The sequence below is a fragment of the Camellia sinensis genome, chromosome 1, assembly GCF_055761805.1.
Source record: "Camellia sinensis isolate YWXY chromosome 1, ASM5576180v1, whole genome shotgun sequence".
In the NCBI taxonomy this organism is placed as follows: domain Eukaryota; kingdom Viridiplantae; phylum Streptophyta; class Magnoliopsida; order Ericales; family Theaceae; genus Camellia; species Camellia sinensis.
Genome location: NC_138961.1, coordinates 249582287 through 249654375, shown reverse-complemented (window position 1 = coordinate 249654375; position 72089 = coordinate 249582287). Strand labels below are relative to the sequence as shown.

Below are 72089 nucleotides of genomic sequence, written 5' to 3'. Positions count from 1 at the left end.
TTGAAGCGGTTGATCGTACATTAAGGGATATTTGTGATAATGAAAAGCTATTTGGGGGTATTACTGTTGTTCTTGGTGGAGACTTTCACCAAATCTTACCAGTTATACCCAAAGGAGTTCGTGAGCAAATTGTGAATGCATCATTAAGACACTATGTTCTATGGAAGCATATACATATCTTAACTTTAGATTTGAATAAGCGTTTGAATCACAAAGGCCATGAAAATGTTAATTTTGCAAATTTCTTGATGGAGGTAACACTACTTTAACATTTTTCCTTATTATATAAATTATTTTAAATTAATAAATTGCGTTTACACTCATACCTTTTTATTGATTTCACTTTTTTTAGATTGGGATCAATCCTCAAGAAGTCGTTAACCTTCCATCAACAATACACAAATGTCAAGATTTGAATGAATTACTCTCTACAATTTACCCGCAGTTGAATATGATAGAGACGTCAACCCCAACATTTTTAACTGAACACACAATTCTGTCTGTGCATAATGATGATGTCAGTGACATTAATACTACTGCATTGAATATCTTTCCAAGAAGATTATATACTTATCTTGCAGCAGATAAAATGTCTGAAGATAATGAAATTGATCCTACCATTACAAATAGATATCCTAATGAATATTTAAATTTATTGGATCCTCCTGGGCTGCCAACTTTTAAGTTAGAGTTGAAAGTGGATTGTCCTATAATATTGTTAAGAAACATTGCAACGAAAGATGGATTATGTAATGGTACAAGATTGATGGTTACTAGGTGCGACACTCGCATAATTGAAGCTCAAATTTTAACTGGAGAAAAGTTTGGCAATTTGGCATTCATACCAAAGATATCTTTGACACCATCTTCTTCAGAAATGCCGTTCCAAATGACAAGACGTCAATTTTCAATCCGATTGGCATACGCCTTGACCATTAATAAATCTCAAAGACAATTTGTGAAATTTGTTGGGGTTGATTTGCGCATACCAGTGTTTAGCCATGGGCAATTATATGTGGCATTGTCCAGATGTACATCCTTTGATCGTATAAGTATTCTCCTCCCTAAAGATAGTTTGGATTCTACTACAAATATTGTTTATCCTGAAATGTTGTTGTAGTGTTCTGTGTAAATTACATCACGTTTTATCAGAAGGTAACTGTGACACCCTAATTGTTTAATTGATAAAAATAAATAAATAAGTAAAATGAAATAATAATAATAAAAATAAAAATAAATAAAACTACTAGGAAAACATTTAAATGACATGTGCTCAAATGTAATCTAATGATTTAATTATGTTAGAATTTGGGCCAAAGATAAATAAATAAAAAGTAAATAAAAAACTATTCAAACTTATCCCAAATGGATACATTCATATCCTCTAGAGCATTAATTACCTAGCTTAGGCAACGTGTCCCCTATGAACTTGCTAGGCAAGCTTAATGCTTAGTATAAATAGGAGGATTGCTGTGAAGAAGAGATCAAGAAAAAAAAAAAAAAAACAACCAACAAACGTGATCGGGTGAGAGAGTCAGCTCACGGAAGAGGGAAGCCCAATTAGGAATTACTAATTAGGTGAGTGATATTATTGTGACAACCCTCACCTCTGATTACTGCTAAACTGTGACTGAGCATGATAAGTAATTGATCAGACTAAAATTCTGAATTTATTGCATAAGCGTGTTATCTTAATTGCATTCTATCTGTTTGTCATAGATTGATCTATTCGTGTTTTTAATTTCGAATTACGAATTGAAGGCCTTATTGGCAGTCAAATCTGAAAATGATTGGTATTTTGTGTTCATTAGAATTTATATGATTTTATGGTAGATTTAATTGAAATGTGATTTGGAATGATTAAATTAGATTAAATAAGCTAAGTTACAATAGTTTGGATTTATTACAAGATTGCCACTTAGTGGACCACTTTAGAAGCATTGTAGGAGTGTAATTCATACCAATTGATGCATCTTTACTTCAGCCACCTCCTAGACCAAAAACGTGAGAGAGAGCTAAAGAGTTGGAAGAAAAGTTGAGTTCATCTAGAATTGGCTTGGAAAATTAGAAGACATGAAGAGAGATTGTATTTTTGAGCCTCCATACTTGAAATTCAAGACCTAGGTAAGGATTTCATCCTATCAATTGTGAGTTTTAGTTGTATCTTGCATGATTCATGGTAAATTGGTGATCTAAGTCAAGAATTAAAGTAAAGTGTTGGATTGAGGCTTAATCCATGCATGCATGTACATATTCTTGCAATTTGAGGTTGTTCTTCATGAATTTCCACATGCATGTTCATATTTTGCATGTAGTCCATGAATTCACCATGTTCTTGAGCTAAAACTTGCATTTCGTCATGTTTTAAAACATTAGAGTTCTTGGGAACTTATGCATGTATGATTTTTTGCATTGTTCTTCATGTTCTTGAATTTTGAGTTGAAATTGTATTCAATTGACTCACCTTTGGGCTTTGATTGTACAAATTTATTTATAAAACATGTTGTATTGTTGGTTTTCAAGTGTTTTCCAGAAAATGGGCCCAAGAGGTTGAGTTTTGAGGTGTTGAATTCTTGGTTTGAGCTTTGGAGGCAAATTTGGAAAACTCAAATTTTGCCTTCCACGCTCGAGCGAAGGATTCCACGCTTGAGTAACCATCCCTTGTTCAGAGCTCTGCTCAAGCGACGGAATGTTGGCTCGAGCGTAAATTGCAAGCTCTCAGGTTTTTGGTGCACACAGACGCACGCTCGAGCGAGAGAACCTACGCTCGAGGGAGGAATGTGTCTCACGCTTGAGAGCGTATCGAGCGAGCGTCGAGTGGAGATTTTCAACATCCAACACTTTTTGCATTTTTACAGACCGCTCGAGCAAGGAAGTCCACGCTCGAGCGACCCCACTGTTTTGGCATGCTCGCTCGAATGTAGAAAACCACGCTCGATTGAGACCCCTGTTTTCTGAAAATTTTGAAAAGTGTTTTAAAGTACATCTTTGCATCCTCATTTCATCCTAAGCATTCCTAGGCCTAGTTTAAGGTATCTTAATGAGGTTATTAATGTAGAACCACACTGAGTCAAGATAGGGACTAAGTTGTTGATTCCCAAGTGTCTAACTTAGTGTGTGTTCGTTCTGTAACTGTGTAGGGTTAGCATCCGAGGACGCTCATTAGCTGCCTATAGCCCAGTGCTCTGTGAGTAACAATGTTGTAAAGATATGTTCAATCATGAATATTTTCTGAGTGATCTACTGTACTGCTTTCTAAAATGATATTTCTTACTGAATGAATGTTTGTCCTATTTGTGCACTGAATTCGTGGCATGCATAGCAATCTACTGTTACTGTACTGTTACTGCTACTGTTATAGAGATCTCTGTCGGTTCCCATGTTTGGAACCATTACTATTTACTGTTATGATGGCCATCAACTAACTATTCGGTCTGTTAAGACCTACTGTACTGTTTTGCTATAGAATGTACCACATATGACCATTCTGGTTTCTAAATGACTATTTTAAATACTAAAAGGACATTCATTCTTAACCCCTTTACGCATATGTTATTCACTGGGTTTTAGCTCACTGTTTATATTTATATGTAGGTGTCTAGGCACCGGACCGGAGCTAGGAGCGTCGGGTTAACTCCCTTTTTGTTAAGCTAACCATTGTGCCTCACCTCGAGGTTCCAAGTCTGACCGAGCTAAGGCTGTTTTAGGGTGTCTCAGTTTCACCCTTCCGTCTCTGTTTGTAATACTGTTTAAGACTTGTATTGTACTGTGCTAATTAGGGATTTGGTCCCTAACTTGAATGTTTGTACATATGGTGTATATATGTTTTGCTTATGAATGTGAATATGTTCGGAAAAGTCTTTTTGCATACAGAATGTCACAGCTCATTGGACATCTTTTATTACTGTTTTGGCTTCCGCTAGCCCCTGTACTCTGCATTACTGTCTTTACTGTTAAGCAGGCCTTCGGTAATCACGGATTACTGGCCGGTTACGGTACTAAACCCATAGGGGCGGGTTGGGTTGTGACAATTATACCTTGAGCTACCATAATATGTTTTATATATGTCTTGAGTTACCATAATATATTTTACGAATGTTTTGAGTTATCACAATTTCTTTTTATAAAAATTATGTTTTATAGTTATGCTAATATTTTAATTACGTGGATTATTTTTCTGAACTCCATTCAATTAAATTGAAACCCATGGATATGTTTGTTTAAATTTTAAAAAATATTTGACAATGATTTTATAAACATTTGTTTTGAATAAGTACCACCATGGAGGTCCCATGCCTTGGGGGACTTAAATAATTACTGGCCCTCTGAATTGTCACTTTAGTGACCCTCTGACAGTCCCATGTCTTGGGGGACTTAAATAACCTTTAGCCCTCTGATTAGTCACTTCGTGACCCTCTACTTGTCATAGATCCATTGACCCTCTGTTCTGCTCTGTACCGTGGTTATGATTATTATGTTATATGTCTATTATTAAGAATAATTTCTTTGATTCAAACTATTCATCTTTAGCCTAAATAATTATCCATGGTGATTTTATACCCTCATGCTCTCAGTATAATATTTGTCACTCTGCCATGTGCTTATAGCTGTTAAAACCCCCTTCAGGTGAAGAAATTTAAGGAATGATGGTTTTACCCTGTGGATCAGAACCTCAAATTTGATATGAATATCATGTCTTTTTTCTTGTAATCAATATCCGACTAATGTTATATCATAAATGATAATTTCCATGTATACTTTGGATATTAATCTACTTCTTTTATTTTATTTCGCTGCGTTATTTAAATTAATTACTTGTAATTACTCTATGAGATTTTAGGATTAGTTAGTCGCAATCCAGCCTTGGCCATCAGGATGGGTCATGACAAAAGTGATATCAGAGTAAAGGTTAAAAAAAAAAAAACTACCCTAGTCCTTATGGTCTTACCTTAGTCCTTATAGTGATAAGTCTTTTCTTAGTTTTATAGCTAAGTTGGGCATCCTGTGGTGCAGGCAATGTCAGAACTTAACTTTGGCGACTCTTTTTGGTATGGACCTGATCCCCCGGACATTGAAGAAATTTTTGAAAATAACAATTGTGTCCCAACCTTACCAAAGGAAGTAAAAGACTCGGAAGCAATAATTAGGCAGGTAGACCCGATCCTTAACTAACTTATGGGCCGACCAGTATACTTAAGGGCTGTCTCCACAGTAGTAGAGACACAGTGGTGGAGGGTTAACGCTAGGAGTACCTTAGACAGGTTTTTGGGACCTACACGGGTAGTAGGCATGGCTATAGCAATCCCAGGTTTTCCCCTTTATGTACAGTATTCCGGACTTAGGTTCCGTGGTGTTGGTTGTTATTTATATCTTGTTTCCGTCCTTTAATTCCTTGTATTCGAATTTTGGGATGTATTGGGCAGGTTTGTTGCAGGTTGGTAGTGAGTTTAAACCAATAGTTGCTACCTAGATTTTGGTGTCTTCGCTCGAGCGAGCTCTATGTTTTAGTTCTTTCTCTTGAGCTAGGGTTCCTTCACTCGAGCGAGAGTTGAGTGGTGTGTCTGGTGGCTCGAGCGCGAAGTCTTGCGCTCGAGCTTGCGTCTGCATCTGGTTCTGGACCTGAAGGTTGCATTTCTTAGCTCGAGCGAGCTTTCCTTTGCTCGAGTGAGGGAGGGCTATGTTTTGAGTTTCTTCGCTCGAGCGAGCTTTTCTTCGCTCGAGCGAGCTTTTCTTCGCTCGAGCGTGCTTTTGGGTTGCAGACCTGAAGCTTCGAATTGTTGGCTCGAACGAGGCTTTCTGCGCTCGAGCGAGGTTCTTCTGTGTCTGGTCGCTCGAGCGACCAATCCTTCGCTCGACCAAGCCTCGAATACATCAGTCGCAGCAGATTGTTTCTTCTTCATTCTTTCATCTCCTTTTGTCTCTAAAACCCTAGAATGGCTGCCTCTCTCTCTAAACCACCACTTCCCTTTACAAGAACTCTTGATCTAGGGTTCTCCTACACTATTTCCTTTGTATAAAAGTTAGAGCTCGGTGTGGGCTTCGCTTTGATCCGAAAATCTTTGGATTTGGAGCATCTCGAGTTTTCATCATCTTCTCCATTTAGTCTTTTCATTTGAGGTAGGGATATCATACTCCATCTTATGAGTTTTGACCTAAACTTTAGTCATTTTGATTAGATGGTGTTGTTTGGTAATTTTGAGAAAGTTAGGGTTTGATTTGTAATTTATGAAAAGGGAAATTTCAAATATTAAAACCCCACATGTATGTAAGACTTGGAAAATAGAACTATTGTTGTTAAATTGATGAAATTGAACCTTAGGGTTGATATTTGAAAAAGGAGGAAAATGCCCTAATTATGTTGAATAATTAATTTGAATAATTAATTTAGGGAAATATGAAATTGAGTTGGAAATCATGGAATTGGAAAATTATGGAATTAAATGGTGTAGTTGGATTAATTTATCCCTCACCTATGTAAATGTTGATATTTTATCTGTTTGATAAATTTATTATCTGTTTAAAAATAACTGCTTTGGGCAATCGGTGGAGGATAATCTTGATTGTTGTAGACACTGTATGCTGATTAGGGAAAACTGAAACTAATCATGTGGAATATCCTCGCTATTTAGTATAAAGCATCTTTCTATATATGGGTTATTTTGAGGGCGTTACAATGGCCTCGAGTCAGGAATATCCTCGCTATTTAGGAGCACCTTTACCTCCAGAGTTTATGGCTCGACGAGGACATGCTTTCTTAAGTGTTCATATCATAGCAAGAGTCCCTCTCCCTCAGAACCTAATTGACACTTAGACGATTAACTTTGGTGACATTACAACGTATGTGGAGGTACCTGTGCGTATCATAGGACGACAACTGTGGGGTTACAAGGCAGGCATCCCCATATACCAAGTGGAAATGGCATGGCGATGTTTTGGCATAGAGCAAAACAGATGGGAGTTTGAGCATCACATGCAGCTGTAGTACCCATGGTTGTTTTCAACCTAAGATCCTTATAACAAAATCCTTTCTTTTGTTGTTTTATGTTTTTTCTTTTGTTTGGTATCTAAGCAAGCTGACCATGACCTAGTTCTAATCCGTTTTGTCATAAAGGGTTAGGCACTAAAATTGACATAACTACAAATAATGTATCAACACCATTATATATAAATAAAACCGGTTTTTTGTGAATAATGTTTACATTATCTATGTTTTGCAGATTATGTGAATATATTTTAATTTAGGTGATTGATAGAAGTCATGCACCACATTTATTAAAATTGTTTTATAGCTATGGCTAACGATGGAAATGGTACCGGATCATCATCCAATGGAGCCGATCCAATGGAAAGGATTGTGGAAAGAGCTATTACCAGTTTCTTGCAAGCCTTGCAGAGCAATGGGTCACCAGAATATCGAGAAGGGACAACTACGATTAAACAATTCCAAGACCTGAATCCTTCCATGTTCACAGGAGGTTCAAACCCGTTGATAACTGAAACTTGGGTTAAAGAAATGGAGAAGATTTTTTGTGCCCTACCCTACACAGAAGAACAGAAAGTATCCTTCGCCATTTTCACCTTCAAGGAAGATGCGCAGGAATGATGGCTTCTCACCTTAGAAAAAGAAGAGGTCGTGACTTGGGCGAGATTCCTAGAGGTGTTCTATGAAAAGTATTTTCCAGAATCACTACGGGAGCAGAAAGCATCTGAGTTCTTACATTTGAGGCAAGGAACAATGTCGGTAGTGGAGTACAAAAGTAAGTTCACACGACTAGCACGATTTGCACCGTATGTTATTCCGACAGAAGCGCGAAAAGCAAGAAAATTCGAAGCAGGATTAGATACAGAAATCAAAGATAGGCTCGAGGTTCTAAAACTACCAACCTATGCAGAGGTGTGGATCGAGCATATATCGCCAAAAAAGGAATTAAAACTGCACGTTCTAATGGAATGGGTCAAAGAGGCGGTTTTGGGAACCAGTAGAAGGATCAAGAGCAGCCCCACCAAAGAAAGTAAATCCTGGATCTACTAGCTCAACTGGATTAGCCAACCAAGGTTTTACTATTCCCAAGGGTAACACCACTCCGAATTGTCCGAGTTGCGGAAAAGCTCATAGGGGACATTGCTATCAGGCAATAGGAGCATGTTATAGATGTGGCCAAGTTGGCCATGTGATGAAAAACTACCCGAAATTCACCAACTCTGTGATAAGTACCTCTGAACTAGCTCAGAAACCAAAAACCGCCACAGGAGGGAAGAAGGAACAAAGACGCCAAGAAAGAGCTTTTGCATTAGTACCCAGAAACTCCAATGCTACGAAGAACGTTGTGACAGGTACACTTTCTATCTATGGTCACTTAGCTCGTGTTCTCTTTGACTTTGGTTCCACTCATTCGTTTGTGGCACTACACTTTGTTTCCAAGTTAACATCAACACCTGAACCATTGGGATATGCATTATCTGTGGCTTTTCCATCTTGTGTCACCGCACTTAGTACAAACGTATACAAGTCCTATGTTATATCCTTAAAGGATAAAACCTTGTATGCGGATCTAATTCCACTCTGCATTGGTAACTTCGACATAATCTTAGGGATGGATTGGCTTGCTAGCAACCATGCCTCTGTCGACTATACGACCAAAAAGATCTTTCTTCGGTTACCCGATCAACGTGAGCTGGTTTTCGAAGGAACTGGAGTTTCTACCCCTCCGTATTTGATATCCTATGTTATAGCCTAACGGCTTTTGAGAAAAGGTTGTGGTGGTTGTATTTGTTATGTGGTCGACACTCAACAAATAGACGCAACACTCGATTCAATACCGGTCGTTTGAGAATTTCCTGATGTTTTTCCCAAAGACTTACCTGGCTCCTTAGTTGATCGAGAAATCGAGTTCAACATCAACACTCAACCCAATGCACAACCAGTCTCCAAACTCCTTACCGCATGTCATTGGTAGAATTGAAGGAACTAAAAAAACCCAACTCCAGGAACTCCTGGACAAAGGCTTCATTCAACCAAGTACCTCACCATGGGGAGCTCCAGTACTGTTCTTAAAGAAAAAAGATGGCACGATGAGGTTATGCATTGATTGCCGGGAGCTGAACAAAGTCACTATCAAGAATCGATACCCCTTGCCAAGAATTGATGACTTGTTTGACCAACTTCAAGGTGCCCAAGTATTCTCCAAAATCGACTTGCGTTCCTCCGGCTATCATCAACTAAAAGTCAAAACGGAAAGCATTGAGAAGACGACCTTCAAAACACGTTACGAGCACTATGAGTTTCTTGTCATGCCATTTGGCATCACGAATGCTCCAGCAGCCGTTATGGACCTCATGAACCGAGTGTTCAAGCCATATCTTGATGAGTTCATCATCGTCTTCATTGATGACATTCTCGTATACTCCAAATCATCAGAGGATCATGAGCGACACTTCCGAACCGTGCTGCAAACATTACGTGATCACAAACTTTATGCCAAGTTGAAAAAATGCGAATTTTGGATTACTAGTGTACACTTCCTCGACCACCTCATCAATAAAGATCGCATCTCGGTTGATCCCCAAAAAGTTGCAGCAATCGTGGATTGGTCACGACCTACTAACGTGTCTGAAATTCGAAGCTTCTTGGGTCTAGCCGGCTATTACCGACGCTTCGTTCAAGATTTCTCGAAGATAGCATCACCCTTGACCCAGCTAACTCAAAAGAACACACCCTTTGAATGGACTGATAAGTAGGAACGTTGCTTCCAGGAGTTAAAAAATAGGCTTGTGACAGCCCCTATACAAGCACTTCCCACAGGAACTGATGGGTTTGTAATTTATAGCGATGCCTCATACAATGATTTGGGTTGCGTTCTTATACAGAATGGGAAAGTCATTGCATATGCCTCGCAACAATTAAAGACTCATGAGAAGAACTACCCAACTCACAATCTAGAATTGGCTGCAGTAATCTTCGCCCTCAAAATCTGGCGTCATTATCTTTACGGTGCAACCTGTGAGATTTACACCGATCACAAGAGTCTTAAATATCTGTTTATGCAGAAGGAACTGAATATGCAGCAACGTCGATGGTTAGAATTTATGAAGGACTACGATGTAGAGATCCATCACCATCCGGGCAAAGCTAACGTAGTAGCAGACACATTAAGTCGAAAGACTACCAGAAGTTTGGCATGTATCTTCGTCCCCTGCAAGATCAATGGACTGCTCGCCAACGTAATTGTGGAACCCACATTGATTGAAGAAATTAAAGCATGCCAGTGTGAAGATAAACTTTTGAAGAAAAAGTACAAAGAGCAGAAAACTACTCCTGATCTTGACTTCACTATAAGCAATGGGATACTAAGATTTCGCAATCGAATTTGCGTACCCGATGTACCAGAGCTCAAGAAGAAGATATTGGTGGAAGCTTATAGCTCGAGGGTTGCAGTTCACCCTGGCAACACCAAGATGTATCATGATCTGAGAGAACACTACTGGTGGACAGGTATGAAAAAAGACATAGCAGACCATATCTCTAAATGCTTACAATGTTAACATGTTAAAGTGGAACATTAGAAACCTGTAGGGTTACTACAACCACTCCCTATTCCTGAATAGAAATGGGAGCACATTACTATGGATTTCGTGGTTGGGCTACCACAGTCAGTTTCAAAGAATGATGCGATATAGGTTATAATAGACCGATTAACGAAGTCAGCGCATTTCCTACCAATCAAAATCACGTACTCCCTTACTAAGTTCGCCACTCTATACATCAAAGAAATCATTCGATTCCATGGTACCCCAGTGTCAATCGTGTCTGACCGAGACCCCCACTTTGTATCTCACTTCTGGAACAGATTGCAAGAAGCTTTAGGAACAACACTGAAGTTTAGCACTGCTTATCACCTGCAAACTGATGGACAATCCGAAAGAATAATCCAGACTTTGGAGGACATGCTACGGATGTGCGTATTGGACCTCAAGGGTAATTGGGATAAGCACCTACCTCTAGTGGAATTCGCCTATAACAACGGCTACCACGCAAGCATCGGTATGGCACCATATAAAGCATTGTATGGAAGGAGATGTCGGTCACCCCTATGTTGGGAAGAAGACGGAGATAGGAAACTATTAGGTCTCGAAATCGTGCAAATAACGAGTGATAAGATTCAACTCATCCAACAGCGAATTCGCACAGCTCAAAGTCGCCAGAAAAGCTATGCGGAAACACAGAGACGAGATTTGAAATTTCAGGTAGGAGGGCACGTTTTCTTAAAGGTCTCACCAACAAGAGGAGTCATCCAGTTTGGAAAATGAGGAAAGTTGAATCCGCGTTACGTCGGACCATTTGAAATACTAGAGAGAATCGGCCTTGTAGCATACCGTCTTGCTCTTCCACCAGAATTGTCCAATGTTCACAATGTGTTCATGTTTCGATGCTTCGAGGATATTTTCGGGATCCAGAACATGTTGTCAATTATGAGAGCCTCGAAGTTCAAGAAAATATCTCTTATGAAGAACAACCCATGCAGATCCTCGATCATCGGGACCAAATTCTCCGAAACAAAACTATACCTCTTGTCAAAGTTTTATGGCGAAACCATCGTGTCGAAGAAATTACGTGGGAAACTGAAAACCAAATGCAAGCCAAATACCCACACCTTTTTGAAAACCAAGGTACGTCAAGTTTGAGGACAAACTTCCATTTAAGAGGGGAGAAATGTGACACTTTAATTGTTTAATTAATAAAAATAAATAAATAAATAAGTAAAATGAAATAATAATAATAAAAATAAAAATGAATAAAACTACTAGGAAAACATTTAAATGACATGTGCTCAAATGTAATCTAATGATTAATTATGTTAGAATTTGGGCCAAAGATAAATAAATAAAAAGTAAATAAAAAACTATTCAAACTTATCCCAAATGGATACGTTCATATCCTCTAGAGCATCAATTACCTAGCTTAGGCAACGTGTCCCCTATGAACTTGCTGGGCAAGTTTAATGCTTAGTATAAATAAGAGGATTGATGTGAAGAGATCAAGAAAACAAAAAACACAAAACAACCAACAAACGTGATCGGGTGAGAGAGTCAGCTCGCGGAAGAGGGGAGCCCAATTAGGAATTACTAATTAGGTGAGTGATGTTATACCTTGAGCTATGTTTTATATATGTCTTGAATTACCATAATATATTTTACGAATGTTTTGAGTTATCACAATTTCTCTTTATATAAATTATGTTTTATAGTTATGCTAATGTTTTAATTACGTGGATTATTTTTCTGAACTCCATTCGTTTAAATTGAAACCCATGGATATATTTGTTTAAATTTTAGAAAATATTTGACAATGATTTTATAAACATTTGTTTTGAATAAGTACCACCACAGAGGTCTCATGCCTTGGGGGACTTAAATAATTACTGGCCCTCTGAATTGTCACTTTAGTGACCCTCTGATAGTCTCATGTCTTGGGAGACTTAAATAACCTTTGGCCCTCTGATTAGTCACTTCGTGACCCTCTGTTTGTCATGGATCCATTGACCCTCTGTTCTGCTCTGTACCATAGTTATGATTATTATGTTATATGTCTGTTATTAAGAATAATTTCTTTGATTCAAACTATTCATCTTTAGCCTAAATAATTATCCATGGTGATTTTATACCATCATGCTCTCAGTATAATATTCTCACTCTGCCATGTGCTTATAGCTGTTAAAACCCCTTTCAGATGATGAAATTTAAGGAATGATGGTTTTACCCTGTGGATCAGAACCTCAAATTTGATATGAATATCATGTTTTTTTTCTTGTAATCAATATCCGACTAATGTTATATCATAAATGATAATTTCCATGTATGCTTTGGATATTAATCTACTTCCTTTATTTTATTTCGCTGCGTTATTTAAATTAATTACTTGTAATTACTCGATGGGATTTTAGGATTAGTTAGTCGCTATCCAGCCTTGGACATCGGGATGGGTCATGACAGTAACCATGTAGATTTATTTCTATTGATTATATAACTTTTTATAGAATTTCAATTTAATAATAATTTGAAATATGGACTTTTGTAGGATTGGATCAAAAATCTATGAAGCTTAAAAGGAGAAATACGACTAGCTCGCTTCGATGGTAATATTATAAGGTAATTTCAATCTCAAAGTATTTTAATATGTATATTTCCAACAAATGTACTAATCTATATTTTTTTTGTTTCCACAAATTACCAGATTGTTGTGCATGTTCCTCATTGAGGATACATACAAGTTGATACAAAGACTTTTTGAAAAGTAATGAGGAGGAAGTTTGAGCAAACATATGTTTGAAGACATGTTATTGATACATATTTCGGAAAGCTTTGACCCACTTTTTGTAAAATTTTAACCGACTCTTTTGGTGTATGACAATATAATGTTTGTTTTTCTTATGTAGTTATAATTAGATTGACAGCAGTATCACTAACTGGTGTGTATTTTAATTTTAATTTCTTTTAGATTGCAGAGCACTGGTTGGCATACATTATTTGATATTTAATTTTTTTTTAATATTTGATTTTTTTGGAATTGTAGAGTACAGGCTGTTATTTATTGTTTGATATTTAATTTTCGATTCAATTTGTTGATGTGCTTTATTATATAGATTTAGTAATTTTTTTTATTATTATAAAACGTTAACAGGTATACAATAACTTTAATTTATGTTTTTGCTCAGTGTTTACAATTTTTTGTTTCTTAATTTGCATTAAGATTAGGGAGAGTTATTATTTTATTTGTGTTTTGTAGAGCATGTAATATAAGCAAAATTGTTCCAAGTTCTTCAGGAAGAAAAATATTTCAATATATTTTTTCAATATCTTTATTAAAAAATGACACAAATTTCGTAAATTTCAACATAATACGTGTAAATTATAACTGTATTTTAATCTTAATATTATTTGTACCGTGCTCCACTAGTAATAAAATATGGTGCAAGTTCATTATGGATATAATTCACACCATATTAGACCTGAATTTAGATCATATATTTCATTATTTATGCACTTTCTCTATGTTAGTAACTTTTCCCGTATTAATTTCATGATTAAACAAGTCTCTTTTGCTTTGCAAACGTCATACATATATGCAAGATCAGCTGGAAAAAGTAGAAAAAATTATTGGTTGATTTTAGAGTATCCCGTGATGTAACGTGGTGATATTTTTCACCAATTATAATTCATCATGCCTCCTTATATTACTATATTCACTCAATACAAATTCATGATCACATCGTTTCACAAATCACAATACAAGCCCACCAACCAATAACTTGTCAAAAAGTAGAGCTGATTTGTTGGCTTCTTTCTAATAATTCAAATTAACAAATCAAACAGAATCTGGATATCATAAAGCCGTTGAGAATTCAAAAAATTAAAACGTTGGAGAGAGTGACAAGACCAAGCTGAAAAAGACTGAAGCTCCTTCCAACCAACGTGGTTTTAAGTTGAGTGAGAGACCCCACCGCCTACAAATAAAAAATTACACCACTCAATTCTTTTTCTCTTCCATGTCTGACCCACCTTTTTGCACAACAACACACACAAAACTCTAAAGCTTCTCAATTTGAATTTCAAATTTAAAGTGGAGAGAGAGAGAGAGAGAGAGAGAGAGACCATAAACCAAAATCATTGACAAGCTAAGCAACAGATCAAAGTTGGGTTTTTTGAGCTTCTCTTACTGCGAAAGCATGGGTGAATCAGCTTGTCTCATGAATTCATTCTCTTATGCCTCTGGCATTTCCAACGAAGCCAAACAGGTCAGTTTCGAACAATCAATACCGATCTCTCTCTCTCTTTCCAAGTACTAATAGTTGGGTTCTGTTAATTCAGTTAAACAGGTAATGGGTTTTTTTTTGTAAATTTCACCCAGTTCAACTGTCATTTTTCTTATCAGAAAGTTTTTAGTTTTTGTTTCTACAAGATTTAAAAGGTGAATTCAATTGAATCAGAACTGGGTTTGGACTTAATTTCTAAGATTACAAACCCATATTACAGGAAAGTGTTTTTACAAATGGGAAAATAGTGTCTTGCAGGGAAACCCCATGCATGCTCTTGGAGAGTCGATCTCTTTTGGGAGGTTCATGACAGAGTCTTTATCTTGGGAAAAATGGTCGTCTTTTTCGCACAACCGCTACGTTGAAGAGGCTTCGAGGTATGCTCAGCCAGGATCAGTAGCTCAGAAGAAAGCTTTCTTTGAAGCTCATTACAAGAGAATTGCCGCTGCCAAGAAGGCAGCAGCTTTGCTTGAGCAAGCAAATGCAGCTAATAATGCCGATTCTGAGCCAGAATTTCAAGACCAGGCTTGCAATAGTACAACCCATGATTCACAATGTACAATGACCAATTCCCAATTTGATGAACAGCTTGAGGTGAAGAACACAGGTGCAGAAGTTGATTCCATTGTCGATGATAATGGCTGCAATTCTTTGGTTGAAATGGAGATTGGTATGGTGGAAGCAGCCGACTCTGTAGCAGAAAATGAGGCATTAGTGGAGAATTCTACGAAGAACAGATCATTAAACCATATTGAGAATGTTGTGAACCAGACTACTATGGTTTCTGAAGTGGGGTTTGGTGAATCCCCTTTAATGGAGAAAAAACCTTTGTTGGAGGTGATGCATTAATAACACATAATGAATAAGTCTAACAATGCAAAAACCGAACACAGAATGTATATGTAAAGACAAGATTTTTCAAAAATAAGTCCCACTTTTAAATTTTGTAAAATCCTGTCAATTCATGTAAATTATGTGTTTATTTCTGTATTTAGTTTCAACTAATTGTTTTTTGTTGATAACACAGCAGGGTTTCAAGTCTGGTCAGGTGGCTCCGTCGCCTGTGAGCAAGAAGAAGCCACCATTTTCATCTTCAAAGTCATCAGTTCACCGAAGAGCACCGAAACTTTCAGCTACACCTGCCAAACCCACAGCTTATATTCATCCCATAAAGGAAAACGATGTCACTCCAATTACCAGGAAGTCCCCAATTGACTCCGTGAATAAAAAGAGACCAACTTCAAAGTGTCCGCATACACTAATTTATTCTACTCCAGCCAAAGAACCAGACAAATTAACGATCTTAGCCCCTCGAAAAACCGAAAGTTCAAGAGTTGCTCATAGCTCTTACAAGCCATCTAAAGATTTCAAAACTCCTCTTAGAACTCCAACCATGGTGCTTACTGTTTCTTATACTTTGAGCTTCTACATCTTTCTTATAAACCATTTTCTGAATTCTCTGTTTTGAATTATCTGCAGGCTTATTTGAATGGGGTATTAAAGAATCCTTCAGCAACCCCTTGTTCAGAAAATATAAGGTACACGACCTTCTCTTTTTCTTTTTCTTTTTATAGTGAAAAAAACAAATGAGAGAAACAATGTGAGTTTTCAGATGTACAAGTATAACCAATAATGAATGTCATTGAATATTTGAGCTTTGTTAATGTTTAATTTTGTGTTATCTGCAACTTATAGGCCTAGAACACCAAAGGGTCCCTCAGCTTCTGGAAGCAAAACAACTGGCCCAAAATGGCAAATCCTATCTACAGTGTAAGTAGTTTCCAATCTGATTGGTACCAGACCTACTAGATTTACCAGTAGTTTTCAGTGCTATGGTCTGGGTGAAAAAGGGGTCCTTGTTGGGCAGTAGGATGTGGCACCTCAGAACGGCACAGTTTTAAAGCTTAAAAAGCCCAAAATTGTGTCATTTTGAGACGCAGCATCTCCACTGCCCCCTGTTCCGGTGAAAAGTCACCTCATCCTTTCTCTAATTGTCCTGAAAAATAAGCAATTAAACTGAAATTTCCATGTGATGTTCAAAATTGAAGATCCCATAAGACCTAGCTGTATCTGTGCCATTCAACAATGATAAATTTCTCTAATAGTCTGTTGTATATGTATGCCAGTTGTACCAGGTCGTTGAGTGCCTGCAGAAACAAATTACAGTCACCGACTACATCTGCTCCTTTTAGCTTGAGGACAGAGGAAAGAGCTGCAAGAAGAACGCAGGCAAGCCTTGGCTCAGTTGTTTTTCCTCTTTCTTTCACTCAAATCTGTTTCTTGTGCTATAGTTATGCCTCATTAAAGATGTCCTCGATCTTACTTGGTCCTTTTTTCTGTTAATTGTTTCAGAAGCTTGAAGAAAAATTCAATGCCAAGGAGGCAGAGAAAGTGCAGCTGCAGACTAGATTAAAGGTCAGAATTTCATTTCAAAGCTTTATTTTGATGGTTAATAATCTAGTAATAAAATTCAATTCGATTCTATCAACTAGGCACAATCTATAACAAATAACATCAAGATTTTCTTTATCCATGCAGGATAAAGCAGAAACAGAAACGAGAAAATTGCGTCAAAACCTCTGCTTTAAAGCCCGGCCACTACCAGAGTTTTACAAGGAAAGGGAAACGCCAATAAAGAAAAGGGTACCTCTTTCATGCATCAATTATAGTGTCTTCAACATTGGCAGAGATCAATATATTATAAATATTATTGCAATACTATCTTAAACATGTTCACTTTTTCCATTTAGATACATATAAATTTCCACACCAAGCCCTTTAATTTTCTTCCAATATTCACTCAGCCGAGAGCTTATAATTGCGTACTTTTTCCTATCTTATAGGTTGGCATGACTTTTTTCTCATTTATCTTGCAGACTCCATTGACCCGTCCTCAGTCACCCAAGCTGGGAAGAAAGTGTACTTCCAGCACACTTCAAGGTCTTACGTCTCAACCTCCAGTGACACACTCCACCAAGAACAGTGGCCCCAAGAATGTCCTAAAACAGAGAAGTCATATTCCAAATCGTCTCACTTCACTACCTGAAATGATGATTACCCATGAGAATACATCTCCAAATATTCAGCATTAGTCGGAAAAAGCAGGAGTGTGCTTGAGTTGATTGGGAGCAGAATGATTTTGTAAATTGTTTCTATGTAGAAAAACTAAAAAAAACATGACATGGAGGCTGAACTCCAAATTGAGATTGCCAGAGATAATTTCCCTCAATAGCAGTATTATGTAGGCGAAGAAACATTGTAAAATTTCATTTATCTGTATTATGCAAGTGGATATACACAGAAGTTATAAGCTGCTGATGTGAGTCATGATCGATAAAGCATCATACTCCTATTTTTCTTATAGAATCTGAACAGTGTTGTGGGAATTAAAAGGTCTGCCAAGAGTTTGAAAAAATAAATAATATAAAATCAACAAGACACTAATCGATCCTCAGGGAAGACTAAAGTTTTTGCTAATTTAAGGGTGGAGCAAGATCGTTTCTTGTGCAAAGTTCAATTGAAAAACACATTCCATGTTTGGCAGAGGCAACACACTCAAATAGCTTAGATAACTCCGAAAAAGCAGAACAAATAAAACACACTCGGAATGCTCTTCTGTGGATCAAGAACAGCCCACCTACAAAATGGGTCGGGTCATCTTCAAGATTGTTACATAAGCATACCTTTAATATTGTATCGGAACTTGGAATTTGCAACATACAAGTCCACCTACAAAATGGGGTCGGGTCATCTTCAAGATTGTTACATAAGCATACCTTTAATATTGTATCGGGACTTGGAATTTGCAACATACAAGTTGTTTCTTGAGTAAGTGCTGGTAGCTTTCTTGTTGATCTGCACTGACCAGGCTTTTAAGGGTAACACTACAAACGAAGAAAAAAGCACCTTTACATATCAACATAAGCCATCTGTGTTTGATTCTGCAACTAACTGAAAGTAATGCTTAAAACAAGGAAAACATTTAAGAAGATATTTCCCTTGATATACAAGCTGTAAAATGTCAGTAACTATTCAAGGTTTACTTTTGTGTGTGCATGTACTGTTTCTAGGGTGGAAATGTGATTTAAAAGAAGGAAATACTTGTCTACATTCCATCACAAATTCACAATGCATATAAAGCTGAACTGTCAGGGGAATTCAGAGGGAAATAAAAGTAACAAACAAATAATTAAGGTAAATGATCGGAGTAAGAAATTCTGATTTCAGTCATCTTCTATTTGCTGTTTGGATAGAAAAAGTTAATGCATGAAGGCACACACTTTATAAAGCTATGTTTCGTACCTCCAGTCACTAAATGAAATGTCTTTATACAGGATTCTGGCAGATGCCTCAATTTAAAAGGCAGCAATTTTGTAGTGCTAAAGTCAGCCATATCAGGGTTCACAAACAGCATACAAAGAACAAAAGAAGTCGGAAAATATGAACAGTAACACATTTTTGCGCTCCATAAACTTTTTCTCAACAAATTTACCATCATACAGTGATTTGCTACATCAATTGAACAGCCATATTGTATTATGCCACCACATTTTGTTTAAGATCTATCACCTAACCCCAGAGAACCTAAAGTCTTCTTGTAAACTGCAACCAAGATTGTCATAAATCAATTCATACCCTTGCATCTTTTGTCCACCTCTTCAAGATGTATCGAGCTGGAACCACTTTTATGTTCCTGTAATCAAGCACTTTTAATGCATGGCCACACAACACCCCGTCAGCCTGAAACTTCATACAGCTGCAGACAACTGAATCTTCGGATGAGTTAAATATAACTGTGTACTCTCGCACCTGCCGATAGATGCTGACTTTGTACTCAAACAAAGGCACATTCTCTGTACATTGGTTAACAACAACATTGAGACAATTTTCATATTCTTGCTGAAACAATTCAAAAATCTTAGGGGTGTAAACATCCCTTACACGCTTCAATAGAATCACATCCCCCATAAGTCTTGGCATGCGCTGGCTCATATCATAGTTAGCTTCTAATTCTTTGTAGCGCCAATCATTCACCAACCTTCCAAAGTGCTTGAAAAACTGAAGAACATCTAAGTCAGATTTTAGATACTTCCTAAAGTTAGTAGTATTGAAACTCTCAGACAGTTGTGCACTTTTTATGTCAGCACAAAAAATATGTCTGCCATATGGTATAGCCCATTTCTCTCTTTCTCTGAATATGTCATCCAACCATTTATCTTCCCAAAGACCATACATGTCCAGCATAGTTTTCCATGCATCAACAAAATCTTGTTCCTCGTCATGATTAAAAATGCAACTGCTTAAATCATTGGAAAAAGAATCCAAGCCCACAATTACTTGGCTAAGGTGTTTGAGTGCATTTTGGTACACATGCCATGCACATAATCGATGGTGTGCTTCTGGTAATACTGAATTGATTGCTTCAGCCATTACAGCATCTCGGTCAGTGAGGATTGTCTTTGGCTTCTTTTTAGACATCTCAAGAAATGTTCGAAATAGCCACCGAAAAGATTCAACAGTATCATCATATAAAAGTGCTGCACCAAAGATCACCATCTGCTTATGATGATTCACTCCAATGAATGGTGCAAAAGGTCGGCAATCTTTGTTTAGTTTGTAAGTCATATCAAAGCAAACCACATCACCAAAATCACCGTAGTCCACTAGCATCTTTGCATCAGACCAAAAGACATTGGTCATTTTACCTTCAGCATCAAGTTGTACAGCATAAAAGAAAGAAGGGTTTTTTAATTGCTTGTTTTGAAAGTACTGAAGAATACTTTCTGATTCTCCCTGTTTCATATCTCGCATGCGCCTTGCTGGTAGATTACTTTCATAATCTATGGGACGATAACCCACACTCTCCCCATCTCCAACTGGCTTACTTATTAAATCAGAGTCTGATTTTGGCTGCATCCCAGAATCATCTGTTGCAGTGGCTTCTGAAGCTGACCTCTTTTGCGATCGTAACATGCGAATTCGACAAGGGGGTTCAAGCTCATGATTGTGTTTTTGTTCAAAATGAGTGACACGATATCTACCACCAGGTTGGCGCGCAATGACCAATTGTGCCAAACAACCAATTCTTGTTTCCTTTCGAGGTCTCTTCACATTTAAATCCCTTTTATGTTTTTGCCGGAAGCCTTCTCTAAAACAAGTGAACCTTCTAGATGCCACAGCACCATCAACCTTACTCCTATTAACATAATCCTTGCGAACACTAAAACCTACTCGTCCAGCATATGCATTGTAGAACTCATAAGCATGATCTTCTGAGTCAAACCCCATTCCAAGTTTTGGTACCCCTTCTATCACACAGTTATTATCTAGTTCAGCTTCAACAGCTTGAGCAAAAGTTATTCTCCTCTGCGATGGTAGCATATTGGCTGTAAATGGCTTTGCAAACTCATGATTGTGTTCTGTTTCGAAATGGGTGACACGATACTTACCATTAGGCTGACGTGCAATAGTCATATGTGCCAAGCAACCTGTTCGTGTATCCTTTCGAGGCTTCTTCACATGCGAGTCATGCTTGGTAGACCGATAACCTTGCTTATAACAAGTGTACCTTCTTGATACCACAAAACCATTTACCCTACTTTTATTTACAAAATCTTTCCTAATGCTGAAACCTTCCAAAGCAGCATATCTGTTATAGCACTCATATGCATGGTCTTCTGATTCAAACACCATGCCAAGTTCTGGTACAACATATCTGTCAGCTTCATCTTTTCCAGAAAAATGACCAGAACCTGGTGTGCCTACCAATGTATCGTCCAGGCTTTGACACTCCTGCTTACTATCTACATCTATTCTCGGGTTGTCCATAGAGGAGACTTTTAGATTGTAGCCCTTGTGCTTATCATCAGCGCCAATCACATATTTGTCAACAGACGAAAAATCTGGGCTCTGCCACTGTTGTTCTCCATCCATGTTCATCCCATTTTTATCAACAGAAGAACCTTTTGAGCTCTGACACACTTGCTCACCATCAATGTCAATGGCATTCAAGTCAGCAGCTGAAACTTTTACACTTTGGCACTCCAGCTCCACATCAATGCCCAGACCAGATGACAACAGTGATATGTGCACCATTTCCTCTTCATTCGGGTGGCTTGTTATATCAGCCTCACAACCATCCATGGACCTTCATTGCGAGGAAGAAAATAGGTAAAAAACAACAAAAACAGAATTCAAAGAAGATTAAGAAAAAAAAAAAACATAGTTATTGTGTCTTTGCATGACAAGATTACACAACACATACGAACATAATATTCCATATAGAATGCATAACATTAACATCAATCCTAAGAGGGCTCACTACATTCAGCATGACAGAGCATACAAATCAGCAATTTGTAGGAGACAAAGCATATAACATACAAAATGGCTTAATTCTCAAGCTGTTAATATACAAGCATTAGACTGCCAAATCATCAAGCTAAGCAAATATAACTGTATAAGCAAGACAACAACCATCCATTCCACCCATCTCCCATAGTTTCTCCCATTGAAGATACAAAAGAAAGAAAAAAGTTGTACAACATACTCTATTTGATTGCTGATAAGAACTACAATTGACAGCAGGAGACGTATGTCGCACCAAATTTCAGAAATTATTATGGGTCTGCACCTTCGTTAGAAACCCAATCCAATCCTTCATCAAATAAATTTGATGAAAATTTTGGTGAAAACGAGGTCCAATCCTTTCATCAAACTTGTATCAAATCAATGGAGAAGCAAATTTTTTATCAAATCAAGGATGAAACAAAATCTTTCACCAGATTTCCAACAAGCCTTTTTCCACTTAAGTTTGATGAAATTGTTAAAAGATGAAGGATTGGAGTTGGAAATTTTTCACCCAAATTGATGAAAAGTGAAATTTGGGATGAGAAAGTAATTTCTTTAAAAGATTTTGATGAAAATTTGACGAAAGGATCGGAGGGGTTCATATCAAATCAAGCTTTTTACTCAAATTTGGAATCAAATTAGATGAAAATTTTGATGAATGATTGGAAATAGTGTGTGCTTGTGTGCCTTTCATGTGTGTATATCGCATCAAATGAACCGAAAGACGCTAAAAAGATTACTGCATAATATATAGAGATGAAGAACAAACCCAAAAGCAGTATTGAATGAACCACCTCAAAAGATCCTAATTTCGGTCAGGCCCCAAAGTTAAAAGACACCATTTTCCTGAATTTTCTTGGGTTTTCGATTCTCATTCGTGTTTATAGATAATTTTATATACATACACACATCACATATACATATGAAGATAGATGAATACCTGACAGATGAAAGTGAATAGATGCTGGGGGACTCGAGCAGTGACGAGTGTTTCAAAATCAAAGGCATATAAATATATAAGCATGCATACAGAGTGTATACGTCGGATCTGTAACTGAGAAATCGGATTTCTAGGCCTTCTTCAAGCTATTCGGTGTGATATGCTCGAGAGAGGAGGAAAAGAGAATACAGATTGAACTCGACAGACTTCTTCTGCATCTCTCTCTTGCTGATGCGAAGTTAGAGGTGGAATTTCAGATAAATGAAAAATGAAAGAAATTAGTAATTGAAAATAAATACCATAATAATAAAAATAAAATTAGGATTAAATTTATTTCAAATTTTAAATTTAAAGTTGAAAGAATGGTTTTGTTTTAACAATTTAAATGGTTTATTTTGTATATTTATAAAAAAAATAAAATAAAATGGTATATAAGTGATTGTCAATAAGATTTTAAAAAATGATTCTAACTTTTAGATTTAAATAACAATACTCAAAAGTAAAATAATTGAATCAATCTGGTAATTATAATTTTTTTATTTTTGTAAGTTTATTTATTTTTAAAAATATAAATTGTTTTAATGGTTTTACTTTAGGTAAATTACAAATATATTCCTGAGGTTTGTTTAAAATACAGATTGTCCTAAATGGTTTGAAAAATTATAAATACTTCCTTATTAGAATTTTTTATTTAACAGAATTAATTAAAAAAATGAAATTCATAATTGTTCTCTTATACAATAATAAAATTACTTAAATTATTAATTGAAACATTATTAAAAATTGTTAATTGACTTGATGATTTATTAATAAAATTGGCGATTTATTACAAAATTAAGCGTACGTTTGGTTTGACTTTATAAAGTGATTTTGAAAAAAAAAATTCTAAAAAACTTGTTTGGTTTGTAATTTTTCCAAAACAATTCTTTTCTTCTCAATTACTTTTTTTCTCACACATATCTATTTAATTATAACAAAATATCAAATCATTCCAAACTCTCAAACTCCAAAACTACTTTCAAAATACACAATCAAACAAACTAAAAAAATTTCTAAATTCTCTACCCAAAATAATTTTTAAAAACTACTCTCTCAAAACCAAACCAAACCAAACATACCCTAGACATCTTAAAGGATATAATGTAATTTCTAAAATCACAGGAACGATTCGTATTTTAATGAAATTTTAAGAGTGTATTTGAAATTTACCTTTTTACTTTTAGAGTGATTTAAGTTAGAATTTTTTTTTAGTAGTTTGGAAGTTTTATTATGGTATGTATAGGTGATATTTGCAATCAGCGCAAAAGAAATTGATTAGGTTACTTTTGTTATCAATTGACCAAAATAAATTAGATGATCACAAAGCCAAATTATACGATAATTCCATCCACTGCAGGGAAAAAAATAGTAAAATAAGGATTTTTATATTATTCTTCAAAGGGCAAAGTGTGGATGTCACAATCGTCATCCAGAATCATTCCATTTTATCCATACAAACGTAATTACAATTTAAGAAGAAGGAGGAATCATTGACAATGGATACGCTTAATCAAGTTTTGATTATGAAAAGTGCTAACCAATGAAAGAACTACATTTCACCAACAACCAAACACCAACCTTCATCTTCATCAGCCCGATCCCACACAAGTCCCACATCACAAAAGCTCGTAGTATCCCCACTTTCCTCATCACCCTCATTTTCACCGTCCTGATCATCATCATCATCCTCATCCTCAATTTCAACGGCTCCTGAAGAGATTTTGATTTCAAATTCCGCCACAAAATCACGATGAGCCAACTCACATGACTCCTCATAGACCTCATCCTCACAATCATCATCCTCATTCCAATAATCATCATTATCCAAATGATCCAAGACCCGACTAGCCGAAAACCCGGGAAAATTCAAACCGGGCTTAGCATCGACTACCCGCCAACTAACCAACCGATGATTGGAGACCACATCGCCGGATCGGAGCTTGTGGGTGCCCTTGGCCTTGTCCTTGGACTTGGAACCCGGGTGTAGATGGCACTCAATGCACCTGGGTCTGGTACACTTGCCCGTGAACTTGGAGTGGTTCGTGGGTTTGGTTGAAACCTTGGTGAACAACCCGGCTGTTGGGGGCGAGTCAAACTGGTTGATTAATCTGGAATCGGGTCTGGGGTTAAATGGTGATGGCATGACTCGGTAGCTCCGAACCATACCGTGTTGCCGACCCTCTCTCTTCATGTTTTCTCTTTCTTTTGTAGGCTGAAAATGAAAATGAAAATGAAAATGAAAGTGAGAGTTTGGGCGTCTCCGTTATATAGAAAGAGAGTTGGGTAATGTTGAAGATGATTTGGAAAACTTGGGAAGCAAGAATGTGTTTTATTGGTTCAGTTTTAATTAGTATCATTATTATTTTAAATGACTGTTTTCTTGGTCAAATGCTACGTGGTAACCAAGCCTAGTACCTTATGTGACAGCCCATCTATCTAATCCCATTATAATGCCAAGAAAAACAAACCCACCCACTCTGATTGGTTATCATTTTTTAAAAATATTTTTTAAAAAATTTTATTTTTTTATTTTTCATATTTTTTGTATTTATTGAATTTTTTTAATATTTTGAGTAATTTTTTTAATTTTTAGACATACCTAACATAAATATGTCTAAAAAGTAAAAAAAAAATTTGAAAAAAACCTTTTAAAAATTCACTAAATACCAAAAATACAGAAAAAAATACAAAACTTCAGTACATTTTTTATATTTTTATGTATTTATTAATTTTTTAAAATATTTTTTCACAAATTTTTTACTTTTTAAATACATCTAAGTAAGATGCATCTAAAAAAGTAAAAAAAAATGTTTAAAATTTTAAAAATATTCACTAAAAACAAAAATAAATACGAATATCAAAAAATTCAATTTCCAAAAAACTTAATTCAAAAACTCAAACCAAACACACTGAACAATTTTTTGCATCTCAGGTCACTGTAATGTAAGTGGTGTTTTGTGAGATGGTAAAAAATTAGTTTTTTGATTTTTTTTTTTAACTTTTTATGTAAAAAAATAAAAATAAAAAAGTGATGTGATGTGATGTGATATGATCTAAAAAAATCAAAAAATTAAAAAATTAATCTTTCCAAATTTCCCTTAAGGTTAATAGCGAGTGGAGTCGAATCGAGTTGAGTAAGTTCAATTTATAAGTGTAATAAGTTTTAAAATATATTTAAATTTAACTTATTTATATATTGAGGTCTCGTTTGGGAACTCTCTTTTTTAGCTAAAAAGTCAAAAAGTTACTAAGACCTCGTTTGAGAACAGGCTAATTTAGTAACTTTTTGGTTATTTGGCTAAAAAAGTAGGTAAAAAAAATTTATATGTTTAGGATGACTTTTTGGCTAATTACGAAAAAATGTGCAAAAAGTAGAGAGAAAAGAGAATTTTTGATTTTTTGGTATGGGTTGTTGACTTTTTGGCTAAAAAGGTAAGTCCCCAAACGGAATTAGCCAAAAAGCCAATAATTTATACCAAAAAGTCAAATATTCTCTTTTCTCTCTACTTTTTGCATATCTTTTCGTAAAAAGTCAAAAAGTCATCCCAAACATACCAATTTTTTTTAGCTCATATTTTAGTCAAATAGCGAAAAAATTACTAAATTAGTCTGTTCCCAAACGAGACCTGAATCAATCTCCGACAATCTTTTAACAAGTTAAACATGAGTTAATCTATAGTAGCTTGATTTTTTTAGCCTCCGTTTGGGAAGTCGGTTGGCTTTTTGATTTTTTTGGCTATTTTAGCTTGGGCTAAAAAGCTTAGTTTGGGAATGACTTTTTTGACTTTTTTTTGTGAGAAAAGAGTGTAATGATTATGGGTTGGATGTGATGTTTTGTTTGTTGTGGCTAAAATAGCCTATTTTGTCTTTTGTAACTATTTTAGCCACAAACCAACTTGCCAAACAACACCTAAGTATATTTTATTGAACTAAGATTGTTTAAGTTTAGTTAAAAACTCAACGAGTTTAAATTTAGTTTATTTACATAACAAGTTAATCTCAAACAAACTTTTAACGGATAGAACATGAGTCAAATTCGAGTAATTTAGCACTTTTTTTTATCTTTAGTCCCACAACAACAACAACAACAACAACAAAAAAAAAAAAAAAAAAAAAAAAAAAAGCAGATTTAAACAATGCATAGTGGTTCAGAATTTTAAGAATTTCAAAATGAAAGATAAAAATAAAGATATAGATCATATTTTATTTTTATTTATTTAGATATAATAAAATCAAATTGAGAAACAGTGATAAACATACCAATCAACCGTTCTTTCTTCTCTTATTCACCCAACCAATTTATTATTCTACCCTTAAATTTTATAATTATAGTAATTTGGAGAAAAATGAATGTCAGTAGGAAGAATAGAAAAGGTGCGTAGAAATAGTATGAAGAATGAGACTTTTTTTGTGTGGAAATAATGAAGGGCAAAGAAAACAAGTGGACAGAGTTAAAGTATGATACAAAATAGTAGGGGAATTTCATTTCAATGCAACTTTAAAGAAATAGTTACATATTAATGGTAAATTTTATAACAATAAAAAATAATTTTATAAAACTTTTTCATGTTTGCGAAATTATTTTTTAAACTTTTCACTGAACTATTATTTCCTTTTTAAAATCTTAAGATTTCTTAAGACTACGTTTGATTAGAGGATTTGGAAAGAGATTTGAAAGAGGAAAGGAAAAAGATAGGTGAAATGTGAATAAAATGTACATATATTTCATCTAATTTCACACACATTTTTTCTTTTTCTTTTCCTTTTCCTTTTCCTTTTCCTTTTCCTTTTTTGGCAACATTACTTTTTCGTCTAAAAGTTAAAAAGTCATTAAAAAAATCAAAAAGCTAACAACATATACCAAAAAGTCAAAGATTTCTTTTTCTCTCTACTTTTTACACATATTTTCATAAAAAATCAAAAGTCATCCCAAACATACTATATTTTTTTTTACATCATATTTTAACCAAAAAATTAAAAAATTACTAAAAAAACATATTTTCAAACGAGGCCTAAGAGTTAGACATGGAGATTTAACCTACATCCCTTGCTTTAGGTGTCGTTTGGGAAGGAGAAGCTGGGCTATTTTAGCCACGTCCGACAAATTAGGGTATTTCAGCCACGTCGCGACAAAATTCCATTCACGGGTCCGTTGAAACACAAGCAATATGTGAGTTTACCAAAATGCCCCGAGAAGCCTCTTCAATCTGAAGTTGTTCGACCTCCTCCAAAACACAAAAGCCCTTTTCAAAGCTGAAGAGAAGAAGAAGCCACACCAGGGGACGATCTGAAGAAGAGAATAACGGCGGCAGCAGCGAAGAAGAAGCTACCCTCTCAAACACAAACAGATCTGTAGGTAATGCCTTATGGCCTATGTGATTTCTATTTTTCTTCTTCCGATCTGCATAGTATGGGTTCATAACGAACACGATCCATGACTGATCTGTTGCTTTACGGTCGTGATTTGGTTGATTACGCTTACGTTACACACATTTGGGGCACCGATCTGTCTCTGTGATTTTTCTAGGTTTGCGATCTGTTGTTATGTTAAAAATTTGTTCGGTGATCATGGATTCTGTTCGGTTATCATGGAATCTGTTCTTATGTTTGGTTTTCTGCTCAATATGTATATATTTCATATATATATATATATACAAAATAGATCTGTTCTTATGAAAAAATCTATTCAACATGTATATATACATATATATATATATATATAATATGTCTGTTCTTATGATAAAATATGTTCTTATTTATGAAAATCAGATATGTTGATGATAAATAGAAGGCACCGTTGTTCCAAATGAAGGAATCTGTTCTTATTTACAAATTAGAAAATATATACAAATTATATTACAAATATATTACAAAATTGGCTGTATTAACAAATGTATTACAAATATATTACAAAGATATTAATAATAACTTAAAATATATACTACAAATTTAGATTAAAGGGTGTCAAAATTTTATTAAAGATATATGACAAAATATAAGTATTAAAAAATATAGTAAAAATATATGCAAAAATATTTTCAAAATATCATATAAAATATATTCAAATTATATTACAAAATAGATTTATTAGTTTGAATATATTTTTTACTCATACCAATTGCTCAATTCCCATTTCTTAACAATATATTAATTACATAAAAAATATATTGCAAACTTCATTTGGGAAGGAAGGTAGATATATTATCTATATATATTAACATTAAATCTTTTCGAAAATATATAAAAATTTTATTACAAATATATTAGAAAATATGGTTCACAAAATTATATTTTAAAAATATATTACAACGATATTAAAAATTGGATTAAAATATATATTACAAATTTTGATTTAAAAAGTCAGGACTGAAAAAAATTTGTTAAACCTACATGACAAAATTGCATTAATACAAAACAGTTCAAAAATATATTAAACAAATATTTTAAATTTATCAGAAAATTTCCTCAAACATATTTTCAAAAATATAAAAAAGAATTAGTTTTCAAATACTTATTCCAGTAAAAAAATATATTCAAAATATATTACAAAATACATTTACTAATTTTAATATATTAATGAAAAATACTCAATGCTCAATTCTCATTTGTGAATACCATATTTCAGTTAAAAATATATTGCAAACTTTTGAATGGGAAGGAAGGTAGATATATTATCTATATATATTAACAACAATTTTTTTGGAAAATATATAAAATTATATTACAAATATATTACAAAATATGGTTTACATAATTATATTTTAAAAATATATTACAAAGATATCAAAAATGGAATTAAAATGTATATTACAAATTTTGATTTAAAAAGCAAGGACTGTAAAAATTTTGTTAAACCTATATGACAAAATTTAATTAATACAAAATATATTAAAAATATATTAAACAAATAGTTTAAAATGTTGTTAAAGAAAATTTCCTCAAAAATATTTTCAAAAATATTAAAAAAATTAAGTTTTCAAATACTTATTCCAGTAAAAAAATATATTCAAAATATATTACAAAATACATTTATTAATTTTAATATATTAATGAAAAATACTCAAAATTAATATATTAATGAAAAATACTCAATGCTCAATTCTCATTTATGAATACCATATTTCACTTAATTTATTGCAAACTTTTGAATGGGAAGGAAGGTAGATATATTATCTATATATATTAACAACAAATTTTTTAGAAAATTTTAAAAAATTATTTTACAAATATGTTACAAAATATGGTTTACATAATTATATTTTATAAATATATTACAAAGATATAAAAAATGTAGTTAAAATATATATTACAAATTTTGATTTAAGAAGGCAGGACTATCATAATATATTCAAAATGTATTCAAAATACATTTACTAATTTTAATATATTAATGAAAAATACTCAATGCTCAATTCTCATTTGTGAATACCATATGGTATGTGTTCACGTTTATTCATGTAATTTAATTGAAATTTAAAGCGTAGCATGGCGTCGTTCACCTCTATTGCAACTTCCAGTACATGGCCACGACGAATGTGTGCTTGTGGACATGGCCGCTGTATTGTCAAGATTTCCAGGCCCACCAAAAATCCAGGCGTCCCTACTTTGTCTGTCCCCGCCCTGTGGTGAGTAACCCATTCTGTACCGGTCATGGCTGTATGAATATTAACAACCCATGAAACTAATAGTTCCATAATTTTCACTCATCAGCCCTGTGTCAGTTGGATTGGTTGGTGTGAAGAACGAAGGCAAGAGAACCAAGGCTATGCGTCACCCGGAGATGAAATTGCCATGCAATTGCGGGCTGATGTCATAGACATTCAACAATCCTTGCGTGTCCTTAAGACCATTATGTATGTGCTCTGCATTGTGGTTGTCATTTTGTTATGCCGTATGTAAGCACCGTTACCATGTTCTTACTATGTACAAAGACGTTAATATGTTGTCAGTATGTTGTTAGTATGTAGTTAGTATGTTCGTAGTATGTTGTCGCATATGGGAGCCGTAATACTAACTATCATATTTTTGTCCACTACTAACTTCCATGGAACCTGTTTACGTACGTTAGTAATTTTCAATGGGTATATGCAAATTTAACTTTAGCATCATATATCTCTGTTTGTTGTTATTAATGTGTCACGGCTTATGCGTGTGTATATAACAACCAAATTTGTGATGGTAATCTTTTGTAACCGTACATTAGTAATGGCTTACACAGAAGCAGCTCCAGTGTACTGCGTCGGCGCCTTTTGCAAACCTGTTTGGGGGTCGCCGGATGTGCCGTAGCGGTGTTACAAGTGTTTAAGATGCATGTACTTGTCTTCCTTTTTAAAACTTTCACTTATGGTATTGTTGGCAATGTACTAAAACAGGATGGTGCTATGTGAATGTTTTCATTCTGTCGTTTTTGTTTTTTTCTTGCTAGCTACGGGCAGCAACAAGTTTTAGGTAAGTGCATGGGTTGACGGACCGGAAACATGGTTGTGCTTCGTTTTTGGGAAATGAATGGGATGTTTATGTTTTAATATTTTGTGTGGCTACGTTTAAGACAGGGAATTACGTTTACTTGCACGCTTTTGAATGCCTATATGTCGCAAGTTCATTTGTTAGTTTAGTTTGCTGGCTAGTTTTGTGGTTGTTACCACCATGGCCCCCCTGTAAAGCATAAGTTGAACATCTTAAGTTTTTGTGCAATTCATATGAGCATGCGTTCCAAATGACATTGGTGATGGCATTGCTTTGATTAAAAACAATGTCGGCATTTTTTAATTGCAAACTTCAATATAATTTAAGTCAATGAATCACGTGCCAACTGATTGAAAGGCTGCCACTTTTGTAGGTTTCGCATGAACGAAGACGCGATGAATCCCTGGGATGGAAGCAGCCATGATGAAATAACGGAAATCCTTAATCAAATGGCGGTCCAGGTGCAACAAGAACAGAATTGCACATTTCTACAAGCATGCCAGTGGGCGACAGAATGGTACGAGAAACACATGAATAAAACGCCGTGTTGCACTTCTATACTAACCGGGAATGCATGGATATGCGAACTATATGCGGGGCATATGGGTCGATTTGAGGAAAATGTTTGCATGCCGAAGGAAATTTTTGCCGCATTGTGTGAGACATTAGTAAATGATTTTGGGTTACAAGTCCCGCAACGTCCACATGGCTTAGCTGTTGAAGAAAGCGTTGCGATGTTTATGCATGTGTTGAAAGGGAAGCAAAATCAGGAAATCCAAGAACGGTTCCAACATTCCGGGGAGACTGTGTCGAGGCACGTGTATAACGTATTAACTTCCATGAAAGAGTTCACTGTTGTTCATTGCCGGCCCACATACAGTCAGCATCGTATACATCCATACGTGCGGTTTAGACGGAAATACCTACCATTCAAGGTACTTTTGAAAAACATGATTGACATATAAATCAAGATAATATATTTTGTTTTTGTTATTAACTGCATGTGACGCTTGGCAAAAACGAAACACTTGTTACCAATTTACGCAACAAAACAATTTATCCATGTTTGCAGGACTGCATTCGCGCAATAGACGGAACACATGTCAGTGCATGGGTTACGGGGCCAGATGCGGCAACATATTTCGATAGGAAATACTGTCACACGCAAAATATAATGGCCGCTGTCGATTTTGACATGTGTTTCATATTCATTTCTTGCGGATGGGAAGGAAGTATGCATAATAGTCGCATATTCAACGAGATACTAACAAATGATAATGTCCCATTCCCACATCCTGACGAAGGTAACACATGATCATGTTATTAGATTTATTAACAAATACTTTTTTCCTAAGAAAGTGTTATATGAAAATGACGCAGAATGTTCGTTTTGGTGTCATACATTGTTGTCATGTCTGCAAGCAAATATTATCTTGTCGATTCTGGCTATGCAAACCGGATTAGTTACTTAGCACCATTCAAAGGCCACCGTTACCACCAACAAGAATTCCGACGTATTGCACGGAATGCGATGGCAAACACGCCAAGGGAATTATTTAACAAAGTGCACTCGTCCTTACGCAGTGTGGTGGAACGCACTTTCGGTGCCTGGAAAAATCGATGGGGGTTTATTCGAGACATGCCTCGGTATGACTTTGCAAATGTGCAAGTTCAGTTAGTAGGTGCGTCAATGGCATTACATAATTATATACGACGAAACACCAGTAACCCAACAACTGTTCAGCCAATCTGTGACGAGGAAGAGGCTATGACAATAGTAAATGTCATACCAGAAGTTGAACATGACGAGGATGGTTTAATGGTTGGAGATGAGGACCCCCATATGGCATTGGTCCGCCTTCACATACGCGACAAATTATGTTACATGCATAATAACGGAATGTTAGGAAATATATAGTAGTCGAAATAATTTTCGTATGGTTGCTACATAATGACACATGTAGAGCAGACTGTATTCAAATATATTATCATGCACAATATGTATGAGTTTTCACGAGAATGTAACCCCTTCCAGTTGCTGACGTGCCTAACTTTAAAAAACAACAATCCATACGAATTTTGCTTTTGGAAAAACAAAAAAAGGTGAAACAAATAAAAACAAATGAAAAAGAAAACTAATACACAAATTGTCATGTGCGACGTAAATTACAAATAAATGAAACACATAAATATATTAAAAAAAAAGTTATTGTATACCAATTAAAAAAAACAAGACATAGTTAAAAATAAAAATCCAAGACAAAAAAAAACATAGTTATAGTACAAAAAAAAAAAAATTAAAAAGACAAAAACATAAATTCCCAAATAAAAATCAAAAAATTTAAGCACAATACCCCAAATCCAAACCCAAAATTAAAAAAAGTAACAGGAAAAAAATTAAGCAAAATACGAAAAATCCAAGCGCAAAATAAAAAAAATTCAAACAAAAAAAAATAACGCAAAATCCGCCAAACTCAAAAAAAAAATAAACAAATAAAAAATAAAAAATTTGGATTTGCAAAATTCGGGAGATCGAAACCCAACATACAAAAATTGTCAACAAAAAGCAAAAAATGCCAAAGCGAAACCTCAAAAAAAAAAAAAACAAAAAAAAGGCAAAATCAAAACCCCAACATAAAAAAATAAAAATAAAAAAGAAGAACCAAAATATGGCAAATTCAAACCCAAAATAAAAAAAAATAAAAAATAAAAAACTTAAGCAAAAGTCGGCAGATAGACACCCAATATAATAAAATAAAAAAAAAACACAAAAAAACAAAAAAAGCCAAATCCAAACCCCAAAAAAAAAATTTTTTAGCAAAATACGTGAAATCGAAAGATAACATAAAAAAATTAAAATAAAAAAATAACCAAAATATGCCAAATCCAAAAAAAAAATAAAATAAAATTTAAACAAAAAGCCAAAATTGGAAAAAAAAATACCAAAAAAAAAACCAAATTTTTTTTTTTCCAGCAAAAAGCCAAAATTGTTAAAAAAAAAAAAACGAAAATATGCCAAATCCAAACACAAATTAAAAAATAAAAAAAATGGAAAAGGGCAATTTGGTCATTTAACAAGATGACACCTCACAAAAAAGTCAAAAAGCCAAAAAGTCCTTCCCAAACCAGGCTTTTTAGTCCCAGGTCAAAATATTCAAAAAAGTCAAAAAGTCAAAAAGTCAACCCACTTCCCAAACGGAGGCTTAGTCCATCATCTATCTAATCATTCTATGGTTAGCTTACCCTTATTTTACATCTTTTTGTCTATAAATACCCCTTTCATATATGGTGTTTGAAATAATTTAAATAAGTATATTTTTTTATTTTTTATAAAAAAAAGTATAGAAAATAAAAAAAAATGGTATAATTCATAAAAAGTATGTTTTTTTAGGTCATGCCAAATAGTCTCTAAATTAAAAGAAATTGTCATTTTTTTTTATGTCATGGATTTTATAATTCTTGTTAACCTTTGTGTGTTTTTCTCGCAATTAGGGGGGAAGGTGGTAATAAAAGGTAAACAACATAATAAAAAAAAAATTATGCTGAAACAATTCTCATAAGATTGCATGTGTTTTGAAAATTTTGATAAACATATCATTATATGTATGGATGTATTAATGTTTCAAATACTCCATTCTAATTTTCATCTTTTACCATTGCGTGCCCAACAAAATCTTTGCAAATTGTAAATAATACCATACTAACAACAATATTATACCTTATACAATTTATTTTCTTTCAAAATCTCCCGAATAAATTGACGAGAAAAATGACTAATTGTAAGATAGATGATCTTCAAATGGACATTAATTCGGAGTCTTTAATATTAAAATAGAAAGAAAAACTATACAAAAAATGTTGGTCAATCTTCACTGTATTTAAAAAGATTTAATTTTGTTTTTATTTATTTAAATCAGATTTTAATTTTGTTTTTGTAACAAAATAAAATCTGTTTTTGTTTATTTATTTTTATTGTTGGACAAACTTCACTGTATTTAAAAGATTTAATTCTATTGTGTACACAACAACAATTAGAATTTAAAGAAATAAAGAAAAGGAGAGAATATGTTTGATTACAAAAATCAAACTCGAAATAAAAATAAATAAATAAAAAAACAGATTTTATTTTGTTACAAAAACAAAATTAAAATCTGAATAAATAAACAAATAAAAACAACACTGAAAGTAATTAAATAACTTACTTGATTTAATTTCTTTGAATTATTTTTCTGATCAAGTCCAGTGTTTAACACTGTGTCCTTAAGACAGATTCGTCCTCTCCACGGTGCTTTCAGAATTTGGACGTCTATCTCCCAGGATGAAATGATCTACCACAAACAATAGCAGCACTACAAATTGTTTGCCTTACGAACACACTAAGTGTTTACACTCTTTCTTTCGGAAATAAAATGCAGCAAGATGAAGAATATAAATAGCAGAAGTGAAATACGAAATTTCTGAATGTAAAACATCAAATGAGGGTGGTCCTATTTATAGATGTGAAGGTGGCTCTTGGATTTGAATTAAACAGGTATGTAGCTCTTGGTTTTGAATTGAACAGGTATCATACCTGTTGGGTTTTGAATTCAATCAGATTTGAATAAATTCAAACAGATAGTAAAACGGGAAGGGCCCTGTTTGGGTGTGCATTAATTCCAAAACAGTTTATTTCTGTTTGAAACCGGGAAGGGCCCTGTTTGGATGAACAAAAAATCCAAACTAATTTAATTTGAATTCTGGATTTTATTTTAATAAAAAATAAAATTAAATTCAAATGTTTTTGGCCCAAAAAGATTAGAAGCCCAACCCAGCCCGGACGGACGGCGGCGGCGCGCGTGTGGTGATTTTTGGGTCCAATGGGTCTAGCCCATTTTGCCCATAACCTCTCCCTCTAAAACACTTGGGTACCCCTTGGGGCACACCCCAAGTATCTCACCCTAAGCCTTATAAACCCTTTCAAAACTTCCCACCAAATCAATGTGGGACAAGCCAATTTACAACCTTAAGGAATTTCCACCAAAACTCCATTTCCATGGAGCACACTTTGGCTTCAATTTCCCATTCACTCGGTAATGGTTTTGAGCAACCAAATATACCACGTGAATCACAACGCGGCATAGAACGCGTTACCACTTTGACCCGAGTAAATCGACACTCGGGGCCCACCTAAAAAATAGACCAAACTTGAGGAAAAATAAACCATTTCCAACAAAAAATTCATAGGAAAAAACTTTACAATAATAATATTATTATTATAAATAAATTTACCTTTAATGATATTTTATTTTGAAATTGATACAAATTTAGCTAACAGTCTGAATAATTTTATCTGTAACTGCATAATTGGGAATCTCAGCAATTGTACAGATGGTGTCATTGACAAATGGGGATACAAATAAGAAAGTCCTAACCAAAGAAAGAACTACATTTCACCCACAATCAAACACCAACCTTCATCTTCATCAACCCGTTCCCACACAAGTCCCACATCACAAAAGCTCGTCGTAACCTCACTTTCCTCGTCACCCTCATTTTCACGGTCCTGATCTTCATCATTCTTAATAATTTCAACGGCTCCTGATCACAAATCACGATGAGCCGAACTCACACGAGTCCTCCGCATAGGCCTCATCCTCACAATCATCATCATCATCCTCATCCCAATAATCATTATTATCCAAATAATCCAATACTCGACTAACCGAAAACCCGGGAAAATTCAAGCCGGGTTTAGCATCCACGACCCGCCAAGTAGTTAACCGACAATTAGAGACCAAATTGGCGGAGCGAAGCTTATGGGTGGCCTTGGTCTTGTTGATGGACTTGGAAGCCGGGTGTTGATGACACCCACGGCACCTGGGCCGGCCACACTTGCCCGTGAACCTGGAGTGGTTAGTGGGCTTTGGTGCAACCTTGGTGAACATCCCGGCTGTCGGGGGCGAATCGAACCGGTTGAGTCGTAATCTGGATTCGGGCTTCGTGTTCATTGGCAAGACTGGGTAGCTCCGAACCATACCGTGTTGGCGACCCTCTCTCCTCATCTTTTGTCTTTGTTTTGAAGGCTGAATTGATAGTGAGGAGTTTGGGTGTTTCTCTCTTATATAGAAAGAGAGAGTTGGGTTATGTTGGAATGCCTATGCACTTTCTCTCGACTCCGAAAGATTCCAAACCTTTTGGAAAACTTGGGAAGCACGGTGTTGGATTGGATTGGTCAAATGGTAAGTACGTGTTAGCCAAGTTTAATAGCGTTGCAGACAACCCATCTATCTATTATTTTAACAGTTTTTGTTTTTTTGTTTTTTGCTATGGGAAAAAACCCAGAAAACATACGAGAGTTGCAAACATTGACTAGAATAAAAACAGATGCTTGAGCAGCCACAAGAGACACGACACCTATCCACACATTAGAGCTCGTTAAATTTTAGTTAGAAAATCAAAAAATGATTATAAATTATCACATTATTTTATTTTATTTTTATACTTTTTTTTATAAAATGTCAAAAAATTATTAAACTAGTATGTTTCCAAACGAAACCTAAGGCACTATTTGACATCTCTTACATAATTATATTAGCACACTTTTTGTTTTTTTAAGTTATATCACTTCTCTACTTTTTTACACATCTTTTCATAAAAAATCAAAAAATATATTTATTAAGATAATCCCAAACACTCTCTAAATCCTTCCATATTTAAGTCCTGTTTGGAATGTCCATATATATAGGATAAAATAGGCTATTTTAGTCAAATAGGACAAAATGTCATATCAAACCCATAATCATTTTATTTTTTCTCTCACAAAAGTCAAAAAATTTATCTCAAATAACCTCAAACTAAAATAGTCAAAAAGTTAACCCATATTCAAACGAATCCTAAGAGGCAAACAGGCAAGACAATGAAATGTTGGAAACTTTAAAAAATTTATTAAGTTTTCATATAAATGTAGCTCATATAAGTGTTGCATCACACCATGTCACTCGCACCGGAGACATGTAGTAAGAACTTTAATAATTTTTTTTAAATTTGTAGCATTTTCCCTATTCTAATTGGACCCAACGAAGATTGGTTCAAAACATACGTACGGCCCACGTCTTCAGTAATTATACTGTTGAACCATATTTATTTTTAAAAAATAAATGATAAATTATATTTTGAAAGTAAATTATTTATTTAATTTTTATAATATTTGATTGATTACAAATATTTGATGAATTTAATTTTTTAATATAAACAATCTATTTTAAAAGGATGAATTACAATAATGGTCTATCACCTACATCGGCTCAACATATCGGAGATCGGCATTTTCTTCCATACAAAGCTTCATAAGGAGTCATTCCAATGCTTGAATGGTAACTGTTGTTGTACACAAACTCAGCCAATGGAAAATAAGTCTGCCAATTTTCTTGGAAATCTAACACGCACATTCTGAGCATAGCTTCCAAGGTTTGATTGGTCCGTTCCGTCTGGCCATCTGTCTGTGGGTGATAGGCACTACTTAACTTCAGTTCTGTCCCCAAAGCTTGTTATAAACTTTACCAGAATCTTGATGTGAACTTTGAATCTCTGTCAGATACAATAGATACTGGTACACCATGTAGTCTCACAATTTCATTCACATACATGTTAGCTAACTTATCCGCATTGTAAATAGTTTTAACAGGCAGAAAATGGGTAGATTTAGTCAAACGATCAACTATAACCCAGATAGAATCCGTAACTCGAGAAGAGCGAGGCAATCCCACAATGAAGTCCATGGTAATGTGCTCTCATTTTCCATTTCGGTATTAGAAGCGGTTGTAACAAACCAGCGGGTCGTTGATGTTCAGCTTTAACTTGTTGGCATTGAAGACATCTCGCCACAAAATCTGCAATACACTTTTTCATCCCAAGCCACCAGAAAATCTTGTTTCAAGCCATGGTACATCTTTGTATTCCCTGGATGCATAGCAAATTTAGTATTGTGAGCTTCAAACATAACACGTTTTCTCAATTCACAACAATCTGGTACACAAAGACGATTCTGAAATTTCAGTACATTGCTCTCGAGTACAAACCCGAGCCTTGGTTTTACGTCAATTTCATCTACAATCTTTTTCAGGAACTCATTTTCAAGTTGCTTCTCTTTGAGTTCTTCAATGATCACGGGTTGGGCAGAGATAGCAGCTAAGATCCCACCTTGTTCTCGCAATACAATTTCAATCTCATTCTTTTCCAAATCACATAGCAATTCTTTCTGACCGGTGAGCAAACATGTCAAATTTCCTATTGATTTTCGGCTTAAGGCATCTGCTACAGCGTTAGCTTTCCCTAGGTGATACAAAATCTGCAAATCATAATCTTTGATTAGCTCCAACCATCTCCTCTGTCTCATGTTCAATTCTTTTTGGGTGAAGAAATATTTCAAACTTTTATGATCAGTATACACTTCACAAGTTACCCCATACAAGTAGTGACGCCAGATTTTCAAGGCAAACACCACAGCTGCCAATTCAAGATCATGGGTCGAGTAATTCTTTTCATGAGGACGGAGTTGTAGAGATGCATAGGCAATTACCTTCCCATTTTGCATTAGCACACAGCCTAAACCCTTGTAAGATGCGTCACTGTAAATCTGAAATCCATCAGTTTCGTTGGGCAATGTCAAGATTGCTGCCATTACCAGTCTCGTTTTCAATTCTTGGAAAGCTGACTCTCGTTGATTATTCCAATCAAACGGTATATTTTTCTGTGTCAATGGCATGGTAAGTTTTGAAAAATCTTTTACAAACTTTCTGTAGTAACCAGGAAGCCCCAAAAAACTTCTAACTTCGGACACATTAGTTGGTCTTGGCCAATCAACAATGGCTTCAATCTTGTGTGGGTCTATTGATATACCATCTATGTTGATTACATGGATCAAAAATGTCACACTGTCAAGCCAAAATTCATATTTGGACAATTTTGCATACAATTTCTTTTCTCTCAGAATCTGTAAGACAATTCTCAAATGATTTTCCCTACTTTTGGAGTAAATCAATATATCATCAATGAAGACAACAATAAATTCATCCAGAAACTGTTTGAACACCCTATTCATAAGATCCATAAAAGCAGCAGGTGCATTGGTTACCCCAATGGCATGACTAGGAATTCATAATGCCCATATCTAGTTCTGAATGTGGTATTCTCTACGTCTTCTACCTTGACCTTTAACTGGTGATATCCGGATCTAAGGTCAATCTTAGAAAACACTTGGGCTCCCTGAAGTTGATCGAGCAGGTCATTAATTCGGGGTAGTGAGCACTTGTTCTTGATGGTCACTTTGTTCAACTCACGGTAGTCAATACATAGTCTCAAAGATCCATCTTTCTTTTTAACAAATAAAACCAGAGCACCCCAAGGTGAGGTACTTGGACGAATAAATTTCTTGTCTAAGAGTTCTTGAAGTTGGACTTTTAACTCTTTCAATTCAGAAGTCGACATCCTATATGGAGTCTTGGAGATAAGTTGTGTTCCAGGTATTACATCGATGATGAATTCAATTTCCCTATCAACTAAATCCCCGGGTAGATCATTGGGAAACACATTTGGAAAGTCACGAACCACATGAATGGTTCCTACACTGGTTCTATCTAAAGATTCGGTCAATGCACAACACAAGTAGCCCCGACAACCTTTCCATAACAATTTCTTAGCTTTCATAAATGAAATCAAGTATGGTGGAGGAACTACCCTATTCCCAGTGAAAGTAAACTCAGGCATACTAACTGGTTTAAACATGACAGTTTTGTTTCAATAATAGCACAATATTTAGTTAGCCAATCCATACCCAGAATACAATCAAAATGATCGATGCTTAAGGGCAACAAATCAACATATAATGTCATACCACCAATCAAAATATCACATGTCGGTTAAACATAAGCTCTTATCATGGAACTCCCAGGTGGTGTAGACACATATAATAGACAGTTCATAGGTTCTAATGGCCTAGCTAATTTCCAAAAAAAAGTATGCGATACAAATGAATGCATGGAGCCATAATTAATCAGCACATAGGCATTCTCAGCACAAATAGAAATTATACCTGACACCATAGACTCAGTGTTCTGCACATCACCAAGCATAAGTGCAAATACTCGACCCTGCCTCAAGGTCTCTTTCCCGGTGTTAGCTTTCGTATTCATCTTGGATGCAAAAGCTGATCCGGCTGAACTTGCCGCTGGACGGTTGGCATTTTCGGGTCTGATAGGACAATCCTTCATCACATGGTCGGTTTTTCCACACTTGAAACAGGCACCTGAAGCTCTTTAGCAAACCCCCTTGTGTTTTCTACCACATTTTGGGTAAGTCGGTGTAGTTCCACTACTTTGGCTTGAGCCAATGTAAGATCCCGTATTTTGTTTGTTATTCCCAGTAAATGAACGACTCTTTTTGAAATTGTTCCCGGACCTTTTTCCCACCCATTCAGTTCGTGGGACAAGAGTTTGTTTCTTTGTCACCAAAATAGCTTCCGCCATTAATGCCCTATCCAATACATTTATATACGTGGGTAGGTTCAGAACTCCCACCCGATCCAATATATCTAAATCCAGCCTACCCTCAAATTTGCGGGCCTTCTTGTAGTCCGTGTCCACCATATGAGGAGCAAACCTGGCTAACTCAGTAAATTTAGCCTCGTACTCAACTACGGACATTTTGCCCTGTTTAAGTTCCTGAAATTCTGAAACCTTCTGGTCTCGGAAGCACTGGGGAAAGTACTTATCGTAGAAAATTGTATTGAATTGAGCCCATGTCATGTTCTCATTGCCATTCCGAACTAACAACCACCATATCCGAGCTTCGTCCTTCAGAGTGTAGGTAGCCAATAAGACTTTTTGAATCTCAGAATAGAGAAATACTTCAAACAGTTTCTCCATCTCCAACAATCATGTTTCAGCCTTTAACAGTTCAATTCCTCCAAGAAAGGTTGGCCGTTTGATTTTCATGAACTTCTGAGTCAAATTAATAATGTCGTTATTGTCTGGTTCAATTTGGGCTGGTGGAGGCGGAGGAGGTAAAGGTTGTTGCCTTTGTTGTTGCATTACCACCTCAGTTAAAGTTGTAAGCATTTGTTCCATTTTGTTCATGCGAGTCTCTGAAGATTCACTTACATCGTTTCCCCTTGCATTCTCCATGTTGCTATAGGGAAATAAAAGGCAATAAACGCAGGCAAATAGTCATTATCGTAATGTTCAAACATTCATTTTAATGTCATGTGTGCATGATCAATTCCAGTTTTCATTTTTAATGAACCCACTCACATACATGTTGATGAGAAGCCCCTATTTCTTACTAGAATATCCTATAGCTCATATGGACTCATGTGTGCGGTATAACTCGTGCTCTGATACCATTCTGTCATGACCCGAACCCACCCCTATGGATCTAGCATCGTAACCGGCCAGTAATCCTTGGATTACCAAAGGCCTCTTGACATAATAACATATAGTAGGAGTTGCAGAAGCAAATATACAAAATATACAAAGTCCATTGGGCTGTGAAAACATACATGAGATAGATAACTTAAAACTTTTTATAGACTTGTGAGTGGCGACAAAGGATGCAATATTTACACTTCACTCCATGTACATGTTATCAGAAATCTTGTCCAAATACAACATGGTATAACATAGTCTAGTACAATTACAGAAGCAGCCACTAAGCTTGACTTCATCTAGAACCTCCTCGAGAGGCACAAAGGTTGGCTGACAAAACCTGTAACATAGGCCATCAACTCTGGGCCTAGTCACGTGCCTGCTCACCTACATACATAATAAAAATAGTGAGTGAAAGACTAGTGAATAATAACAGAGTAAAGGTTTTACCGAATGATGTCTATACAGAAACAAAGTCTTGTACATAATCGGATGTCATAACAGAGTAAATTCATAGGCATAGTTACATTTGTATTCAAAACTTGTACATATATCATATCATAGTACGTGGCACATCCATTAGCATTAACAAATTTGATGACCCACAAGGGACTGCCGTGAAGGCTTCCAGATGACTCGTGTGCACAGAGACGTTCCTGATGACCCATAAATGGACGGCCATAAAGGCATTCCGATGACTCATGTGCACAAAGACGTTTTCGATGACCTATAAAGGAACGACCATAAAGGCATTCCGATGACCCATAAAGGGACCTGATGACCTATAAAGGAACGCATATCATGTGATGCTAAGGATGCTATGAATGCATTTTAGAATCTTGGACAATCATTTATTCATTTCAAACATAGCGTAACATTTCAGAAAACTAATCATTTCATATCATTAGAAAATAATTAAAGTTAAACATAACTTTACAGAGTTATTACTCACAGATAATTGGTAGCTCCAAATTGACGGCAAAGTAGGCAATTCACCTATCCTGAGGCGCGTGACCTACATAACATGGCAGATTCATACATTGAATACACACTCTCGGATTGTACATAACTTATTTCATTTGTTCTTAGTGTATTCCTAGCCTTTAATCTTATATGGGGTCTTAAACATGGCCTAGGAGTGTCTAGGATGGAATGAGGATGCTAAAATGCACTTGAAAACATTTTTCAAATTTTACTGAAAACAGTGTCCACGCTCGAGCGGACAAGCAGAAATTGAGGGTTAGCTCGAGCGTGACTCCCCTCGCTCAAGCGGACTGTAAAATCAGAAAAAGTACTAGTTGCTTGCTTTTCACGCTCGATGAATGCTTGATCCCTGCTCGAGCGCCAGGCCCAAACCCTCGCTCAAGCGTGACTTTTGTCGCTCGATCGTACTGCAAAACATGTGAACTTCTGGATACATGCATTTCACGCTCGAGCGGGTATCATGTCGCTCGAGCGAAAGTGCACGCATTCAGTGTGCTTCGCTCGAGCGTGAACTCCTACGCTCGAGCGTGGATTCAAATTCTAGAATTTCTAGATTTGATCTCCAAGCTTCAAACTCAACTTCAAATGTCCAAACCATATCTTTTGGGCCCAAAACTTAAGAAATCATTTACAAGCTTGCAAACCATCAAGAAGTCAAAATCATTTCGCAAAATCAAAGCCCAAAAACATATGAATTCTTCAAAACCAAACTTGAACAATATGTATACATAACATGCATAGGTTGGTATGAACTCAAACCTTGCAAAACATGAACAAATGAAGTGTTAAAGTGAAAAACCACAATGAGCTCCCATAATTGGACCGAAATAGGTCCTTGCATGTGAGAATTTGTTGAAAACAACACTTAAAATCCATGAATTATGCATGCATGTATAAAAAGTTCATCTTCTCTACATCACTAGCTCAACTCTTGCAAAGCTCAACTTAATCCTTTTGAATTCAAGTCTTAGATATCATAATTATGTTGTCTAAGTGTTGATTCCTTACCTCAACTTCTCAATTAAGCTCTAGGTGATGAATTCACTAAGATTCCCAAGCCAAACCTTTGAATTCCAAGCTAATTTCTTCAAACTCTAACAATTCCCTTGATGATCTTAATTCTCTCTCTCTCTCTCTCTCTCTCTCTCTCTCTCTCTCACGCGCACACACACACACACACACACACGTTGGTGCTTAAAGGTGGGAAGTAAGTGTCAAAAACATGTATAAAAGAGTAGAAATGGTCTTGCATAAGCCCACTTAGTAGCATTTAAGTAATTGGCTTAAGCTAAGTTAAGTATCATCATTTATTTTAATTTAATTGTTCCAAATCAAATTTTAATTAAACTTACCATAAAATTCTATAAATCCTAATTAACATATAAATTAAGTCAATTTCTGAATCGGTTGTCGATAAGGCCTTCAATTCGCAAATCGAAACTAAAACATGAATAGATTTTTCTACGTCAAACAGATATAAACACAAAATGATGCAATGCACATATAATTAACTCAGGATTTCTTCTTAATTACTTATTTGGCATACTTAAACATGAATTAGCGTTAATCATGAGTTGGGGTTGTTACAGTTCGTGGCCTTTGTTTTACCTTTTTTGACGGTAGGTTGTGCACTTAATACCTCTCTCAAGTGCTCAGCCTTTTTTATCATCCCCCTGAGCTCACATACCCGCTTAGGTTCAACGATCCCATGTATAGCGTTGATTATGCCTTGGGGTGGACCGTCGATCGGCATCCCGTTTGGTCTGTTGGGGTCTTGGGGGGCTAGCTGTGTTCCCCTTTCTATATACTGGTCCAGGTATCTAGCAGCCACTAACTCCTCCAGATGTTGCCTCAATGGTGTGCAAATTCAGTACGGTGCCCCTTCTCATCATGGAAGGTGCAATGGGACCTCTCATAATAGCCTCTTTGTGCTTCTCCCAACTTGGCTGGCCGCCGAACGAAGGGTTCATCACATATCTCACTAAGAATCCGGTAGATAGGTTTATTGAATACTATGGTAATGGCAGTGCGGACTCTTAACTTCTTTTTTTCTGGGTCCTCTCTGTTGGCTCGCCTGCCTCGCCCATTCTTGCTTGGTTGTTCTACCGTGTTAATTTTTTGCTGTAGTCTTTTTATCTGGCATCACTGTTGCGCCAGATTTTTCTTTAGCATGGGCACTATCTTCTTATACTCGGATATGTTGATGCACTCTCTCCATTAGGGCCTCCATCGTGAGGGATGACATCATTGCCATTGAGTCCCTCAATTTGTTACCGACTGGTAAACCCCATTTGTATTGTGTGATGGCGAGATTTGTAGGGCAATCCCCAATCTGGTTGAAAGTCTCCTAGTATCGACTGTTGTAAGACCTTAATGTCTCCTTTTTGCCCATATCAATGGAAAGTAGCTGGTCAATCTCCACTGGTGTCTTGGTATTCGTTCTGAATCTAGTCACAAACGCTTCTGCCAATTGTGCCTATGAGGTTATGCCGCCTTCTGGCAATCTTTCGAACCAAGTCAGACCTAGGTCGCCAAGGCTAAATGGAAACAGGATACACATTAGCGGTTCGTTTCTGTCACGACCCAAACCCGGCCCTATGGGTTTAGCACCGTAACCGGCCAGTAATCCGAGATTACCGAAGGCCTGCTGAACAGTAATACAGTGAAACAGAGTACAGGGCCTGGCGGAAGCCAATACAGTAAATAAATAGTGTCCATTGAGCTGTGACAGTCTGTATGCAAAAAGGGCTTTTCATACATTATACAAAAACAGTACAGAACAGTATACACAATATTCACATCCACTTAACTAGGGACTCAACCCCACATAACAGTACAGAAAACATTCCGTCTGTACAACACAGTATACAAAATTAACAGTCACACAGTACAGGGACCTAATCCCTGTATAACAGTACAGTAAACAGTCAGTCTATACAAAACAGTGAAACAGTACAAAAAAAAAGGGAAAATTCTAAAACACCCCTAAGCCTTAACAGTAGGCTCGGAACCTCGCAGTGAGGCACAAAGGCTGGCTTGACAAAACTGGAGTAACCCTGACGCCTCTAGCTGCGGTCTGGTGCCTGTACACCTACATATATATATGAGCAGTGAGCTAAAGCCCAGTGAATAACATAAAGCGTAAAGGGGTTTAGAATGAATGTCCTTACAGTAATGAAAACAGTTCATTTCAATCAGTAATTCAGTTGCTCAGTACAGTAAACAGTCATATGTGGTACATCCATTAGCATAACAGTAACAGTAGGTCTTAAAAGACCGAACAGTAATGATAGCCATCAGTCAGTAAACAGTAGTGGTTCCACAAGGAAACCGACAGAGATCTCTGTGACAGTAACAGTAACAGTAAACCGTAGATACTAAGGATGCCACAGTACAGTTCAGAAATAAAGGACATACATTCATTCAGTAAATAATACCAGTTCAGTAAACAGTTCAGTTCAGTATTCAGAAGATAATCAGTTGAACATATCTTTACACAATTGTTACTCACAGAGTTCTGGGCTACAGTATGCTAGAGCGTGTCTCCCCAGTTGCCAACCCTACACAGTTCACAGGTTGAACACACTAAGCTACACAGTTGGGAAATCTCATAACTTAATCCCTAATTTGCCTTGGTGTGTTCTACAATGATATCCTCATCAAGGTGCCTTAAACTAGGCCTAAGAATGCCTAGGATGGGATGAGGATGCAAAAATACACTTAGAAAACATTTCGCAAAGTTTGCTGAAAATAGGAGCCTCGCTCGAGCGAGACTTTCTACGCTCGAGCGTAAGTCCAAAATCAAAGGCTTCGCTCGAGCGAGGAATCCTTCGCTCGAGCGGTCTGCAAAACAGTAAAAGTACTGGATGCTGAAATTTTACGCGCGATGGTCGCTCGATGGTCGCTCGAGCGGAGCCCTGGACAAAGGTGCTCGCTCGAGCGGGGAATCCTTCGCTCGAGCGAGGAAGCCAAATCTGGAATTTCCAGATTTGCCTCCCAAGCTCAAACCAAGCATTCAACCACTCCAAACTCGACCTCTTGGGCCCAAATTCTGGAAAACATTTATAAACACATAGAATAACATGAATCAAGGTTCAATTTGAGAAATCAAAGCCCAAGGGTGTTTTATTCAAACCCAATTTCAAACCATTTCCTCAAACATGACATGCATGATCTTAAATCCTTTTTAAAGCTTCAATGCTGTTTCAAAAGAGCTCAAACCTTCAAAAACAAGATGAACTCATGGAGTATGACCAAAAGATGGACATGCATGTGAGGCATTATGAACTACAACCTCAAAACTTCAATATATGTACATGCATGCAACAATTAAGCTACAATTCGCCATCTAAACCATGTTTGGCTCTACACTCCTTCAATATGACATAAATCATGCAAGATTCAACTTAAAACATGAATAAGAAGACAATGGAGCTACCTTAAGTCTTGTATTTCAAGAAGGGAGCTCAAATATGCAATCACTTCAACAATTTCTCAAGCAATTCCAAGCAATTCAAGATGAAAACCAACTCCTCAAGCCTCTCTCTCTCTAGGGTCGGTTGAGGCTCAAAATGTGAGAAGAAGTGTGGGTTTAATCAATACGTGGAGTGTTTACAAGGCTCATGTGTGTGTGTGTGTGAGTGGCCCACTTAGTGGCAAGGTTGTAATTAAATCCAACTCTTTAATTAGCTTATTTAATCTAATTTAATCATACCTAATCAATTTTCAGATAATTGTACAATAAAATCACGTAAATTACGAGGGTCACAGAACACTAATCGGTTTCAGATTCGGCCGCCGATAAGGCCTTCAATTAGCAGTTTAAACATACGAACATGAACAGATAATCATACAATCAAACAGATAGAATGAAATTAACTAACATATACTCAGTCAATTCAGTTCCAGTTTCAGTCAGTCAGTTCAGTACTTTTAATCAGTTCAATTATCGGTCAGTTATCAGTCATTATCAGTTCCGTTTAACAGTAACTGGTGATCAATCAGTCATTAATCAGTAATCAGTATGAGGGTTGTTACAGTTTCGCTGGTATACTGCCATAACCTGGCGAAAGTGGCTTAAGTGCATGTGGGGGTCTGACTTTCCCTCATAAGTGGTGAATTTGGATTGGTGGAAGCTTTAGGGTAGCAGTGCGTTCTCAATTGCTGGGACAAACGGCGAGCTCTGTAACCTTGCTAATACTTTATCTGCTGGTTCGTAAGCAAGGCGCGACATTGGCATCACTACCTCAACACTCCCATGTGTCCTAAGGGCCAATCACTGTAGGGCTGAAACTCTGCGAGGGTCGCGTGCCCTGGTTTCCTCCTTTCATCGGGCCCTCTCCTCGAGCACTGTTCGCAGGTCCGCTGACCTAGGCAACTATGTGTGCCTAGATGTCGTTTGGTGCGTGTGCGAGGGCCAATAGCTACTTCCCTCTGTATACGACCTTTCAGTCCTCGTTCTCTCAGACCTAGAGTAACGAGTCCTGAAAGTCCGTAATTGAGTGTCACCTGTTCTAAGGCTCTTACTTTCTGCTTACAATAGTGTGACATGTCTTTCACGATCTTCCGAATGGTAAGAGGGAGTGTTGCCTTTGTGCCCCTCTTCTGTCACCACCCATTTTTCCTTTATCTAGCGCTTCATTGTCTCCATGTCTACCGTCATCCTCCTGATTAACTCGTCTTGCTCTCTCACACGATCCTCTAGAACTTGAGGATCCAACCTCCGCTTCTGTCTTTCAAGACTTTGAGAGTGACGGGGACTAGTGCCTCGTCTCTCCCGTGTGTCCCTTCGGGAGTTCCGTCACTGAGGTTCTAATTCTGCCATAGATGGGATAGAAGGTAAACCTTCGCGCCTCCCATCCCCCTCCGAGGTTTTGCCCATTAATAGCCGATTGCAGCAAGTCTTCATTGTGCGTCATTGATTTCAACTAGAGAGGAAAACTCGATCAAAAGGTTTTGTTCTTTGTGCAATTCCCACAAACAACGCCCATTGTACGAGCACGAAATAATCTTCTCGTATAATCCTGTTGATCAAGTTTGAGCTCTTCCAAATGTCGTCGCTTTACTTCCTGAAAACACAAACGTGAGCTAGCCAACGGGTGTGTGCTGGAAACCTCTCCAATGCCTAAGTGAGCAAATAGACAATAGACACAAAAGCTCTGTGTATTCTAGAGTAAAAATTGTAATACCTGTATATTGGTCCTGTCATGAGCTTTTATAGATTTCACCTGGCACAATCCTAGTTGGACTCCGATTCTCTTTAGTAGAGCCCTCCTAAGAATCACAAATCCCTGGCACAATCCTAGTAGGACTCTAACGCTCCTTAGCTGAGTCCTCCTACGAATTACTTTTCCAAGGATGATGCATATCATGATAACACCCTACTTATAGATTCCACCTGGCACAATCCTAGTAGGACTCCAATTCTCCTTAGTAGAGCCCTCCTAAGAATCACAAATCCCTGGCACAATCCTAGTAGGACTCTAACGCTCCTTAGCTGAGTTCTCCTAGGAATTACTTTTCCAAGGATGATGCATATCATGATAACACCCTACTCACTGTCTATCAAAATGAGATAACATCAACTCTTACTTTGGTTGGCAGAAAGCATAACCCTGCTCACACAGCTCAGTGTTGAACAAGCTAATCTCAGTCAACTAGGTCTCTGGAGTTGCCCTGCCGACCTATCTTTAGCTCAGTTTAACTCAAGCAAGTACCTTCGCCGCGACTGCTAGACTGGACTCTAATAGCCAAGCCCTGACCGAACTACCATGACCAAAGCTTCCGAAATAATTACTTTAATCCATGGCTCAGCCCCTGAACACACCTATGTCAGCTCAATCCCACGGGCTCACTTATCTCGACCCAATTTGCGCACAAATTACCCTCTCAGGAAAGGAAAAAAATAGGTGAAATGTGAATAAAATATACAAACATTTCACTTAATTTTACACACATTTTTCCTTTTCCTTTTTAAATCTCTTCTCAAATCTCTCAATCAAATGCAATCTAAGGCCTTGTTTGGTAATATCACTTTTTAGTCTAAAAGCTAAAAAGTCACTAAAAAAATCAAAAAGCGAACAACATATACCAAAAAGTCAAAAATTTCATTTTCTCTCTACTTTTTGTACATATTTTCATAAAAAATCAAAAAGTCATCCCAAACATATTAGTTTTTTTTTTAATATCATATTTTAACCAAAAAATTAAAAAATTACTAAAAAAATATGTTTCCAAACGAGACCTAAGAGTTAGACATGGAAATGTGACCTACATTCCTTGCTTTAGTCCATCATCTATCTAATCATACTATGGTTAGCTTACCCTTGTTTTGCATCTTTTTGTCTATAAATCCCCCTCTCACATATGGTGTTTGAAATAATTTAAATAAGTATATTTTTTTATTTTTTACAAAAAAAATATACAGAAAAATAAAAAAATGGTATAATTCATAAAAAGTAAGTTTTTTTAGGTCATGCCAAATAGTCTTTAAATTAAAAGAAATTGTCATATTTTTTTATGTCATCGATTTTATAATTCTTGTTGGCCTTTGTGTGCTTTTCTCGCAATTAGGGAGAAGGTGGTAATAAAAGGTGAACAACATAATGAAAAAAAAAAATTATGCTGAAACAATTCTCATAAGATTGCATGTGTTTTGAAAATTTTGATAAACATATCATTACATGTATGTATGTATTAATGTTTCAAATACTCCATTCTAATTTTCATCTTTTACCATTGCGTGCCCAACAAATATCTTTGCAAATTATAAATTATACCATACTAACAACAATATTATACCTTATACAATTTATTTTTTTTCAAAATCTCCAGACTGAAGTGATGAGACAAAGCACTAATTGACATTAACTTGGAGTCTTTAATATTAAAATAGAAAGAAAAACTATACAAAAAATCCATAGGAAAAAACTTTACAATAATAATATTATTATTATAAATAAATTTATCTTTAATGATATTTTATTTTGAAATTGATACAAATTTAGCTAACAGTCTGAATAATTTTATCTGTAACTGCATAATTGGGAATCTCAACAATTGTACAGATGGTGTCATTGACAAATGGGGATACAAATAAGAAAGTCCTAACCAAAGAAAGAACTACATTTCACCCACAATCAAACACCAACCTTCATCTTCATCAACCCGTTCCCACACAAGTCCCACATCACAAAAGCTCGTCGTAACCTCACTTTCCTCGTCACCCTCATTTTCACGGCCCTGATCTTCATCATTCTTAATAATTTCAACGGCTCCTGATCACAAATCACGATGAGCCGAACTCACACGAGTCCTCCGCATAGGCCTCATCCTCACAATCATCATCATCATCCTCATCCCAATAATCATTATTATCCAAATGATCCAATACCCGACTAACCGAAAACCCGGGAAAATTCAAGCCGGGTTTAGCATCCACGACTCGCCAAGTAGCTAACCGACAATTAGAGACCAAATTGGCGGAGCGGAGCTTATGGGTGGCCTTGGTCTTGTTGATGGACTTGGAAGCCGGGTGTTGATGACACCCACGGCACCTGGGCCGGCCACACTTGCCCGTGAACCTGGAGTGGTTAGTGGGCTTTGGTGCAACCTTGGTGAACATCCCGGCTGTCGGGGGCGAATCGAACTGGTTGAGTCGTAATCTGGATTCGGGCTTCGTGTTCATTGGCAAGACTGGGTAGCTCCGAACCATACCGTGTTGGCGACCCTCTCTCCTCATCTTTTGTCTTTGTTTGGAAGGCTGAATTGATAGTGAGGAGTTTGGGTGTTTCTCTCTTATATAGAAAGAGAGAGTTGGGTTATGTTGGAATGCCTATGCACTTTCTCTCGACTCCGAAAGATTCCAAACCTTTTGGAAAACTTGGGAAGCACGGTGTTGAATTGGTCAAATGGTAGGTACGTGTTAGCCAAGTTTAATAGCGTTGGAGACAACCCATCTATCTATTATTTTAACAGCTTTTTATTTTTTGTTTTTTGCTATGGGAAAAAACCCAGAAAACATACAAGAGTTGCAAACATTGACTAGAATAAAAACAGATGCTTGAGCAGCCACAAGAGGCACAACACCTATCCACACATTAGAGCTCGTTATATTTTAGTTAGAAAATCGAAAAATTATTATAAATTATTACATTATTTTTTTTATTTTTTATTTTTTTTTATAAAATGTCAAAAAATTATTAAAGTAGTATGTTTTCAAACGAAACCTAAGGCACTATTTGACATCTCCTATATTAACACACTTTTTATTTTTTTAAGTTATATCACTTCTCTATTTTTTTACATATCTTTTTATAAAAAATAAGAAAATATATTTATTTAGATCATCTCATACACTCTCTAAATTCTTCCACATTTAAGTCTCGTTTGGAATGTCCATCTGGACTAAAATAACCATATATGACAAAATAAGCTATTTTAGTCAAATAAGACAAAAAGTCACATCCAATCCGTAATCATTTTATTTTTTCTCTCATAAAAGTCAAAAAATTTATCTCAAATGACCTCAAAGGCCTCGTATAGGAACATGTTATTTTAGTAATTTTTTGACTTTTTAGCTAAAATATGAGCTAAAAAAAACTAGTATGTTTGGGGTATTTTTTGACTTTTTACAAAAAGATGTGTAAAAAATAAAGAGAAAAATGAATATTTAACTTTTTGGTATAAGTTATAAACTTTTTAATTTTTTTAATAACTTTTTGGCTTTTAAACTAAAACAATTACTTGCTAAACGATGCCTAAAATAGTCAAAAAGTTAACTCATATTCAAACGAACCCTAAGAGGCAAACAGGCAAGACAATGACATGTTAGAGACTTTAAAAAATTGAGTGGTTTAAGATGTTCTAAATAAGTATATTTTTTGACTTTTTATAAAAAGATGTGTAAAAAAATAGACAGAATGTGTTGATTAATGTGACCGAAAAAAAATAAAAAGATGGACTAAAATAGATTATGCCAAACAAAACTTTAAAATTTTCATATAAATGTAACTCATATAAGTGTAGGATCACACCATGTCACTCGTACCGGAGACATGTAGTAAAAACTTAAATTTTTTTTTTTAAATTTCTAGTATTTTCCCTATTCTAATTGGACCCAACGAAGATTGGTTCAAAACATATGTACGGCCGCGTCTTTAGTAATTATACTGTTGAACCATATTTATTTTTAAAAAATAAATGATAAATTAGGTTTTGAAAGTAAATTATTTATTTAATTTTTATAATATTTGATTGATTATAAATATTTGATGAATTTAATTTTTTAATATAAAAAATCTATTTTAAAACGGTGAATTACAATAATGGTCTCTTTATGAGACTTATGTCATTTTGATCTCTGACTTTTTAATTGATATATTTGATCATGAATTTTGAATCTCCTTTCAAAGAAGGATAATTGAAAATATTATAGCTCAATTTTAAAGGCAAAGTCGTCAATTTGGTAAAATATAAACTAGTTTGACAAAAATAAATGTCAAAAAAATATTTTGAATTTTTTAAAATTATACTCACCAAAGATAAAATTATATAAAAATGATAAATATTTTACATATTTTTTTATCAAATTAATTTTTAATGTGTTTATATAATAATCATGTAATAAGTGATTGTTTTTATTGACGATTTTCTACGGTTATCATGTAGTAGATGGTTGTATTTGTTGTTACCAGATATTCTTAGATGATTATCATATAATGTTTTTGATTTTGGATTTTTTAATTTAATGAATTGGTTTAATAATGACATCAAAGTCGTTGCCATGTTTAACTTTTGAAAAAATAGAAACTAATTTAAGGAAAATAAATATCAAAAAAATTAATTTAAAAATTAATTTCTATCTTTCTAAAAGATAAAATTATATAAAAATGAATTGTTTTTAATTGTTTTCACCAATTTAATTTTTAGTTTCTTAGAAAAAAAAAAATTGAAAATAAATTCTAAAAACCAAACCAAACATAACTTTATAATTTAAAAAGTTTCAACATTATTCATTAAAAAAATGTCATTACATTTCAAACAACATACAAATTAATCAATATAAAAGAAGTTATATGATGACTTTGCCTTTGAAATTGACCATTTGCAAATGAAACATATTTTGAGAATATTCAGAATTCAGAATTAAATGTATCACAATTAAAAAATCAGAAATTAAACAAGTCCCAAACTATTCAATATAATTTGTCCATTTTAAAATTTACAAAATAAGTTATTCGAATTGTGAAAATAGATAAATAAATTCTACAGAAAGTCATAGCAGAGTGCATCTCAGATCTCGGTAAAGCGTGACTTACACTGTGTAAGGCATGTTTTTTAGTCAATTTTTATTTTTTCATGCTTTTTCCTTGATAATTCATTATTATTCTCTAATTACTTCCAAATTCATAATTCTGGAAGCCTGATGTTCTCTGATTTACTAACAAACATAGCATCCATCTTTTTCAATTGGCTAAAATTTTTTCCAATCCTTTTTTATTTTATTTTATTTAGCAGTCAATTTCTTTATTTTAATACGTTGCCTAAACAACCCAATAATGCTTCAACTGTAACTCGAGGGTAAAAGAATTTGGAAACTCTGTGAGCCTTCGTCCAATTACTTGTGGTGAACAATTTAAACAACTCTATCATTTATTTATTTTTTTTTCATTTTCATTTTCATTTTCATTTTCTTTTTTGATAAAAATATTAAAAAATAAAAAATTGAAACATAATTGACAAAGCTGGCTAACATCAAATGCCTGAGAACACTGCTTATAAATTTGCATTTATCACAAAGATATTTTATTTTCTTCTAGTATTGAGCCTTGAGAGATGGGTTGAATCTTGCAATGGAGCGAAACCTTGTCAATCTTAAAGTAGAAACGGATGCACAACTTGTTAAACTCCTCATCTTGGGTAAGACTAATGATTTTCTTCTTTGATTGGAGGTACCTCAAGCAACAACTTCCAATGAGATCAATTAATTATATATATGGGGAAGCAAATGCTTCTGCAGACATTCTTGCCAATCAATGAAGCAGCATTTCAGAAAGATTTTTGTTTATCATTTTTCACCTTCTTGTATTTTCAGCACAACTATTTGATGATGCTCGGGGTTTTTTTTTACCCAAGGTTGTTGTAATGTCAACCCTTTCCCTCCCCTCCCCCCCCCCCCCCCCCCCCAAAAAAAAATAAAAAATAAAAAATTTGCATTTAAAACATGGCTCTTCATAGCATGCGTCAACAACAATCCTCGAGATCCCTAGGTTGTTCCTGAGCCACCTACATTCAAATATATGATCAGATCAGATGAAGTAGACGAGAAGTTATTCCTGCACACCACGGCAGCCAATAATTTTTGGATGCAGACTGTTAACAACAACCAACACTGTTCGATTAAATCTGCAACATTTCTTAGCAATTGATGAAACACAATATACATCAAAGGCTCCAATAATGTTTCAGTACACAACTTGGATCACAGTAAGCAAAACAAACCCGCCAAGATCTTCAGTGGCAAAACTCAGAATTACACTCCTGTAATTCACACTGAAAATGCTTAACAAGATAACCCTCTTGCTTTGGCTAATCAATAACTACACTTCTGTAATTGGAGCAACCATTTAAATAAAATTTAAACAACAGTACCAGCCTTAAATTGAGAGAGAGAGAGAGAGCTTCATAGCTAATTTGATCTTTCAATACAACTGGTTCTTGCTAAATGTATTGTTCATAATCACTACAAATTTTCACATTATGATGTACCTTTGTATACAGACGGGGGATTATATAAGAGGGCAAATCAGACGAATTTTTACATGGAATTTTAAATTTTACAATAAAAATATTCAGAGCCAAAATTAATGGCTACACATTTTCTGAATTTGTGTCATTAATTTACAATAAAGATATTCAAAGCCAAAATGGCTACACATTTTCTGAATTTGTGTCATCAGAAGATTTAAGAAGTGGCTCCTGGCTTACCTTATCAGGATTAGGTGTGGTGGTCATTTTCTTGGTCGGATAGAGCACATAATGTTGCAAGATAAATAGTAGGTCGAAGAAGATAGACACCTGCAAATTTTTATTCCACCAAAATCAATGCAGTATAATTACAGTGTGTATAAAATAAATAATCCATACAGTAGTCACTCATCTTGATGCTAAAAAAACTGAACTTCACAATCAATTTATATTCATTTTTGTTTGTCTTCTTCCTTTATTGTGGTTTTATATCTTCCATATTATCCAAAAGTGTTATGACAACAGGATAAGAGTGATGCTTTCATGGGCATAACAAATAGCAATTATGAGAAAGAGGAAAATGCTCCATACCAAAGATAGCAATGTCTTCCCTATATTTCCATAAAAGTTCACCCAGGAATCTGAAACGGAGGAGTCAAATATTTGATTAGGCACAATGTATGATTTCAGATGGGAATATCTTTTTTCTCTGCAAAAGACAATATATAATGAGTTTATGGTATAGATGACAGACTCTGATCAATAGATAGCACAGCCATCTGGCCATAATTTGCCACCCCTCCAAGCAAATCAAGTAAAATGTTGCCAATACTAAATCCAACTGTGCTCTTCCGCCGGAAGTTCATAACCGCCTATAATTCAGAAATAGATAATAAATAAATAAAAATTTACTATCTGAAGAGTGCAAACTTGCAGATTGTTACCTGATATCAAGCATTTAGAAGCAGATTATAAGTAGACAAAATTAAGACATGGAAAATATGTTCTCAAATTGCATCAAAGCCATTCTAGCATATCCTTAGAAATCAGATCAAGAAAAAACAGTCTCACACACAAAAGGAACTATGTTAAATATGATGCCACAGAAATCATGGCAACTTCCAAGTCAAGCAGAAACACTGTGAACTATTGATAGAGTTTATATCTCCCATTATCTTAGTTAACACTAAGCAAGAGAGCAATTAAAAATGATAATATCAACAACAAAAAATTTTCTCTCTTAGCTGAACCATTTATAAGAGACTTCTGCTCACTAACACAGAGGTAAGGTACGTGTATTCAGTGGATAGTTGCTTCGGCGTCACTAGCTATCTATTTAAATATCAAATCTGAATTCAAATGGTAGTTTTATGGTAAAAAAATATAAATATGTTGAGCAATCAAAAATATGTCCAGACTCCAGAGAATGAGTTTAGTGAGGATGAAGATGTTGGCAATAAATGACTGGCAAGATTAGATAGAACTTGGACCAGGAAATGAGCATTATCTATGAAACTAATGGGTGCCAAAAGGGGGAGTGAGGGGAGAAAAAAGGATGGTTAATTATTAACAAGATTCATGGAGCAAGATGTAAATATTTAAGAAAAAGCTTTACATGTTGTGTGCCTATTCTGCATTTGCAACTCACTCACATTTGCAGTAGGATTGAATTATTTAGAAAATTGGTAAGCCACATGAGATTGAGCTTTGCAATCTCAGGAATGACTACAAACATTCCTACAAGAACCAACTGAAGGATGTGTATAACAGCATAACTGATGTGCAGCAGACTACCATCGCAGAGTTAGGTTAATTTAGCTCAATCAGTTGATATTTTCAACAAGAAGGGCACAAATAACCACATTGATGGGGAAACAGTAAGAGAGCACAGTTACAGCTGAAATTAAGGCCGTGATTCTGGTCAAGTGAGTAGCCGGTTATTGGTCTAACAGGAAGGCAGTTTCATGTGTAATTCCATAAACTGCTAATCTGTGCAACTACTTTGCCACATTATCTAAGAGCTATCCTCACTTAAAAGACTTATCTTTTATATAGTTACTAGTTAGATAGCATTCTCAGTTCCCACACAGACCCACTACATTGGGTAGCAAAACTGCGCTTGGTGGAGGGGGTGCAACAAGTATGAAATTCAAATCTGCAGGAAGCTTAGGTGACTACCCCCTTCAGCAACCCCTCATCACCAAAAATTTGAAGAAAAAAAATGAATAGATTATTAATTGGATTACTAATGGGATAACTGGATAAAAAATGAATAAATACAGCTTGTGCTCAGATGGAATCCCCCAGAGAGGGCAATGTTTATGATGTGTGTGGCAACACTTTCTGCCATCAATTAGTAATAATTTTCCTCTAGCATAAATATAACTCAAATGGGAAGTGATTGAACCTGAGGAATATATTTGACGACTGTCATAGTGACCTGCAGTGTGCTGCAACACAATTGAAATTATACAATGTCAGACAGTAATTTTGTACTGGTTAACATGTAATCAAACTTTAGAACAATGTGTGATGATCAAGAGAACAACCCTATGAGAATTGTGAATCAAATTGACTTGAGAATCATATAGTGATCCAAAAACACTTAAATGTGACCAGTTTTAAGCACTATAACAGTGGTCCTGTTGCATGTAATCATGAATACCCACAACAATATCTTCCTTTCTAACCAATCACATAAAGATTGATATCCAAGGCTAAAAACTTGATCATAGCCAAAAGGTTTCTTGATATTATTCATTATTGTTATTTCTATATTTTGCCTACCAGGGGGAGTGAGAAAATGCAGGAGTGAATACAAATGAATATCTTACTTAAAACAGGAGACTAGCCAAAGCCAGGAATGGCTCGGCAAAGCTACGAACACACAAACTGCAGCAGCTAACCACACAACAGAAACAATTGCAATACAAGTCTTTGAGACCTTCTGATTTCCACGCTGTACAAAACATCAATACAAGTATGATATTAATGCATATGTCAATATCTTCAATCCATAACTTGTAAGAAATTAAGGTACTATTTGGCTAAAAATTTGGAAGTAATCATTTCATTTATCGAAAAAAAATGAAAATACTCATTTTGTTAAAACCAAACCAAAACTTCTGCTTTCCAAACTAAAGTAAAATATCCAAACAAGGCCAAAACTAGTTAAGATGAATGAACTACTTACATCATAAATTGCAATTTGGAACAAGGTAAATGCGGTGACTAGAACAGCATGTGTCGAGAAAGCTACATCGTTGGCAGCTACGGGTATCATCTACAATAGGAATGACAAGGATATAAATTTTGATAACACAAAACCTTCTTAAACTTGTATGATTCAAGTTAAACCCTTTGTACAAGACAATTGGGCGGAACAATATTTTTCTCCGCAAACAAAAAGAACAAGATAGTGTGTAGCATCAAACAGTTCTGTCAATGTAATTAGACCAATATTCCAATCGAAGTTAAGATTATTCCATTGCAAAGCCTAATGCAACTACAGACAGAAGTAGTCACAAAAACCAGAAACGTAGGAACTTGTTTGGCTTTAATTAATTGAACTCACATTGCTTCACTGACAACCCAAGAAACTAGAATGATTTTTTCCATTTTTTTTTACCATATCCAGCAAGAAGCTATCATCACAAATATGTCAAAAACATATAATTTAGGCTATGGGCCATTTAATCACCACCTAAACATATCAAATTAAAATTTGATGAAAATTTTGGTGAAAATGAGATCATTCATCAAACTTGTATCAAATCAAGTTTTCACCAAATATTCATCAAATCTTTCACCGAATTTCCAACACAACCCTTTTTCCACCTTAGTTTGATGAAATTGTTAAAAGACGAAGAATTGGACTTTTCTTTTCTGTTTTTTCACCTGAATTGGTTAAGGACATTTTTGTGATAGGATATGTATTTTTAAAAGATTTGATTAAAATTTTGATTACCATTGAACAGAGCTATATCAAATCAAACTTTTGGTCTAAATTCAGAACAAATTTGATATATAAAAAAAAAGTTGAAGTGTTGGAGATGCTCTAATGGCCTAAGTTTCTTCAGGTTTCCCAATTTGTAGTGGAGTCTTTGAAAATCATTGCATCCAAATTTGGTTAAGGGATTTGGAAAAGGGGAAAAAAAAAAAAGTACATAAAATTAGGTGAAATATACATATATTTTATTCATAATTTCAACTACATTTTTCCTTTCCCTTTCTAACTTCCTTCTCAAATTCTCCAACCAAACATAGCGTAAAAGTCCAAAACCAATATTGCCCACTCACAATATATTCACACGTAACATGATTCTTTATAGGAAAAAGTTTTGTCCGGAAAAAAAAAATAAATAAATAAAAATGATCTGATTTGATAACCCGCCAAAATTTGGCTAGAAACCATTCTTTTTAGAAAAACAGTGATATAAAATTCAGTAAGCATTATTTACTATTGTCAGCGTTTTCTCAGGAAACAAACACAAACACACAAAAATATACACAAATATAGATAGACAGACAGATGTACATAATAATAATAATGAGGAGTAGAAACCTGGTCGAGTCCATATTTCTGGCGGTACTGATCCTGAACAACAGAGCTAAAGAAGAGGGAAGCATTGTATATGAGATATGAAGAGTGCTTCGTCAAATTCAGCACCACAAAATCAAAATTCAGTCCTACCACACTGCGTTTTTGCCCCCAAAAAAACAAGAAGAAAAAGAAAACAATTTTAGAGACTAATCTATGGAGAAAATTGAGAGAAGAGAAAGTGAATCGGGTGACCTTTTCCTTCGGAAATTCATGATGATTTGGGGATAAAAACTGATGGACCAAGCCACGAAAGCAGACCATCCCAACACGTTCGATAGAACTTCCAGTTGAACAGAATTCCACGACGCCATTTCTTACTCTCTCTCTCTCTGTCTCTCTTCTGTGTGTGAACCGAAAGTGGAATCTTTCGGTATTCGCCGGATTCTGATAAGGTGAAGTCTCTTCTTCTTCGGAGATTTATAGATTGTGGAGATGTTGATCTGCTCTCCGGTTAGGGATTGTACGGTGAGTTGTAATGACCAATGATATACGGAGAAGTAGGGGAAAAGTTACAGACATAAAGGCGACTTGTACTGAAAACGAAATTTAGGCCCATATTCGGTGTCAAAACTGAATGTAGTGTTTTTTAAAATTTTTTGAGAAAAATTCTCTACAAATAAATTTTTAATCAAAAGTAATCAAACCAAACAAATTTTCTCAAAATTTTTTTCTAAAATTTGTTTAGTTTACAAGTTTTTCAAACAAATCTTTCTCTCACACACATCAAATCAATCACTTTTTTCAAAACTCTCTCTCAAAATAATTTTCCAAAACATCTTTTGAAAAAAATCAAACCAAATAACTTTTCATATTTTTTATCTCTCATCTTCCAAACTTAAACCAAACATACCCTTCGTATTTTTGGGTATGTTAGACCATTTCAGTTATTTTAAACTGAAATATATATATATATATATATATATATACATACTAGTTTAAAAAGGATCGTTTAAGGCATAAGCTAATATTACAATATGTTTAAATTTAATATTTTAATATTTTTTAAAAATAAGAATATAAAATTGAAATTTTATTACCATATTATTTTGGGTGAATTTATGAGTTTTTAACATTTATTCTGAATTTATAAAAAAAATTATGGTGTATACTTTTTCTCAATAGATAAATATAAAATAAATACTAAGATAATTTTCTCATATAAAAAAAATTACTAAAATAATTCACTGAACTAATAAAGAAGTAGAAGAAAATACATATATATACAAATGATTAATTTTATTAATACATAAATCATACTCGCATAACAAAAGACTAATTTTTTTAATAAGTAAATTATTAAATAAAAATATTTTTCAATTAACCATTTTGTTAATAAATAAATCATTAAATAAATTAACAGTTTTTAATTATATGAGAAATTTTTTTCAATAATCAATTTTGATAATTTATAGGACCGATTCATATTTTAAACAAACTTTATGGGTGTATTTATTATTTGTTAAAAATAAAATATTTATGTTTTATAATTGACCAAGAATGTTTGCGTAATTACGAAAAAAATCTGTTTCATAATTAACCAAGAATGTTCACGTAATTGCATAAAATGTTGAATAATTGACCAAGAATGTTTGCGTAATTACGAAAAAATCTTTATTCAACATATAAGTCACCATTAGTAAATTATTCAAAATGAAATGACAAAAGAAAAGATAAACCTTAAGCAGATAAGCGATTCTTATATATAATTATGCCTCCGTTTGGGAAGTGAGTTGGCTTTTTGACTTTTTGGCTTTTTTGGCTATTTTAGCCTGGGCTTAAAAGCTTGGTTTGGGAAGGGCTTTTTGGCTTTTTGACTTTTTTGAGTTTTTTTGTGAGAGAATAATGTAATGATTATGGGTTGGATGTGGTGTTTTGTTTGTTATGGCTAAAATAACATATTTTGTTTTTTGTGGCTAAAATAGCCAAAAAAGCCTGCAAACCCACTTGCCAAACATAGGCTATATATAGATATCTCAAAACTAAAAATTAATTTTCATTCATCTTATGAAAAAAAAATTCTTTTTTATTGATGACGGCTTAATAAAAATAAAGTTTCTTCTTAATATTTAGTCTAAAATCATCTATAAAGGAAGATAGCAAATTTGAGTTACACATTTGAATTTTTTCAAATTTAAAATTTAAGAACTTGATGAGCTAATAAATTTTACTATGAGTTTCATTTCAATTATTCGAATTATTTATTTTTAAGACCATAAATATATATCATTCATTATATAAAAAAATATATAGACATAGTTTTTTTAATTTTAGCAGCTTAAACTTGGCTTGGCATAGGAAGACAAATTATAGTAACTTGTGATGGGGATGGCCAAGGCCAATTAATGAGCCCAGGACAAACTAATTAAGGTGCGCTGAGCCTTCGATTATCCATTTTGATTGAAAATAAATTTATTTTAACTGCCTATGGATGTAAAATAAAAACACAAAGTACAAAATTAATTTAAAAATTTTAATTTATTTTTATGAATTTTGCTAGCACTGCTCATCGAGAATTTGTTAAAAACTAAATAAATTTAATATATTTATTTACATTTTTAAATATTTCTAACAGAAAAGTCAGGTGATCCTGATTGATTACTAATAAATTTAATTTAGAAAAGTCAGACAAAAAGAAAAAAAAAAAAAAAGTTGAATAAAGGAGAAATAAATTACATGTCATGTTTGTCCGTATTCAACACCGAAGCAGCCACACGAATCTAGACTTGATTTCAGCTATATTCAATTCATAATTCCCTTTTGTCATATCATATGATTCCGAACAGTTGAGCAGGCCCGGCCCTGAGGCTTGGGCCCAATTTTCGGAATTTACAATTAATAATAACTTTTATAGTATTAATGGGCTTATGAACAACAAAGATAATGGGCTTAAAAATAATTAAGATCTAGTTCAACTAATTTAAGTTTACAGTTTAAAACTACAGGATCCTTGCAGATTATGCAAGTTTAATTAACAAATAAAATTTTAAATTTTTTTTATATGTAAATTAGGTGATTTTTTTTCTTGTTGTAAACTGAAGTTTGTTAAATTATAAAGTAATAAGATTATAATTTTATTCTTCTGAATTATTGTTATAATTTTTTAATGTCTTGATATGTGTAAATAAATTTTAGTATATAATAATTTTAACAGTTATATATGCAAGTCAAAAATTAAGGTCGACCCTGGGTTTATGGCTTACAGTAGCGGTCGACCCTCCTTTCAGTGGATTAGGGCTTGGGAGCCCATAAAATCAATCGGGCTAATTGTTAAATAATTGTAAACGGGCTAAAAATCGAAGCTGCCTTCCTCTATAATAATAGGTCCGCAGGCTGAATAACCTATATAATGAGTTGAGCCCAAGCCCAACAAATCCATTACCGTCGAGTCTGTAACTGTTCTGTGGTTGCGGAGAAACATTTTTTGATCTGCGTGTGTTGTGCGCAGCAAAAGGCCACTTCTGTTATGAGAAAAACCACTGGATTCAATTCAATAAACCCTTTAGTACCTTTGAGTATAATTTTGTGCTTTTGTTGTAAATTTCGGATTTTTTTTTTCCTTCAAATTTTCCAATATTGATTTGCTATTTTTGTGTGTGTCTGTATATGTGTTAGTAACAAACAGATTGAATCAGACCATTTACAATGCCTTTATGATGAAACTTGAAAGAGTTCCACTCAATTGGGCCAAGATAACTGAACATCTGATTAAGATGTTCCGTCAAGATTTTAGTCTTCTCTCCTTTGTATGCAAACTTAATAACTTTAAGAGGTTAATTTTCTCTGTTCCATTGATATCTTTCTCTAGAAAACTGATGACTGTGAATTGGCAGAAATTGGTTCTATTGGAATCTTCCGAGGAAGATTGCAGATTGAGGAGGCCATTGGGTTGATTAGACTTGAAGATGATTTGCAGGTGCTTGTTGCTGTTAGTAACCCTGCTCTCTCCTTCTATTTGTTTGTTTCTTGGACATAAAAACTTGCGTGGAGGTGTGCTATCTGTCAAAAATTCAAGTTTTCATGTACCATATTGGGACGTCTTCTTTTGAGTTGAGTCAGTTCCCTTTAGTTTTAAGTGTTTTCTTGAATTTTTGGTGCAGTTCGTCTGATGGGGTCTGGTTGAAGGTGGTCATGCTGTCAATATTGTTGATCTTTAGGTACAAATCTCAACTATATTGCTTGGACTTTCTAGGAGGCCTTGAAATCTGTATATTTTTCACGTTTGTTCAAGTAATAACGTGATAGATCTAGCTTTTTTCCTTGCTTTAATTTGGTGTTTTTTAGTTTTATAGCATTTCTTCTCATGTGACGCTTGCCAATTTTGTGATAACTTGTGGTGGATATATCATAAATGTAGATGACATCAATCGAAGCATTAGTCTTAAAACTTGGATATACTAAAAACCCTTCTTCTACTGGATGGTAAAGAGAAATGCAAAGATGGATATTTGAAATGCCATGATATAGATACATTATACTCATCACTATTGTCGTCCTAGAACTTACTGCATAGAACTGAATATATATGTAAAGAAAAAAATTTGAGGAAAGAAAGAAAAACCTTACACATTTATTTGAGGGGGAAAAAAAAGTTACATGAATTACAATTGAAATTAAGCTCCAAGGTACCCCTAAATGTATAGGAAACAATACATACCTGCAGCCTTCAGGTCAATCTCCCTCTTCGCAGCATCGTATGCAAATAGGTGGCTGTTTCTTGATATCACAGTAACAACAAGCTATGTCGCAGTTATTGCTGCATCCTACCACAACACAAGAACATCATCATTATCAGTTTTAACCTTGTGATTTTTTTTTAAAAAAAATAATAATTTCTTTTTCCTTTCCTAATCTGCATTAGTTTTCTCCAAATATGTTGGGTACATTTTAAAAGTTTTGGACAATTAAATTTTATGGTTGAATCTGAAACGGGTTTTGTTCTTGTCACCTGTTACAGTGATGTATTGTGGTGGTTCAAGAGTTTGAGGGTTTATAAGAATTGGGATGCGAGTGCTTGCTTGAACAACACCGATCCTAACACGAACAAAAATTGTAGAAACCAAACAACAAGCTACTACTTGTAACAACTTCATCCTACCAATATGCACTTAATGGGATAGATGCTTTGTTGGTGTACATCTCTCATTCCTGTTGGTTTATATATATAAGGGTCTTCTTCACAGTTGAGAAAATCCAACCCATTTGATGTGATTCTGAAAACAATAGATATCTGCTTTATGTATGCATTTGTGGTCCTTATGCTGTGTTTGGTTGGGGGATTTGGAGAGGGATTTGGAAAAAGAAAAGGAAAAGGTGTGTGAAACTATGTGAAATATAGGTATGATTTATTCACATTTCACCTACCTTTTCCATTTCTCTTTCCAAATCTCTCCCCAAATCTCCCAACCAAACACAGCATTTAGGGTTAGAATTTCCAATAATTGTGTGAAGGAATCATCCATTGAGTGTGTGAATATAAGATTTATATACAGATAGTTTCAACATTCTCTTACATCATGCAGGGCATAAATAAAAGGTTCATACCAAGTATATGAGTATGCTGATTTTGTGGGCCCAATGAAGGGGTAGCTTGTAAATACACCCACTATATGCATTGTAAATCTATTTTCCCTACACTCACTACCGCTATATGCATTGTAAATCTGGTACCTTATTGGTGGATGTATTTAGAAGCTCCCCAATGAAGCGTGCTCCCAAATATTTGACCCTAGGAATCATTGGATATCACTCTCTCCCAAATTTTAATTTTCAATGAGTTTTTATCAACTAATTTGAAGATTTCGTCTTACACTCCCACAATATGGGAAGCGAAAGCATAGAGCAAGCAACATGCAAATTGATGTTCCTGCATCTTCATAACACTTTCCTGTGATCTAAGTCACAGAAACAACTTTAAGGTCTAAACAAAGAACCGTCAGACTAATACTACAATCAGTCCTACTATCTTCCATAAATAGCTGTAGTCAGACATTCTTCTCAAGATGTTTATGTTCGTATCATTACAATGTCCAATTGCTATTTTTTTTTTTTTTCTCTTTTCTTTTTTCTTTTTCACAAATGCCTCCACAAATCCAAGACCATAATCTTCATTTTTTTTTTACGACTACAGGCTGATCATACTGCATATATTGTCAATGAAAGTAGATTAAAACACAATCCAAGTGACAATAGAATAAGGCACTTGTATGAAAAATTATTCAAAACAAAGGACCATGGTCCCAAAAAAGTACAATAAAGATCCGAAGAATGGATTATAACAATCAGTACACACATTATTCACTTGAACAAATAATAGCTCTTCACATTAATCCCTGGATAAGAGATTAATGCACATCATCACACGTCTTAGATACCCTTTGCAAGCTGAAGCTGTTTGATGTTTGTAATTTGCTTTCCAGGATTCAGACCTTTTGGGCAAGCACGGGCACAATTCAATATTGTATGGCAGCGGTATAGCTTAAACTCGTCGCATATTGCGTCAAGGCGCTCTGTTGTGTATTCATCACGGCTGTCCATTATCCACCTGCACATACCAACAAAAATTCAAGCATAAGATGAACATCATACCAGCAGCATTTAAAAACAATAACATCTCTCAGCCATCAACAAAATAAATTTCCATTTTTAAATGGCCTTGCAATTTCAATAACAGCATGAAAATACAATTCAAGAGAACTGTGCTTGAGATAGAAAGGAACATAACAGGTTATAAGAATGAGTGCAACTCTTGAATGAAATAGAAGCCACTAAAGTGAACCATTGAACTGAACAATATATGTAATAGAGAAATTAAAATTTTAGTTCCATTAAGCACAGTGCAGTTGAACTCCACTATATAAACAAAAGAGATGAAATGAATTTCACTTCATCCATGCAGTACACCTCTGTAGACTTGAATTTCCTAATTTCATATGATACTATAAGAACTTCAACTAGTTTCCCAAACTTTTGATTTTGTACACTGCTTTGATGAATGTGTATCTGGTATTGATGCAATCAAGGTCCACATGGTAGACCATCATATTCACCACCTTATGTGACCATGTCAAGCGAAAGGGGGATCGCATGAAGGTTTCATTGCAACAAGCAAGCACCACTTCTAATAAGGTTTGCAAACTTCCACATGTTTCCATAGTTGCATTGATCATCACTCTAGTCTTGAACTACTAAAAATCTAATTATTCTCGTATTGTAAATCACTCTCATCTTGACTACAATTTTCCATTCCCCACCCTAAACTTACACATGTATAACGAGTAACAACATACTCCTACTAAGTAGCACCTAAAATGCACTGAATAATAACTAGCATAATTTACCATTTAGGTTCTGATAAATCATTCCAAGAATCTTTCTTGAACCTAAAAAAGCAATCATTTTCGCAGTCTCGCTCTATAAATCAATAATATTTCACTACAATCCTTCATTCCCTACCTTTACTTGATATATTTAACAGGTGCTAACATACACTTAAAATACAAATCAATTGGATGAAGACACACCAAAGGTCAAGTTTCTTTTATTAAAAAAACAATAACTACTAATTAGACCAATTTTCTTTCAAGAAGTAAGTGTAAACAACTTTTGGGGATTCAACAATGTTTACATACCCTTCTTGAATTTCATCACTTGGATGCTTTACAATATAAAAAGTTAGGGATTTGAAGATTGAAAACATTACCGATTAGCATGGAGAAGAGCTGCAGGACCAAGATAAGATTCAGGGTTCCACCAGTAGCTGGGGCATGATGTGCTACAGCAGGCGCACAATATACATTCATACATCCCATCAAGCTTTTCCCTATCTTTCTTGCTCTGCGGAACCTCCTTCCCAGGCACCGGAGGCGGGTTCTTCCGCTTCAACCATGGCTCAATACTCTTATACTGGTTATAGAAATTAGTCATATCCACGACCAAATCCTTGATCACGAACATGTGGGGCAAAGGCGTGATCGTCGACGACGACCCAGATTCGATCTTGGTGAGGCAAGCCAAGCCATTACAGCCGTCGATGTTCATCGCGCAGGATCCACAGATTCCCTCGCGGCAAGATCTCCGGAAGGTGAGGGTAGGGTCGAACTCGTTCTTGATCTTGATGAGGGCGTCGAGGACCATTGGACCACAGTCCTTGAGGTCGATCTGGTAGTCCTGGAGCTCCGGCTTCTTCGGGTTGTCGGGGCTCCACCGGTAGATTTGGAAGGTCTTGAGGTTGGAGACAGGTCGAGCTTTCTGTTCGACCTGTTGGGCTTGGGCTTCCGAAGCGTGTGCTCGAATACATCCTAGCTTCGCAGCAGACGAATTGTGAACCCTAGAAATCGCTCTCCGGACCAAACCAGTCGCCATAGCTGCTATGCGATGCTTACTCTGAGAGAGAGTGTGGTTGTGTTGAAAAGACGGAAAAGGGCTAATATGTATGGAAAAAAAAAAGATTGGGGACTCTTTATTCTAATTCTAGAGTCGTGCTGGGTAGCTCGAAATCAGCTACCCCGAATCTTTTTAATTTTTTTTTTTTTGTTTTTTTAGAAGCAGAGAAGGAGGAGTGCAGGGGGGAGGGAGAGGGGACTGAAGGGGGCCTTTTAGAAGTAGAGAAGGAGAAGAAGAGGAGGAGGAAGGAGGGAAGAGGAGGAGGAAGGAGGGGACTGCGACAGCGGGGCTGCGACGGCAGGGCAGGGCTGCGACGACGATTGGCGGCTGGGCGACGATTGGCGACTGGGCATCGGCGATCGACGATCGTCTTCTCTCTCTCTCTCTCTCTCTCTCTTTCTCTCTTCCCCTCCCCTCCCCTCTGCTTCTCTCCCTCTCCCTCTCTCTCTCCCTATTTCAGTCGAAAATGGAGAAAGAAGAAAAAAAAAAAAAAAATCCCCAAAACGACATCGTTTTGGGGATTAGGGAGGGCCGAATTCGAGCTCTCAAACATTATTCTTATTCTAATAGTTCTAATTGATTGATCCGTGGATTTTATGAGATGAATGTTTTGATTTTGATTTTTTTTATTTTTTATGTCATTAGTACTTTTTTAAATCTATTAAATTAGAAAAACATGTCATTTTCGAAATATGTTACTAGATTGACTACTATGTGGTGCCCAATGGTATCCTAATAGAGAGAAAGTTATTGATTGGTTTAGAACAGTATCGGATGATGTTTTATATTTATTGTGATTAGTGAAAGAATTTTGTAGTGAATTATTTGAGAATGGTAATAATATTAAATTTTTTATTAAATAAATTATTAAATGTCTCATATAAATGTAGACTCTGCAGTTGAGACCTATAAATTTATGTTGAGTAATTAAAAAATATAAAAGATCATAATAAATTATGATTAGTATAAGATATGATCACATGAGTCGATTAATAATTTTTTATCACTATGGGGCTGAATTGGGTAATAATGGTGATGATATAAGGGTATGTTTGGAATTTTGTATTTTAGTCTTTGCTGCGAATGTGGGGAAGTGTGACTGCGTTGTGATGACGTGGCTTGGTTTGGGCCGTTAGGAAAATTGGTAACGTGGCGTGCTCGTGGAGCACTCGTTATCATCTTCGCCGTTAACCGTCACAGTCACCGTCATATAAATTAGTTAATGCTTATGAGGTAAACTTGTGCACGTATATCCCGTTCAAAAAAAAAAAAAAAAAAAACTTGTGCACGTATATAAACACTTGTGCACTTTTTACGTTCAGAAAAATGGCCCATTTTTGTATTATAAATTTCTGTTGAAAAATTGATTACACTTTATTTTTTATTTTATACATATTTCTTAAATTTTAGTTTTTATTTTATAATTTTTTTTTATAAAGTCCAGATTTTAGCATAGCTTTGAAAAAAATTATACTATATCTATTATATAAGAAAAATATATTCTTTAACCCACAAATCTTGTGGGAGCCTTAATATTTCAATCTTAATTTCTTAATTTTTTAATTAAAAAAAAAAAAACTCTCACCCACCCTTTTTAATTAACTCTAAACCCTATCTTTTACTTACCTTATTTTTTCATTTACACCTCAACAACCACATCTAATTTTTCACCTCCACTTTTCACTGCCACATCTTATTTCTCACTTCCATTTTTTTTTGTAATTAATCTTTCATTGACTTTATTGCTTTTCTTTTTGGATTATTTTTTTAATGCTTGCTTTCATTGTTTTTCTTTTTATTTAATTTTTTAATACTTACTTTTCTTCTCATCTATTTTTTTATTCAATTGACTTCCTTGTTTCAACAGCAGCCTGACTTTCTTACATAATATTTTCTATAACACACAAATAATAATAAACAAATACAAATTCTGAACTAACATATCGTTTCACAAATTTTCAAATCTGTATGAAAGTAGTTACCAAAGCAACCAACCAAAAATAAATTGATTTCTGGTAGATTCAAACTACTTATAAATTATAACCAGAACTGTTTTAACAATGATAAATCTGTTTAACAACAGTTCTGTGGGTCTGAAGAGGTGAAGACAGAACGTTAAAACCATTTATGAGTGAATGGGAAGTTGACGTCGTGTTTCGAGTCTAACATTAATTTTTTAGATAAAATTCATTTGAATTTTTTCAATAAAAATTATTGTGGGAATTTAATTTAATTCTAAATTCAAATTTTTGGTTCTTGAGTGGTTTCTTAAAATTTATAATTGTGAGAATTTAATTTAATTCTAAAATTTAAATTTTGGATTCCAAAGTGATTTTCTAAAATTTGTACCACTTCCTTTATTTATTAAA

At 35.0% G+C, this 72089-nt stretch overlaps 5 protein-coding genes, 1 long non-coding RNA gene and 1 pseudogene across 11 annotated transcripts; 1 reads left to right on the top strand and 6 right to left on the bottom strand.

Annotated features, from left to right (window-relative positions):
• The first annotated feature begins 14420 nt into the window (after positions 1–14420).
• LOC114320045 (protein WVD2-like 7) lies at positions 14421–18176 on the top strand. 3 transcript variants are annotated; one of them, XM_082925168.1, is made up of 8 exons: positions 14421–14792; positions 15059–15647; positions 15841–16206; positions 16290–16348; positions 16506–16580; positions 16937–17039; positions 17163–17225; positions 17349–18176. In XM_082925168.1, the coding sequence occupies exons 1-8, from the start codon at positions 14761–14763 to the stop codon at positions 17535–17537; spliced, it is 1476 nt and encodes a 491-aa protein (XP_082781294.1). In that variant the 5' UTR covers positions 14421–14760; the 3' UTR covers positions 17538–18176. The 3 variants fall into 3 exon arrangements, with proteins under 3 accessions (XP_082781294.1, XP_082781292.1, XP_082781285.1); XM_082925166.1 differs by having other exon boundaries at positions 14470–14792; positions 15069–15647; XM_082925159.1 differs by having other exon boundaries at positions 14624–14873.
• LOC114320044 (protein FAR1-RELATED SEQUENCE 5) lies at positions 14934–23369 on the bottom strand. 2 transcript variants are annotated; one of them, XR_014366689.1, is made up of 4 exons: positions 23101–23363; positions 19446–21957; positions 18587–18694; positions 18188–18447 (listed from the first exon to the last, which is right to left on the bottom strand). XR_014366689.1 is itself a non-coding variant. In XM_082925151.1 (3 exons), the coding sequence occupies exons 1-3, from the start codon at positions 23166–23168 to the stop codon at positions 18683–18685; spliced, it is 2592 nt and encodes an 863-aa protein (XP_082781277.1). In that variant the 5' UTR covers positions 23169–23369; the 3' UTR covers positions 14934–18682. The 2 variants fall into 2 exon arrangements, 1 of the variants encoding a protein (XP_082781277.1); XM_082925151.1 differs by having other exon boundaries at positions 14934–18694; positions 23101–23369.
• A 1136-nt stretch (positions 23370–24505) lies between these two features.
• Positions 24506–25472, bottom strand: LOC114320042 (uncharacterized). Its single transcript, XM_028267134.2, has one exon. It carries the CDS (start codon positions 25328–25330, stop codon positions 24689–24691), a length of 642 nt encoding a protein of 213 aa, XP_028122935.2. The 5' UTR covers positions 25331–25472; the 3' UTR covers positions 24506–24688.
• A 26446-nt stretch (positions 25473–51918) lies between these two features.
• On the bottom strand, positions 51919–52791 carry LOC114320043 (uncharacterized; annotated as a pseudogene).
• A 2946-nt stretch (positions 52792–55737) lies between these two features.
• On the bottom strand, positions 55738–61894 carry LOC114320041 (PQ-loop repeat family protein / transmembrane family protein). 3 transcript variants are annotated; one of them, XM_082925128.1, is made up of 9 exons: positions 61531–61877; positions 61300–61432; positions 59929–60018; positions 59570–59694; positions 59143–59185; positions 57490–57607; positions 57327–57376; positions 56976–57065; positions 55738–56273 (listed from the first exon to the last, which is right to left on the bottom strand). In XM_082925128.1, exons 1-9 carry the CDS (start codon positions 61647–61649, stop codon positions 56232–56234), a joined length of 810 nt encoding a protein of 269 aa, XP_082781254.1. In that variant the 5' UTR covers positions 61650–61877; the 3' UTR covers positions 55738–56231. The 3 variants fall into 3 exon arrangements, with proteins under 3 accessions (XP_082781254.1, XP_082781261.1, XP_082781246.1); XM_082925135.1 differs by lacking the exon at positions 55738–56273 and adding an exon at positions 56388–56528; XM_082925120.1 differs by lacking the exon at positions 55738–56273 and having other exon boundaries at positions 56670–57065; positions 61531–61894.
• Positions 61895–65892: 3998 nt separating this feature from the next.
• On the bottom strand, positions 65893–66403 carry LOC145824706 (uncharacterized). The gene is made up of 2 exons (XR_014366676.1): positions 66284–66403; positions 65893–66098 (listed from the first exon to the last, which is right to left on the bottom strand). It is a non-coding gene; the product is annotated as an uncharacterized LOC145824706 (long non-coding RNA).
• A 1115-nt stretch (positions 66404–67518) lies between these two features.
• On the bottom strand, positions 67519–69804 carry LOC114320040 (succinate dehydrogenase [ubiquinone] iron-sulfur subunit 2, mitochondrial). Its single transcript, XM_028267131.2, has 2 exons — positions 69038–69804; positions 67519–67879 (listed from the first exon to the last, which is right to left on the bottom strand). Exons 1-2 carry the CDS (start codon positions 69697–69699, stop codon positions 67702–67704), a joined length of 840 nt encoding a protein of 279 aa, XP_028122932.2. The 5' UTR covers positions 69700–69804; the 3' UTR covers positions 67519–67701.
• Positions 69805–72089: the final 2285 nt, after the last annotated feature.

What these genes read in the sequence shown, in the direction of transcription:
- LOC114320045 (XM_082925159.1), top strand. Translation starts at nt 14,761, where the DNA reads ATGCCTCTGGCATTTCCAACGAAGCCAAACAGGTCAGTTTCGAACAAT. An exon ending in CTGTTAATTCAGTTAAACAG is followed by an intron (nt 14,874 to 15,058) that starts GTAATGGGTTTT and finishes ATGGGAAAATAG; the next exon opens with TGTCTTGCAGGGAAACCCCA. An exon ending in AGCTGCAGACTAGATTAAAG is followed by an intron (nt 17,226 to 17,348) that starts GTCAGAATTTCA and finishes TTATCCATGCAG; the next exon opens with GATAAAGCAGAAACAGAAAC.
- LOC114320044 (XM_082925151.1), bottom strand. Translation starts at nt 23,168, where the DNA reads ATGCCTTTGATTTTGAAACACTCGTCACTGCTCGAGTCCCCCAGCATC. An exon ending in TATTCACTTTCATCTGTCAG is followed by an intron (nt 21,958 to 23,100) that starts GTATTCATCTAT and finishes CTCGCAATGAAG; the next exon opens with GTCCATGGATGGTTGTGAGG.
- LOC114320042 (XM_028267134.2), bottom strand. Translation starts at nt 25,330, where the DNA reads ATGAAGAGAGAGGGTCGGCAACACGGTATGGTTCGGAGCTACCGAGTC.
- LOC114320041 (XM_082925120.1), bottom strand. Translation starts at nt 61,649, where the DNA reads ATGGCGTCGTGGAATTCTGTTCAACTGGAAGTTCTATCGAACGTGTTG. An exon ending in TCCAAATTGCAATTTATGAT is followed by an intron (nt 59,695 to 59,928) that starts GTAAGTAGTTCA and finishes TGTTTTGTACAG; the next exon opens with CGTGGAAATCAGAAGGTCTC. An exon ending in GGAAGACATTGCTATCTTTG is followed by an intron (nt 57,066 to 57,326) that starts GTATGGAGCATT and finishes AAAAATTTGCAG; the next exon opens with GTGTCTATCTTCTTCGACCT.
- LOC114320040 (XM_028267131.2), bottom strand. Translation starts at nt 69,699, where the DNA reads ATGGCGACTGGTTTGGTCCGGAGAGCGATTTCTAGGGTTCACAATTCG. An exon ending in GCTCTTCTCCATGCTAATCG is followed by an intron (nt 67,880 to 69,037) that starts GTAATGTTTTCA and finishes TGGTATGTGCAG; the next exon opens with GTGGATAATGGACAGCCGTG.